The sequence below is a fragment of the Pteronotus mesoamericanus genome, unplaced genomic scaffold (genome assembly GCF_021234165.1).
Source record: "Pteronotus mesoamericanus isolate MK-2021 breed Mesoamerican mustached bat unplaced genomic scaffold, CSHL_Meso_final contig_59, whole genome shotgun sequence".
NCBI classification, from domain to species: domain Eukaryota; kingdom Metazoa; phylum Chordata; class Mammalia; order Chiroptera; family Mormoopidae; genus Pteronotus; species Pteronotus mesoamericanus.
The window spans coordinates 3,830,228-3,902,316 of record NW_026555206.1 but is presented as its reverse complement, the minus strand read 5'-3'; the positions used below and the strand labels follow the sequence as shown (position 1 = coordinate 3,902,316).

Sequence of the window (72,089 nt, the reverse complement as noted above, 5' to 3'; positions counted from 1 at the left end):
ACTGACTGAATGAATGATTTAAATAAATGAATGAACGACTGAAATTAATGAATGAATGAAAAGGCACCTGACAGTCAGTCTTGGTACCTGGTCTTAGTCAACAGCTGACTTTCTGCAGCCTTTGACATGCTCCTTCTCCATTCACCCATTCATAAATTGACAGACTGTGGTAGCCAAGCCAATTTCATAAACTGAAATTCCAGGAGATGGAAATGGCTGAGCAAAAGTCAATAGCGAGTGGTGGAGACTACTGCATATGAGTGAGTGTTCAGAGCCACGGCATATTTAAACACTGAACTGAACAAACAAAATGGCTTCCATTCTGACATCTTACAATTTGACATCTCCCACCCTCTGGCTCACACTTTGCAAGTCCCAAGAGGGACAGTGCAGTTTGATGGATTATTTTAAAAAATATGTTAATTGATTTTACATAGAGAGAGGAAGGAAAAGAGAGAGAGAGACATCCATGTTAAAGAGAAATATTGATCGGCCACCTCCATGTGTGCCCTGACTGGGAATGGAACCCCTAACCTTCTGGTGCATGGGATGATGCTCCAACCAAGTGAGCCACAATGATCGGGGCAAATTTGGCAGATTAAACAGCAGATGAGCCAAAGACCTTTTCCAGGGAGCTGTTGATAGCAAGTCTTCAAGTTGCCTCTAAAACTGTCCACATGTTATCAGCCTGCTAGTAAATGGACAAGGAACAGCCGCTGTCCGGGAAACCAAACTAAAACCCTGGACACACTCAGATCCTAGAAGTTTTACGATGTTTTCAAGGCAGGGAAAAATGGCTGCAGAGTGAATCCGGGGAGTCATGTGTAGGGATAACGTATGAACATTATCCAGCCAGGACATTGCCTCTGCTGGGCTCTAAGAAGGGTTTACCCTAAACAGTTTGCCTAGAGATAAGCCCAGAGATGATCAGCAGAGTGAGTGGGTACAAAGAACTGTAAAGTGCACATGGTGCCCGACAGGATGCTTTTTAATAGCTAAGGATGAAATTGGTCCAGGAGGACACCATCTTGAATAGGGGTGTGGAAGAGGGAAGGCCTGGATTTCTTTAGTTTGGTAGAAGCAGATCTGTAATGACTGTTTGGTTTCTATTTCAGTCAGGCATTTCTCATTTACTCTCTCTAACAGCCCTCTGTGAAAGGTGGTCTCAGTCTCATTTTACTAATGGGGAACCTGAGGTTCTGAGAGGTCATATGACCTCCCTGATGTCACAGAGTGGGCACATGATAGAACCATCATTTGAAGCCAACTCAGCCTGTGAAGCTGTCAAAATATAGGTGTCCCACACAGTCAGGGAGTGTGGGCCCCCTTTAGTTGTCATGGAGACTGCATACCTTCTCTAATGACACTACTGTAACCTGCAAACATGTCTAGACTCTTCAAGGAATCTCTTAGGGCAACATAAGAATTCCAGTTTTCTAACTAAGTCACTTTCAGACGTTTGGGATTGCCTTGTAATCTCATAGGATGCCCAATAGCTTTGAGCAGCCTTATGCACAAGATTGCCGCTATCGATGCAATCTACCCTTCAAGGGCAAAGTTCTCCCACCAAGATTAAAAACTCTGTGGCAAGTTCTGCCAGTGACATCCCACAGGTGAGAGGGAGAAGGAATGTTCCTGGCATTTGGCCTCTAGCTCTCTGCAGGCACTGCTGTTTGCTTGGGAATTGGTCTCAGATGCTCCCCCATTCCTCAAAGGAAGGACAGATGGCAGGCCAGGCGGGCAGGGGCAGGGTCCTCACCTCCCTTTCATGCTTCCCTCATTTGGTCTTGGCTGCTCTGAGGGACTGGCATCCCTGGAAGGCCCCTCTGAGTCACTGTCCATTTCATCTGGAGCTGGTCTCTTTAGGGCACCATATCCAAAAGGACAGTGGCCAGAGCTGTGCACACTGCATTCCTGCCCCTCCTCCTTTTCCCACAGGCCATGTTGTGTCTTCCCTTTATTTGTGTATATTAAATGTCTGCCCTTCTGTACTGCACCCCTCAAAGAAGCTGAGGCTTCTGGGGCTTGTGCTTCCTGAGCATAAAGAGGGACTCGGTTCAGTGGCCAGGCACATGGCCTTTGAATTATTCCTCTTGGTTGACTCTTGAGTACAAATGTTTAATTTTGTGTGAGATTTTTTTCTTTGCCTTTTTTGGGGGTGGGTGGGAGGTTAGGGGGTTGATGAAGAGTAGAGGCAAAAGGTGAGGGACAAGGATCTGGAAGGGCCAGCACTCTTGCATTGCTGGAAGGTGAAGGTTCAGCTTGCCAAGGGAATTCTAGGTGGGAGTCCTACACAGCACAGGAATGGTCATTGCGGACTTGTCCACACAGCCCACACAGCTGCCAAGTCTGCAAGGCTATTCAGACACCCCACTATCCTCCCCTCTCTACCTTGCCCAATGCCCTGCCTTAGTTCCAGCACATTCCATCTCCTCCTAATAGCTCTCCCTACTCTATATTCTCTCCTGTTTACGAACATCCCTCACTATTCATCATCCTCAGGATAAACTCTAAATACCTGATGGCATTCTCGGTTCTCCCATGGCCTCAGACTGAATCCCCTGCTTCCCCTTTGTTCATCAGTCTTGCTGTCCAGTTGCTGAATTTTCCTCAAATACTCAAGTTTCCCTGCCTGGCCCTTGCTGCACCTCTATTCAACACACCCCTCTCCCCTAGTACACACACACCCCTTCTCCAGCTGGAAGTCTCCCTTAACTCAGTTCAAGCACCAGCTCCTTATCTTCTCACTCTCCCTCCCACACCCGGCCCTCTTACCACAGTGCTCACCACTTTGTGGAACCATGATTGCTTCTCAGCCTTCAAAACCCTATTTTGAGCCTCAGAACCACCCACAGTCTGACCATTACCTACCCCAGGAAGGAGAGAGTGAGTGAGCCCATGATTGACACTTCGGAAAGGAAGTGAAAGGTCTGGCCTATCTATGACAAGGTAAGGACTTCTGGCCACCCTGGGACCATGTCCTCAGAGGCCTGAACAAGAGAACCTCTGCCCATCAGCCTTGTGCCTGGTGGTCCTGGCAGTCGCAGACATGGCTGTGTGCAGGGTGTACAAAGGGGCTTCTCACCTTGCTGGGAGAATCAGATTAGAAGGGAGCTTTATTGAGAGATAAGCCTCTTAGACCTGGGCCATCTGTCCCCTTTGAGCTGCAGCCCTGCAGCTCTACATTCACTGTGGGCATAAACACTCCCCACAGGGTTGGGGCAGGGAGGCAGGAACTTCCCTGAACTCAGATGGCTTTCCACGAGCCAGCCCTTTGCTTGTGGGCACTGTGCATTTATCTATGAGCTGGAACCTCCTGTCAACCCTTTGAAGAGGTCCTGCACTCTCTATTGCCCAGAAAAGGGAAATCCTGGTCAGCACAGGTATTTCAACCTTGGGGTGATGGACAAAGACCCTTGCTATTGTCACTATTTCTCATTCTCCCTTCTCATAGTTAGATGTTGTACAATGAAGGGGTGACCTGCTGGAGAAGCTTGGGGGCATGGGTCTCCTCTAGCAGGAAGCTGTGGCTCAGGTCCAGTCACAGACTTTCTCAAACAAGGATTAGCCATGTATTTTTGGTTGCTTATTTACTTATCATTTATTTGGATGTTCTTTCCAGCAGATTCTCATAAGAAAGATAGAAAGGGGTTCTTTCAGGGGCCATCAGATACAAATGGTTAGGAGCTAGGCGTGTCTCGAATGACGGGGCCTCTGCAGTGCTTGTCAGCTGCTCTGGGTTGTCTGTTACTCTGCACCCCAGCAGGCTCAGAATCTGAATTTATAGCTGCCATGTGTCAACAGTGGAATCTGACTGCCAGTGCTGGAGGGGCCAGGTGGGGACTGAGGCCAGAAACTGAGCCTTGTTTTTGAAACCCTACACCTGTGGGAGTGCCCCAGGCACCACCCAAATGTTGGACTTGGGCTTGGTCTTGCACGGCTTGCAGATCCTCGCATGGTGTCCTGGGATGGAGTAATGAGCAGGCAGAGAGGCAGGCAGAGTCAGCGATGGAGAGAGGGGAAAACACAATTAGATTCATTTCTAGACACAAAGGTTTTGTTTGTTTGTTTTTTTAAATCAAAGCACAAATTAGATCCTACCCTCCTTTCTGGAAGCTCAAAATGGGACTTTCATGACAAACACGACCAGCCCAAGCTGTCTGAGTCCTGTCAGGGAGAAATCTGATTTACTAGCAGAAGATGGAGAGAAGGTGGTCTATCTGTTCAGTTGGCTGTGTCAAAAGCAGAGTCAACTGAAGTTGAGGGTCTGGGAGGTCTGTTTCTGATGGGCTGGGTAGAATGGTCTGCCCACACATTTTTGCAAACCCTTGGACCCCTCTAGCTGTCTTCTTCCAGACAACACTCTCAAGCAATGTGTGTGTCAAAGTTACATTTGCATGTCTTGACAAACCAATCCCATATATGGGAGGAATAACCCATCAAAAAGAAAAAAATGCATGGACTGAGCTTTTCTTCATAGTTTTAATACTGGAAAATATTTCTGGAAACAATCTGAATATCCTACAGGTAAAAAAAAGGTTAATTAATAAAAGTACTCCATGATGATGGAAATAATTAATAGTGATAAAATACTGTGAGTATGGTGATTGTTGCAGCATGAAGAAAAATAATTATGATGCAATGTAAATTTTAAAAATTAAAAAATGATGTACAATAAACCTAAAACTGGGCAAATATTTTGTATAGAGAAACAATGGAAATATGAATGAGAGAGTATTGTTATGGTAATGAGTTTATTTTTATTTCACTTGTTTCCAGATTATTACTGTATGTAAGGCAGTGTGATAGTTAAGAACATTGAGAAATACCACATGATTTCACTCATATGTGGAATTTAATGAACAAACTGAACTAACAAGCAAAATAGAGACAGACTTGTAGATAGAGAGCAGGATGAGACCTCTGGGGAGTGGGGAGCTCGAGGGGTAGAGGGATCAAACAAAAAGGTAAAAGGACTCATGGACATGGACAACAGTGTGGTGATTGCGAGGGGGTGAAGGCGGCATAATGGGGCTAAATGGCGATGAAAAAATAAAAAAAAGAAAATCCTAAAAGTAAAAAAAGTCATGGTGAAAGAGAAAAAATAAATTGTATTAATGAATTAAAAAATGAAAAAACATAGAATCTGGAGCCAGATCATTTGGTACAGCCAGCTTTACCATTTACTAGCTGTGTGACTTTCAACAAGTTACTTAACCTCTCTGTGCTTTGGCTCCTCATCTGTAAAAATGGGCATAGTACTAGTACCCAAATCTTAGGATTATTATGAGAACTAAATGATTTAGCAGATGTAAGTGCTACATAGTAACTGCTATATAACCACTAGCTATATAAAAAATAAATTTCATTATCATAATTCATCCATAGCTTCATATCTTAATCATATATAAGTACTAATATTGGCATGGTTTTCCTTCTATATTTTTCCTATTTGAAAGTTTTTTTGTCTTCGTATAGTGATAATCACAGTAATATACAGTGTAAGCTACTCTTTCATGCTAATATCATATCGTGAGGATTTTCCACCAGTACTTCTGTAGAGGACCATGATTTATTGACCACTGGCTCCTGTTTACCCCCATCCCCACTCTCAGACCCTTATGCTCTCTTCTATGGCTCCTACAACAAATACTCTGATTGACTGATTGCAAATGTGATCACAATTTTCCATTTCTCCTTTGCAATGAGACTTTGTAGTTTCTTCTATCTAGAGACACGTGTTATTTCCCTGTTCCTTGGAGCTGGGTTGGCCCGGTGACTTGCTTTGGCCAGCAGAATGCAGGGGAGATGAAGCCATCTGAGGCCTCTAGAGGTCTTAGGTGCTTCTACTCACAGAGAAGGAACCCTATAGCCACATGTGAACAAATCTGGGCTAGTCTATGGGAAGATGAGAGACGATGTGGAATAGTCCACTTGCCTGAGACCATCCTGGACTTACAGACCACTGATCCCCAAAGTGTGAGACAGCCCAACCTAGATCAGCAGAAGTGCCATCCAACCCTTGGAAGCATGAATGAGCCTAGTGAACACTAGAAAAGCTACCCATCTGACTTGCAGACACATGGAAAATAATAAAAACTGTTTTGGACCACCAAAGTGGGGAGTGTTTGTAATGCTGCTATAGCTAATGGATATAATCACAAGGAATAAGACCACTGATCTGAGCCCCTCTGATTGGTCCACTGGGCAGCAATGGTCCTTCCCAAGGAACATTGTACTGAGCCCTTGTGTTCACCCTGGTACCACCCAAAGTTGCCAAAATCCACAAATCATCACACTCATGGCCCTCAATGGGTAACCTTTGCAGTCTGGGTCCCTTCCTGAAAATAGGAACAATCCCATGGTAGGGAGGAATCTCTCTGTGCCCCTTCTATCTCATGTCTGCCACCAAGGGTCATTTTCCTGGGCTGTAGAGCAGGGAGGGGGCACAGAGCTCTCAGGCCCTGCAGGCAGTCTATGGGACAAGCAGGCACACTTGCAAGCTCCCAGGGTCTTCTCACAAGACTTCCCCAGTTTTCTCCAGGATCTTCCTCATTGGCACCTGTCTCAGGACACCTGGAAGGAAAGAGCCTGACAGACCTTCCCAGCTAGTGGGGCCTAAACAGCTGTCAGTCTGACCCCACCCTAAGCCTGGTGCCCTTCAAGTGCTAACAGAGTCAAAAAATGAATATTTCTTTTTAAAAAAAATCTTTGCTATGACAATGGTGCTTTACAGATTGCTAAAAACTTTTCAAATAGTTGAGAAGAAGACTTTTTTTTTAGTAAATTGGTAAACACAAATTTAGCAGTTGGCCACTGGCACATTGATTTTTGAAGATGGTGTCATTGAATTGCCCCAGAGGCCTGTGCCTGCTACTTCCTGTCACCCCTATGGACCTAACACAGCACTTATGTATAAAACCATGCAGAGGAAAGACACTTCAGATTGAGGAGTAGTTGGTGTCCAGCATGTGTGTCACAGATGCTGGTTGTCAGTTCAGGGATATCCTCCAGGCAACCTTAGATTGTTTTCTCTTTCCAAAGACAGGCACATGGACACACTTATGTCAGTGAACTGAAGCACAGAGGCTGAATTCCCAGAGCCTGGCATCCCCAGCACCCTCACTGATTACACAGTATTGAGGAAGCCCCCATGTCAGCTCTGGACGATGGCCGGCGGAGCTGCCAAACCTGAGCAAGAACACATGGGCTTCAGTTTTTAGTGTGTAACTCGCTAGTCTCCTGGCTGAGCTGTGGCCCAGCTCAGACTTCCTTCCAAGAAACAGCTGGGCATGTTCCGAGGTACTTGGGGTCAGGCTGACTCCTAACCACAGCCTAAAGAAGTAGATTCTATTATTATACTCTTTCCCAGATGGAGAGACTGAGGGTCAGCAGGACTAGGTGACCAGCATGTGGTAGAGCAGATTTCCAACCAAGATAGTGCCTTCTTTCCTGGAAGTCTGTGGTCTTCTGGGGCATGTGCATGTCCCCGAGTTGATAGCACCAGCTGTGACACACGCATGCTGGCTATCAACTACTCCTCAATCTAAAGTGTCCTTCCTGAGCATTGTTTCATATATAAGTGCTGTGCTGGGTCCATGTGGGTGACAGACAGTGGTAGGCATGGGAGTCTGGGTCAATTCAATGAAACCGTCTTCAAAAACCAATGTGCTGAGTGGTCAATTGCTGAATTTACACGTTCTATCAAGGAAGTAGTTTGTTGTAGTGGAAGATGTAGATACACCTGGTTTCTGGCTCTGCCTCAAAGTTTTTCTGAGCTTCAGTTTCCCAGTGTAGAAAATGGTGACAATGCTTCCCCAGGGAGGTTCCAAGGATTTAAATGAGGGTGCGTGAAAGGGAGCCAATAAAAAATGTTTGTTTTGCTCTTTTTGTTCTAAGTTCTTTGCAAATTTCTGCAATAGAATTTAAAAAATATCAACACTAAAGGAACTCCAAGTCCAACATGAGAGCAATGCATCAGATGATTCTAAAGTACTGTGTGACTAACTGAATGCCTGTCCTTGTACTTGTATGGTGCACAAGGAGTTAACCTGGCTGTTTCCTATGAATTGCGTGTGTGCCTGTGCCTAGACTTCACTTTTCCTTGCTGCTTCTGAGCAAGTTCATCCTGGGGAGTAGTTGGGGAGAGGGGAGACTTTGAGCACTCCCTGCTGTCGTCCTAGGGATGGACTCCTCTTCCCTCTTCCCTAGATTTTTGCCTTATTTATTTCATGAAAACACTCCTCTGCTAGGCTGGGGCCTCCGGGGAGGGAGCAGAGTTGCAGGCAGCCAGTCAGTGCACGCACCCTCCACCTTGCCTGGGCAGGGGCCTCATGCTCCAGTTCAGAGTGTGAGATCAGGTTATTTTTACTCTGCTCCAGCTGCATGTGATGCCAATTTGGAAGAAGGGGCTGTCACCTTCTCCAGAGAAATGGCCTATGACTGAGCCATGCAGTCTCCCTCCAGTTATCTCCTTCACACCCACTCCTCCTCGTTACACAGGTTTCTTGGTAGCTGGGAGGGGTGTGGGAGCTCCAGTTCTGATCAGGGCCACAGCCCCAGAGGCACCAGCAGGGCTGGGGCTTTCTCAGACCCCTGGGAGCAATCCTTAGTCTGCAAAGAGTGGGGGCAGGAGCCCTGGATTTGTGTCGGGCCTGGTGGGCTCCCAGCTCTGCAGCTTTCCCTTGAGGACTGTGCTTGTCCCAGGCTCTAGGACCCTCCTATGAAAGGCCAGCAGAGGTCCAGCACTCCTACCCTCACTCTGGGCAGCTAACTGCCATGTGTCAGTCTACCCCTGGCCTGGAGCCCCAGTGCTGGGAGCTGGGTACCTGAGGCTTCTCCTTGGGCCTGCCTCCCTTACCACCCAGTGACCCCCAGGCCTTAGGAGAGAGGGTGGAGCTGCTCTGCCAAACCCCACCCTGGCACGGAGCTCTGCTCAGCTGCCTGTACCTCTGCGACTCTCTGGACCTGCATGCCTCATCTCCTTTAACTCATGTGCCAGCTCACAAGACTGGCCCTGCCTTGGTTTGTGGCTGCCATGAGCACATTTGGACCCCCATCCCTCTTGTCTTCCATTCCTCCCTCTTGCCCATCTCAGGCCCCTATGCCTGCTGCTTCTTGGCTTGCACCCTAATCCTCTACCCTCTTTGTTCCCCATTTCCTAATTGCACCTTGTTCTTTTGACAGACATATTCAGTTCAAAATGATTAATTTGTTGACTTTGGTGGGGGCGGGGGATCATCAGTTTTCCTCACTAGACCGGAAGCTCCATGAGGCTGAGATCTTATCTGCTTATGGCCCCTCCATACTAGCACCTGGTATCAGAGAAGGGCAGGGTTGACCACGGCCTCCTCAGAACCTCTCCTCCATGTGCACTGGTGCTGTGCTTACCTTTCTGGGTCCTTAGAACAGGATTAGGAACTTGGGAGCAGCAGAGCTTGCCTTTCAAGCGCTTGGTGGGATGCCTAGGATTCCTCTTTCCTAAGGGCAGACATGGGGGGGGGGGCAGAGACCCTTTCTTAGCATGTATGGGAACACCATGGGGTTGGTCTGTGCAGGAATGACTAGTGTGAGCTTCAGCTCTCAAGACTTAGGGTTCAGAAATATTTATTCACGAAAACTCAGGATGGGCCAGGCTATGGGAAGGCCCAGGTAAAGGAAGAACCTTGGGATGCTTTATTTTTCAGCAATATCAAAGTCAAAGTGGAGAGATATTCTGCACCCCCCCGCAACATGTCTTCATCGCGTTTTTGTCTAGAAACAGTTCACTCAAAAGCGTCTCTGCCTTTTGACACAGTGCTTCTCCCCTTGGGAATCTAGTGTAAGAAAATAATCCTAAATACAGAAAACATCTTATGTATATATATATGCCCTTATCACATATTTAAAATAGTGCAAAGTCATGAACCATCTAAACGTCTAAGCATGTAAATTTATCATAGCATATTCACTTGGTGGCAAGTTATACCTAAAAAATATTAAATTGCACCACTTTGGAGAATCTGGCAGAGATACTCCTAAGTGGATGGGAACCTTTATGGGGAAAGATATTCATCTTCGTCAAATCATCATTATGGTAACACTTCCAACTTCTAACATGTCTGAAATGGAGGTCTGAGATGCAATGCTATGGACTGCACTTATGGGGAATTCCAATCACTGTTTTCCATGTTACATTTGCAGCAATGTTCTTTGAAGAAATTTTAGGAAACAAAAACTTCCTATAATCTTATTGTTCAAAGATAATTGCTATTGACGTTTTGTTGTAAATGCTTCCAGAAGAATTTTAATCATAACTTTGCTTGGTGATTATAATACCGTGATAAATAAAAAAGATACAGTATTGAACATACAGAAATTCATCAATTACAAAAAATGCCTGCATGCAATACTGAAAAGAAATAAACAAAATGCTGAACCATGGCTATTCTTGCATCATTAAATGATTGATGTTTTCACCCATATACATATATTTATCCCCAAATCCAATAAATGTTAAAATAACCAAAATCGTTAAAACAGGAATAAAAGTAGGCAGTTTCTAGAGGGCTGGCAAAGAGGAAAAGCTCAAAGTACTCAGCTATCTGATCAAAAAGGGCAGGAGAGGTAAATATTCATATCCACAGTACAAGAACTAATTCCTCCACTTCTAAATACAAACACACCCCTGCAACATGTTCTCTCATCCCATGTGCCACAGGTGTCTACTATGTATGAGTTTTGGGGGTGTTCAGGCTAAGAGTCTACTAATTGATTTATTCATTGTCAACACTAATTTACCGTGCTCCAAGCATGATACAAGACACTAAAGTGGCTCTGGAATTTATAGCTAGGTAGGACGTAGCTGCACAATCTAGCTGGGAGGTTGTATGTTTGCATGGTAAGCACACTGCTCTTACTTAGCTTATACGTGCGTTTGGGAGAATTGGTGCTGTGGTTGGAGGCTGTGCAGTTGAAAGCTCCCAAGCCACCCCTGGTGCTACCACTGTGGGTAGGGGTGTTACACAGATTCAGGAGTGAGAGCCTGTCCTTCGGGCCCAGGACTGCCTGCCAGAACCTTGCCCTCCAACATTTCCTGATTCCAACTTTTCCAGACACTGGCAGCCCCACTCAGGGGCCAGCACCCCAGGGACAGACCTACCTTCTATGGAGAAGATGGAGAAACAGAGAAGCAAGACGCAGAGCAGGCTGGAGAAGACTGGAAACCTCATGGTGGGCAGCTGGATCTGACGTCCTGGGGAAGCAGCTGTGCCACAAAAGTCCTCCCTTGAGGACACCCAGACCTTTACAGTGTGACGGGAAGAGGTGTTTCCAGATGGGCAGGGCAGTGGCAACCTTGGAATTCTCATGTAAGGTAGAGTTAGCCCCTCCCAAGAGGAAAAAACCAGCTTTTCGAGAAGTTGAGAGCATTTAGTGAACTGTAAACAAGGCTGTAAAGGTCCCAGCCCTGGGAGCTTCCAGTGCTCGCCTCAGTGGTTAGAGCAGGAAACTCTTGCCAGGGAAGAGCCACTTTCCAGGGTTGAACGTTAACTTTTAGTGTCAGTAATAATTCCATCATATACAGATCTTCCTGTTCATTCCTTAGTCGGGGCAGGAGGAGGACCATAAAACCCTTTATAAAGCCTCTGAGACAGGAGCAGGCATGAAAATGCTTTCTCTCTGACTCTGCCATGGGAGGACACAATGACAATAGTGCCATCAGCAAGCCAGGAAGAGTGTCCTCACAGGAAAGCAGCCATGTTGGCACCAAGATCTCAGACTTCCCAGCCTCCAGAAGAGTGAGAAATAAATGTCTGCTGTTAAAAAACGAAACAAACCAAAAAAAAGACCTCTGGGAAGTCTTGAGCAATGAGTGAAATGTAGAGAGCAGAGGAGCGGCAATCAGACAACTTGGGTTTGAGTCCTTGCTCTGCCACAAGCTATATGAACTTGAACTTGCCATCAAATGTGAACGTTTCCCCTCTGGGCAGAGTGCCGCCTCTCTCACAAGTTTCAATGAGAAGCCGTATGTGAGAAGCTATCTGCAACAAGGGAGCAGCTCCTCGGGCTGAGAGAGAGGCAGGGCTGCAGCTGGACCTTGCTGGGTACTTGATGAAATAAAAGGGACTTCAGGAACAGAATCAGCCTGTGCAAAGATACGGAGAAAAAGAACATCCTACAAGTATAAGCATGGGGAAGTGTCTGGCGATGGGTGCAGGAAGCTCAGTTGTTACCTATTCACCAGACACGTACCATGGGCCACGGGCTAGGCTGTATGCCTTGGCCCCAGGCATACAAAAGATACTGTGTCTGCCCTTGAGGCTTTTGTTAGTAGAGGCAGCCATGCAGATACGAAGAATTTGCTGTTTCCTTGTAATATCATGTCCTTCTGTTATTTGCCTTAATGTGGGCCCTTCTATATAAAGGACAGGCTCTGTTCCAAGCCTCAAAGGGCGTGTGGAAAGACAGTGGTATCTGGTTCAACTCTCCAGGATTTCCCTGGTTCCTGGCAGCCCATTCAGACATTCCTTGCTGACCAAGAGTAGCCAACAGTACCCTTTGCTGGCCCCACACTGTTGCTGGAGATTAGAGGAACAATTGAGACAATATTCCTAGACAGCTTGGTGTGCAAATCTGGGTGCGGGTGATAGCCTGACAGGCAGCCCGTATGCTTTTGTGTGTTTATAAAAACTTTAAAACCATTCCAAAGAAACTCGTTGGAGTTGCTGGGCTTAAGAACTGAATGTCACGCTATGTTAGTCACCCATGCAGCCCCAACTAGATTCTGTTTCCAAGTTCTAAATCTTGATGGCTGTGCTGAGTGGGCATGGCCACAGTAGAGGGTGTGGTCAAGACCAGCAGAGCCAGAAGAGGGCTTGAGGGGGACCGAGTTCTCCCAGAATCAACTCGAGTTGATGCCTAGGAGAGATTTGGTGGGAGCTGCCATCGTTGAAAGGAGGGTCAGGAAGCAGGCAGGACGTAACTTGAGGCTGCATCTGCCTGCTGGTAGGCTGCTTTTGCTGTGAATGGACCTACAAAGCCAAGCTTCCTAAGGGGGCTTCCTGAGGTTAGAATTATATCCATGGTTCATATCAAGAACTATTACCACTATTTTATTTATTTTTATCTGGGGTAGTTTGGGGTGCCACCACTGAGTTCTCTGGGCAATAGCATACCTTTGGCTGCCACTCACCCATTACCTGTTTTAACAGGTACTCTGCATTGGCGTGGTTCTTTTGCTTTTGGCAAACCATCATCAGAGGGGAAAAGAACCACCTACCTGGCAGTGGGGGCAGGAATTGGGTCAAATCTTAAAAGTTGAACTCTAATTGCTTTGTAATGGTATAAAAATCAGGAGACTCTCTGGCTAGTGAAGAGAGATATTGGTCTGCATCCACTAAGCCAGGATTTGGGTAATTTTGCAGGGACCCTCAGCCACTCAGCCATGGAGTCCAAAATAGCTGTCATGTTTTCAACACAGCTTTTTTTTTTTTTTTTTTTTTTGTCTCCACAGAACAAAGCCTTTAAGAGCACTGAATATCTCAGAGCAGGAAGAACTAGCTGTCTCAGTGCCTCTGTTCCTTACACAATCACACAGCGCATTCTCAGATATACAGATGTTCCTGGGACTGTATGTTTGATGGGAAGGATAGATTCAGATGTTAGAATTCTACCTGCTTTTAAATGTTTATAAAATTACTGAAGCAATCTCTGGCCTGCACTGATTTAATAACACGGGGTATAAAGTGCAAGTTCTACCCAAAACCCTACTCCCTAGTCCCTGTTCAGATTTTCACCTGCTTTTTTAACATTTCAAAGATAGGTAGCTGTCAACATCTTATTTTTAAAAAAGGAAGAAACACCTTTAGCTCCTTAGAATATTTGAAATCTCATGTTGAGCTGAGAGGTGAAAATGAGTAGCATTTTTAACAGGAACACCTGTTTTAAGCATATGCAGTTTGGGTGCCAAAATAATCAAGTTTGAAGCTTTGAATAATTTCCAAAGGTGATTTTGACATGTGGCAACCTTCCTGAGACAACAGTCGCCAGGGGTATACCTAACACATGGGAAGTTACAGGAAGAAAAATTTTCAAGTCATATTTGTGATTTCTAAGGTCAATTAGGAAAATGCCTGAAGTGTCCCCACCCTTTATGGTTAGGGCACTTTTGGCCCTTCACTCTGGGTCACCACACTCTTCTTCCAAGTATACTTTATGGACCCTGTAATTGATCAGAAATGACTCTCCCTCTTTTATTTGCTTAGCATTTGCAGATCAATTTATAATATATAATATAAGGAAGGGTCAGACTCTGGTGATTACAACAGTAATCCTTCAATTCTTTTCTCATTGAATTCTTCCCTAAGCTCAGAGACACAGACACTTGATTTTCATTTTGTAATAAAATGAAGTTTCCTTCACCTCACAAAAAAACGTTATGGCCACATCTCATTTAGAACCACATCCGTCTGACTCCAAAGCCAAGGTTCTTTCCTGATGTTGGTTCCACAAGAGCTGAGGTTGAAAATAACCTACAACGTTGTTTAGTTTACACACTACCCCAAATTGTACAAAACCCCGATAGCTTCCTCTATTTTTAGTGTTAATCTGAACTTCCTCTTAAGTCTCCATCCTGCCTCTGGTTGTCCTGCTGCTGGGGTCAAGGCTGGTAAATACTGGTCTATTCCCCTATGCCCATTCTTGCTGGCCACCTTGGATTTTACTGATGCCATGTATCCCGCCCCACCTCCCCACCCTGTTACTCAGATCTCTCTGCCCCCTGGTGGGTGGGGGCTGTCTACCCACAGCCATGACTGTGGCTACCTGCCTCGTCATGGTGGCTGCCAGCAGGATTGTGGGCTCCTCCTAGGGTTATGCCAGGCTATCACTTCTCTTCCATGACATGAAGGCACCTGGAGAGACTAGAAGGTACTGCCTTTTCTAGCCTATGGCCATTCCATGTTGGTGCTGCAATGTCTGTGAAGTCACCACCTCTGACTTGGCTTTCTGCTCTCTCTGGAGTTCCTGGCCTTTTGCTCCCATCTTCACACCTACCCCATGGTTTTAGCTTGGAGTCGGGGAATCAGGATCCTGGTCTTTGGTTTGTCCCCCTACATCCTCACACTTCTTGAAAGCACAGGCTCTAGAGCCAAATGATCCAGCCTCTAACCAGAGCTCTCCCACATTTTAACTGTGTGGCCCTGGAGAAGCTGCTCAACTTCTCTGTTCCTTAGTTTCTCTGTTTCTCATTAAAACAGTAGCTGAAGCTGGAGAAGAACAGATCCTTTTGATCAGAGTGTAATGCTAAAGCATCCTGCAATCTGAAGATAATTTTCTATTATATTAAGTGGTCAATTCCTGGAAGTGGGGTACATAGTCTTCCAACTTTTCAACAGCAACCGGTCTCCAAAAAAAAAAAACAACCAAACAAAAACCCCCCAAAAACCCCTCAGCAATCTCCCACTTGTGTTCAAGGATATATGATGTTTCTTTAATGTGGAACAATGACTACATTTTCAGGCCACAATTCAGGGCAAGAAAAGAAAAAACACACATTAAAACTCAGGTCTAAATGAATAACACCGGATCCATTCACAAATGTGGATTTTGACAAAGGGTAGCAGGACCATCAGAGCAAGTACGAGGAGACCTGGGCAATAAGAAGGGGAATGCCAAGGTTTGCTGCTTTTGCCTGCCCTCAGAGCTGGAGTCTGTCAGTGTCTCCTCTGTGACTTGCAGGTTTGACAGCAGGCTTCCCAGAAAAGAGGTGTTACCTTTCCTATCATCACCCTCACACCTAGCACCACCTCGACAGGGTGGATGTGTGAGACGCAGCCAGAGCTCTGCAGTTCCCAGGAAAACATCAACCCTGGTGTCAATGCAGACACAGCATGTGAGGGCTACAGGGACCTTGAAGGCATTAGGTCCAGTTCCACTCAGAGATAAGTCGTGCCAAAGGCTGCAGTGTGGATAGAAGTTCTGCTTTCCTGGGTCTTTCACAAAATTCCCAAAACCTGAAAAGTGAGTTTCAATGTACTTTCTTTCCATAAGTACTTTCATTTGTAAAATGTTAGCGGAAGCTGTAACATACTGAAAAATATACCAAACATCCCATTTTCCTACCAAACGCTCATTTTTTTGCCACTCAGAATTAACAACAGTGAAGATCTTATCGTAATTTCTCTAACTTCTTTTTAAATGACTCCTACTTACAAAGAGTTAGATCATACCAAATCACTCATGCTCTGAGCCTCCAAACAGGAGGTCTTCCTGTTCAGGAGTCATTCTGCATTCAATCCTTGTGAAGTATATAACTGGGTGGGGCTAAATTTGTACTTTCTCGTGGAAGATTCCCTCTGAATCATCAGTAAAATTGCTACTAGCAATTACCAAAAGATTATACTTCAGATGCCTTTTTCTACAGGACAATGAACTATTGGGAAATTATGGAAAACAAGTCACTGGAAAACACCGTATTTCTTCAATTATAAAATGTCACTGATTTTAAGATATGCTATTTAGTTTTGAACAAAAAAAATCATGAAATTGGACAAACATTTCAGAAATAAAAGTCTGATGGGGGATCTTGGCATTGAAGCAACATGACTAATGAGTAAATGAAACTAAGATATGTAACACCCTTTCCAATGAGATTGCCATATGAACCTAATTTCACCAAGCTGTGCTGCTATGTAAGACCACACTGAGGCATGTAGGTGAGCTGTCCACATGTGCCAGGCACATGAAAGGCTAGTATGCAAGAATGATGGCAAGCTGACACCGTATTTATAGGGGCTCAGGGGGCTTTTACGAAGTGCTCAGTGGACTGTTTTAAATGTTTAACTGTTTCTAGACTTCTGTGCCCAGTTGTGAAAACAAATACCAATTAGGTCGTGCAAGATATCAATTCTGGGTGTAAAAAAACATGGACTCTTGAAGGTGAAGAGGTTCCTTAGAAGGACTGATAACCTACTAGGTGAGGAACTAATACAAATGAAGCCAGGCAGAATTGAAGGCTGAGGTTGGGAAGAGATTGTACTGGATCTGCCCTCATGCAAACTTGCCAGCAGCCCTGAGATAGATACACTGGTCAGAATGGTCCACATTATCTCTTCTCCCCCATCAGACTTCAGATTTCACCTTTGCTTCTGGCACAAAATGCTCCTTTTACTGTTTTCAAGTGCTAACACTGGGGGAGTTTTCTCCGTCTTCCTGAACTGCTACACAAAAGACAAAGTCCTCAAGGTCACGGCTTCAAATTTCTGCTTTGAAAAAATGGCTTCCATTCTGACTGCTAGTTATATAAATTGAGCACATTTAGGGAGTCCATCTTACTAATTACACTGACCTTTAAATAATGGCTTGATTTGTAGCTCCAAGTAGGAGTTTCTGGTACTCTATATAAAAAATAGGATCTGGGGAAGTAAAACATGATTATCATTTATCTGAGGTCAATTCCTTTTGGTAAACACTAAAATTCTAGTGTTGTAGGTATGTTCACCAGAATCCCAACCTACCTATTTAATTTGTACAGTGTTTTTGATTCTCAGATAGAATCAGCCTGTGGGATTGATTCATCATGAATCTCTCAGTATAACAGGCTAGGAGGATCACTTAACTCTACCACTTCATCCTTCTCAGCTACAAGATTCAATCTTGTGCAGACTGAATTTGTAGGCTTCAGTTTACTCCTTTGCAAAATGAGGAGAGCATAGCAGTACCTAGCTCAGAGGAATTTATCATTTGTGCAAAGGGATTAGCACATAATATAAAAAAATTCAAACATTAACTATTACTAGCCTATCTAGACACTTCTACTCTACTGAAATGATACAAATCTTGGGTATCATTTAGTTTCAGAAACTTTAATATGGATACATTTTATCAAGATGAAGAATTTTAAGAGAGACAGGCCTCTAACATTTCAAAGAGCACAGAAGAAATCCAAGGGCCCAGTGCTCTAAGCACAGAACACAAACCTGCTGGCTCTACCAAAAAACTGTCAATTTGCCAGTCTTCACTCTTCCCTGTGAGTGATGTGAGGGAATAAACCCAAGTGGTATGTCGAAGGAGCCACAGACCTAATGATTACTTTAGAGCTAGTATAAGTATTTGCCATTTTATATGAGGGAGGACCCCCCAAAAACCTGGTTTATTTTTAAAAAACTGTGTATTTATTTTAACATGTTTAATTTCAGTCACCTTCAAAGTACTCTCCATTTGATGCAATACACCTATCTAGATTTTTTTTTTCCTACTCAAAACAGTTTTTTGAACTCATCGATTTTGATGCCTCTTAGCGCTTCTATCGTTTTTTTTTTTTGTTTGTTTGTTTCACCTTTTCCATATTGGCAAAATATTTCCCTTTGAAGACTTTTTTCATGGGGCGGAGGCGGGGGGGACGGGAACAAAAAGAAGTCGCTTGGAGCAAGGTCCAGTGAATAGGAAGGGTGGGGCATGGGGGGGTCATGCTATTTTTGGCCGAACACTGCTGAACACTCACCGTGGTGTGGGCCGGTACGCTTGTAAATCTGTATCATCCCTTATGAAATAGGCAGATGTATTTTAATTCCTCAGTGAAAAAAAATTCACTGAAGCCAAATACAGCCTCTCATAACAATACCAGTTAGTACACTGATACAGATAAGACCTATCTGTAGGACACTCACATAATGGGGGAAGCCTGTACTACAAGGGGTCTGCCCTCCAGAAGATAATTGTTTTTTGGGGGGGTCCCCTCTTGTATACCTCACTTTTCATTCTTAAAAGTCTTCACTGTCTTAGCAACAAAATCAGAAGTTAAAATACTAAGTCATTAAATTCTTAAAAAATCCTTGATTTTCTAGATAAGCTCTGCTAATATGCATTACTGAAATGATACCTTTCTGTTTTGTGTATGATACAATCCAAACATAAAGATATAAACTCTGGGTTCCAGAATGTGACTGAAGACAAAAGGATCTTTCAGATCTCAGTGGATTGAGTGCTGGCCTGTGAACCGAGAGGTCATCAGTTCGCTTCCCAGTCAGGGCACATGTCTGGGTTGTGGGCCACACCCCAAGTTGGGAGTGTGTGAGAGGCAACTGATCTATGTATCTGTTGCACACAGCTATTTCTCTCCATTTCTCCCTTCCTTCCTCTGTAAAATAAATAAAATCTTTCAAAAAAACAAACAGAAGATTTCACTTTAAGATCACACACTGTACAGGAACTAAAGTAGGGAAAAAAATAGAAGTTTAGTGCTTAGACTTTTTTTAGGGGGGGGAACCCCCAAACAAACCAGCAATAGCAGCTAAACATTTAAGTCCCATCACATTTCACCTTCAGGAAGATTCTGCTATCATCTTCATTTTATAGATGAGGAAATGGGCACAGAGTAGTTAAGTAATGCCTAGGTCACATAAGAAATAAGTGGAAGAGTTGGGATTCAAATAAAGGTAGTCTGGCTATAAGTACTGTGATAATAATCACACTGTACTATATATACTGTATTGGTAATAGAATAAGTTGCTTTCTTGAACAAATCTACTATTCAAATGGTATGCTTATGGTTCAGCTGGAAAAATTACAGACCAATCACCATCTGGCTGGAACCTTTATTATTTCAAAAATAAGTATCTTATGTAACTTGAGGTGGTTAGAATAGTTATTTCTGGATTACTGTAATAAATGCTTGTCAAAAACACCAATCACCTCAATAACAATATACACTTCATTCATTAAGAACTTTCAAAGTAACTCTTCTGTTATCAAAAAACTTACAAATGTCACAAGGGAGTTAAGTAACAGTCTATGCAGGAGAGAAGGAAAATTCTGCTAGGGGACACTCTAATGAAGCATTCTGCCCATTATATTTTTGATTGATGTCCATAAGTACATAAGGAAAGTGTAGCTTTGTTTTCCTTTTTTTAGTGCTTGGTCTAAGAGGGAAAGCAAGAAATCAAGTCTCGGGAGGAAAACTGCTCCTTCATATCTCAAGTGTAAGCCACAAACAGGCTTTTCTAATAAAAGTGTCAAAGAGATGAGAAAAGCAAACATGTACTCTATTAAATATTTAAATAAATATGCAAAAATTTCAGCAATTATGAACTGTTTGTGTACTTTGAATATTTTATCCTGAGAAGGTATTCTAAGGATATTTTGTTCTAGGATATTCGAAAGTAAAACTTACACACACACATGTATTATGTATCAGGAACTGTCCATATGATTAAAATTCTGAAGTGCCCTAACAATGTCAAACAATGGGAAACCAAACATGATCACATCTACACTATTAAGAGAGAACTAAAAAGGAACACCAAGAAAAAGCATCACTCATGTCTTTGTTTTATGCCCAATGCTTCTGGTAAGTTCAGAAGACAATGTAAAAAGTGATAGCCTCTCACTGGCTCACCACCAATTACACAAGCCCTAAAGTCTAAGTATTCAAAGAAAGACTGCAGGTGATCCTTTACTTCTCTCTGGTCCCTTTACCAAACCCCTGCACCACTCATGACATTACTTGTTAATATTCTGCATTCCAAAATTTACACAAACACAAATTTGCTAATTTTCACTTAAAAAAATTTAAAAGATGAAACACTTAAATTCTCAAAAGTCTCAGTTTTCATACTCATTGAAGCATTTTAGACTTACTCAAACATGAGAATTGATCATGTGTGTGCTCATTTTGCAGAGAACTAATGAATTTATTCTCCAGAAGAAAAAGCAGACCTGAAGCATCACATTACTGGGACATTTCCAACACGACAAGTTCTTATCTTCTAAACTTGAACAAAAGTTGCTTGAACAAACTATTAATGAATACCTGCCCCTATTAAATAAGCAAGATGTCTGATGCATTAAAGAAGTCTGAAGCTGAGTCACTTCACTTCTTTCTGTTAGATCCAGTTGCTAGAATAGTGGCAACTCGCATGAATATATTTAATGTATCCATGTAGATCCCCAGCATCCTAGGAAAAAAGAAAGCCCATTTAAATATGATGCAATTCTAGTAATGAAAAAACTATTTCTTAATCTAGAAAAGAAAAAAAAGCAATGCTGATTATTTGTCCCATGTACGTAAGATGGAAATTTTAAAACAAGATGGCAACTAAGGAAGTCCTGGACAAGAAAATAGTCAAGGTTTTCTTCTGGCAGATTAATCTTTTAAATGGTAAAGGGCAGTTTAAAAATCATTATTCTACTCTCTAAAACTCTATAGCATCTTGTGGGGAAAAAAGTGGGTGCTAGACAATACAAGAATCAAAACAAAACCAAAGAAACACCTTTACAAAATGTGTTAGACACAAGTCTGACATTTTTAAATATAACATAACCCCTTAATGCCCTATCCCCTCCTCACCCAAACAATTACAAACCTGTAAGCATTATAGCTGCATTTTAAAAACTATTACATTTTTAATTAAAAAAAAAATTACTTTAAAAAAATGTGGTTAACACCATGAAACTCAAGAAAATTGTTAAAAAAAAGTAACCTACTTTGGTGGAGAGGCCAAGAAAAGAGAAAAGCATTATTTTATAACATTTAATGTATATTAAATTTGAGTATCACCAAAATAAAATTTTTATACTAAGGTGTTTCCAATTTTTAATAGAACAGGCTTGTTTATTAAACATTTCAAGTCACTTGTGTATACTTTCCAATGAATACCCGACTAAGAAATCTTTTCTTCAGTTCTAAAGTCTATTAAATACAAAAATCAACTGACCTATAAGAGCACCGTAAGACTAATTAAAAATAGTCTAAACTAAGTAACTAAATATTACACTTAGTTACAATACAATCAAATTTCTGTGGATACACAACTTACCAGAGAGACTAGACCAAACAGCCATTGAAATAAAATAGTAATTGTTGTCATTTGAATTCAAAAGATATGTTTAAGTCCTAATCCTTGGTCTCCTGTGCATGTGACCTTACTTGGGAACAGGAGTGGCCTTAGCCTAATATGATCCCTGTCTTCATAAGGAGAGACGGAGATAGACACAGGGAGAACAATGTGTGAAGACACAGGAAGATGGAGGGAGGGGAGCAAAGGGGAAAAAATTGAGACAACTTTAATAGCATAAACAATAAAAAAAAAAATTTCAAAATAGAAAAGAATTAGCCCTGGCTGGTGTGGCTCAGTGGACTGAGTGCCAGCCTGTGAACCAAAGGGTCACCGCTTTGATTCTCAGTCAGGGCACATGCCTGGGTTGCAGGCCGGGTCCCCAGTAGGGGATGCACAAGAGGCAAATAAAATATTTTTAAAAAATAAAAATAAAAAGGAATTAAAAAATAAATTAATTTAAAAAAAGAGGTAGAGATTAGAATGATGTATCTACAAGTCAAGGATGCTGCCCGTAACAAGAAGATGAGAGAGCAGCATGGAAGCGATCCGCCCTTAGAGTCCTTTGAAAGTACCAACCCCAATGACACCTTGATTTTAGACTTCTGGCCTCCAAAATTGCGAGATAATTATTTTCTGTTGTTTTATTCTACCCAGTTTTGTATAATTGGTTACAGCAGCCCTAAGAAATTACAGTCATAAAACAAAATAGGACAAAAGAACACAAATGTCTTTATGTAAGAAAGACATTAAAGACTACTTACGAATTGATGGGATCATATTTTTGAACTCCATACACTGGTACTATTTCTGCACGCTTGATTACTTTCTGCGTATCATACAGAAGGAACATGCTGAAAAGAGCTAATCCACCATAAATTGCCACTGAGTACAGAGTGGCTCCAGCCACAGTGGTAGGTGGAAGAAACATAGATCCTGAAATCAAAATGGAAAAAAAAGTTCTTCTTTAAAAAAAGGACTTTTCTGTAACTGGATTTATAATCAACCTTACTTAAAAAATTTTATTTGGGCCTTGGCTGGTGTGGCTCAGTGGACTGAGTGCCAGCCTGCGAATCAGAGGGTTGCTGGTTTGATTCCCCATCAGGGCATGGCCTGGGTTGTGAGTCAGGTCCCCAGTTGGGGGCATGAGAGAGGCAACCACACACTGATGTTTCTTTCCCTCTCTTTCTCCCCTCTTCCCTTCCTTAAAAAATAAAAAGAAAAAAGAAAAGAAACATAACTAAAATCTTTAAAAAAATTTTTATTTGGTGTACTGCCAGACAGGAAAACATCTGAGTACAAGCACGGTCTAATTTTATGTACATTCAGTTCAAAACCCATGAAACTCATTTCTGCAAAGGGTCACTCGCCCCCATCACAGGAATGCTGTTGCAGGAGAGTAACCTTCCTGTGCTCCATGGCACCTTTGCCATTTTAGATGTGTTCGGTAAAAACAACAGTAATGGTTTGCCATGATGCCAAATATGAAAATCCAGTCTAATTAGCATGTATCTTTTAAACAGCTTTTAAAACTGACTAAATATATTCCCTCCAGTAGGACAGCTGAGTACATAAGATGATTTTGGGATACCATGAACCAAGAACCAAGTGTCAAAGCAGTGGCTTACCCAGTGAGGACACAAAGACGAGGCCCAGGCCCACTCCCAGGGGTGCTCCCATGTTCAGAAACTTCTCACTCGGTGCACACATGGCCACGGTGGAGAGGCCTCCTACGATGCCTGCTGTATACCACGCAGCTCTGATGAGAAGAGGCCCCCCCATTATCGTCAGAGGAGCTACCACCGCGCCCATCACACCTGGAGAAAGAGCAAGTGGTCACTTTTTAAAAATTACCACCAAAGGGAAAAAACAGCACTTCTAATTAACATGCTATTTGAACATATTATACCTTATTGGTAAATACTACGATTACAAAAAGTCTTTCCCTTATTTAAGTAATACTACCCCCAAAATTCTACAACCAAAATTTGGGGCCATCCAGATTATAAAATCACAACAGTAACACTATTACAATCAGTCATAATCACAAGCAGAAACACTAATCTAAGAATTGAGATTAAAATAGTTTAAAATGCCTAGCTCAAGGTCCAATCTCCTGCTGCTAAAAGGAAACAAAGTAAAATGAGAAAATGAGCCCATTATACTAATCTTAAAATGTAGAAACTTCAAGGACAGACACTACTTAACCTTAACAAAGGAAACCTTTGTTACCTTAACAAAGATAAAAAGAACTCAGCTGAAAAATAAATCTTAGGTAAGGCATTATTTCAGTGGTGAGTAGAGCAAGTTACACTTTTCTTAAACATTAAATGTGGGTAGTTTAACTCATGGAACAGGCACAGAGCTATCTTCATACTGAAATTTCAATACTAGAGTGTTTCCTATGCAAGAAAAATATTTCTAGATAAAGCAGTAAGGTAATTAATTGTGTTTCATGATGATGAGTTAAAAAAATATTTTTTGCTCTAGGAAAGATACTGGATAAAAATTCCTGTGTATGATATTTCTGTTAGGATTTCTGTCAGTTTTACATTTGGCAGCAAAATTTTTATCAAAATGTTTAAGGAGACTATTCAGAGATTTTTCAATGATACTTTCTGATAAAAATCTTAAGTGGTAATAGATGTTTTCTGCTTAAGGACAAATCAATTATAAAACTAACAAGGAGAGCTCATTATTATTGTGAATGAAACTGGCATTCAGCAAATTGGCACAGCCATGATAGAAAACAAGTATGGAGGTTCTTCAAAAAGAATTATAGCTAGCAATCGCACATCTGAGTTTCTATCAAAAGAAAACAACATAAAGATCTCCTAGAAATAGCTGTACTTTAGCCAAGATATGAAAAAAGCGTCCAATAATGGATGAATGGATAAAGATGTGGCGTATATATATACAATGGAATATTATTCAGCCATAAAATAAAAAATCTTGACATTTTTGACAACAGAGATGACCTTGAGGGATTCTGCAAGGTGAAATAAGTCAGACAGAGAAAGACAAATATATGCTCTGACTTATACGTGGAATCTAAAAAGTCAAACTCAGAGAAACAGAGAGTACCAGGAGTACTCTAATGGTGGTTACCAGGAGTTGGGAGGGGGATGGGGGAAAATGGGGAGATAATGGACAGAAAGAATAAATTTCCAGATAAGATTTACAAGTTTGAGGATCTAATGTACAACACAGTGACATTAAAATAAAAAACAAAGAGAGACCAGTGTTGAACTTTCCCTGGGCAGACAAAGCCAGTTTAGTCATACAAATAAAGCTTAATTTAGATTATTTTGCAAAATTAACTTGATCTCAGTCATTTCTTGCTATGCCTGTGGAAACCATAAGCAACATTTGAACTGTTTCCCAAGACTGATATGAGGTAACCACAGAAATTCTATTAAAACCAATCAATGTGTAAAGAACAAGTAGCCACTGCTTTCTTATTATGCAAATTACTTTATAACAATATACCTGAGCCTCATTCCTTATTTTTGGTTAAGTGTTCCTGGTTTGCAGACTGTAATTTTGGTGTGTGTATGTATGATAACACTTTTAATAATTACTACTTTGGTAATTCATTGGTTTTACGCCTGTTATTTCTGAATTTTTGACAGTGATTGTAGCTAATGAAACTGTGTCATACACTTGAATGTTGCTAAGAAAGTAGATCTTAAATATTCTCACCATAAAAAAAGAAATGGTAAGTATGAAATGGAGGTGCTATAATGGTAATAATTTTGCAATATATAAATGTATCAAATCAATATGCTGTATATCTTAAACTTATACAATATTATGTGTGAATTACATCTCAATAAAGCTGGGGGTATAACACAATTAGAGTACTTTTTCAATGAGCATATGAGCATTTCAGTTAATTCTTGCAAAATATCACTTGGTCCTGATTGTGACCACAACCATGCTAAACATGTGGATAAAAAATGAATATGGAATGTATTTGGGTGTTAATACTGGGTCAAAAGCCAGCTCTGATGTTCCTTTGATGCTGTGAGTAATTGTCCTTGGGTGATCCAAAACCCCTTTAGGTCCCATCTCAATCATGCCGGTGAATAAAAGAAGAGTACAGGACTTGAAGAAATAAGGTTGGGGTGTCAGTCTTGACTTTGGCACTCCTGGTGCATGACCTCACCCAGCCTCAGTTTCCTCAATTAGGGAATATGAACATGCTAATGCCTGCATAGCTTCCTAAGATGTTTATGAAGAATAAAACAAATTTTGAACAATTGAAAAAGTAAAAAATTGGCCTTCATACTGTGTAGTAATGGGTTAACACAGCAGGCCAAACGCTATCTTTACAAAGGCCTGATTGCCAGATAAATCCTTGACTCTTCTGAGGACTTGGCACTTGAACCATATTCTAACTAATAGGGTTAGACTATTTGTGCAAAGACTGTGAGCTATTCTGAAGACCTGCCTTCCTTCTGGGAGTCTGGTTTTTGATAGTTGCTAGACAGGTGCCTGTACAATCAGCTTTCAATAAAAACGTTGGACACTGAAGTCTCCACTTGGCTTCCCTGGGCTGAGAAATCACTATGTTACTGCACTTTTTGCATTATCAGTGTGTCCCCTCAGAGGAAGGAGAGCACCAAAAGACTGTTTATTTCTCCAGACGCCAGAATCTGCCTGTACTTCCACATCTGAGGACATTTTGTTCATTGCTTTTAGAGAGGGAAAGGGAGAAAAGGAGGGAGAGAGGGAAGGAGGGAGGGGGAGGGAAAGAGAAAAAATATCAACTGGTTGCCTTTTGCATGCATCCCAACTGGGAACTGAACCCACAACCCAGGTATGTGCTCTGACCAGGAACTGAACCCATAACTATTTGGCATACAGGACAAATGCTCCAACAAACTGAGCTCACTTTCGTTGTAATAAACCTTAGCTCTGAATACGAATCAATCACTGAATAAATTGGTGGTCTTGGGGACCCCACCCCTGCAACACATAAAATATCCTGACTCAAGTAATTTATGTGCTATGATATCAGATTAAAAGAGGTTATCTAATGTAAACCAAGTAAAAATGCTTCTCTAAGCTTGAATTAAAATTACAAAGCTATTTTAATTCAATTCAACAAGTGACTATCTACTATTAATCGAAGATAAAAAGACACTAAACCTGTTTTCTCAAGGAACTCAGTGTCTAAAATGGGAAACAGGTGCAGAACTCTGCTCATGGGTCAAGATACTACAATCCAGAGATTTAGAAACATAAATGTAAATGTTAAAACTCAGATGGTGAGGATGTTGGTGTTTCAATGAAAGAACACATTCTTAGCAAATACATATACTATTATTTTGAATAATTTTTTTTCTTCTTAAAAGCAGGTTATTGGTCCTAGAAGATAAGGGACCATCTCCCTCCAAATCATGAATGTTTTGTCCTGTAAAGTTTCAGGGAGAGTATCTGTGGTTGAATAACCTCACACCAAATGAGAGAGACTTGAAAACCAGGGTTGAGAAATCATGCTGTCTCATATTTACCAAAGTAAGGATAGCACGTGAATAATACAAGTGACACATTTCACACCAGAAATTTGTTGTTACTGAGCGCCAAAAACCTAATTTCCATTTACTAACATGTTAAAACATTTCAGAGTCTGTCTCCCTGAAAGTTTAAGGGAAATGCTTATAAAATGTCTTATTTTGTGGTAAAGAATATACATCTTTAAGAAGCATTTTTCTTTCTGGGTCTGGCTAGTTCTTTACTCAACCCAGAGACAGAATATCTCAAGATATGTGAGGTGGAGAACTTCATCTAAACTTTCAAATATCTGCTTTACAACTATTAACAGAAAATTCACAACATATACCTAAAAGGGTATTAGAATGGTCCTGTAATAGAAGGGTTGCCCTGCCCAATGTAACCCTGTACCAAGAACTATCTTAATACTGACCAAGCATCAGACACAAATGCGCATTTCCAAAAATCTTTTGGACTGCTTTCTTTCTTCAAATGCTCTACTGCAAAAACCTCCTCTCCTATTCTTTCACATGTCTTAGCTCCTTCCTCTTTTCACCATTTATTTTTTTAAACATAATAAAAAACAATTCTTAAGTCATGTGTATCAGATCTGAAATCCTCTTAGTATTAGACAAACTACATAAAAGGAAATCTCTGCGTATACTAGACTGTCAAAGGAGGCAAGTGTAATACTGAGGATGTCCATGGTTTCAGTATATAACCAGTAGTTAAGTGCAGAAAATTATAAGCATTTTCTAAACATGGGGGTTAATTAAATTATGTACAAAGCATTCACAGTTGTGAAGAGCAACTAAAAAGGTGGTATTCAAGACTTACTTAGGAACAGTTGAAAATCAGAACATACCAGAATGTAGTAACCAAGCAAGATGCTTTGGGCCTGGGCTCTGGTCATATGGTATTGATTGTACCAGCATTCCAGCTCCAATCATGGCTGCAAATGTCGCACCAATTGTCTGAAAGATACATATTGCTAAGAAAAATCAAGTCTTATACAGCAACAAAGTAGAAATCCTCAAGTTCTCATTTCAGTTAGTCCCTCAAATAAAGCACGTTTACAAAGATAAAAGATAATAAACGGAATCCTGAATTTTTCTAGCACATTAAAGGCCTTTATTTCAGTTTGGCCAAGTTAGCAAGAGTGCCCCTACTACCATCCGTAAAGTTTTGTAGACAGTTTCAAGTAAATGAGTTAAGCTTTGACTAACAACAGTATCTTTTAAAAACTTTATTCTTTTTAGACAAAGGTTTAACAAAATCCCTGTAAGAATCCCAAAATAATAATTTTTAATTATATCTATTTTAGTATAACACAAATAGTATTTAAAAGTATTAGTCATGATATACTAATGAGCATATATATATAGCACATTGCCTTGAACTCTGTATTTGCTAAAAGAAAACCCGAAAAATAGAAGCACATGGAAAAGATGAGAAATAAGACTATGTTTCTGTCCTCCCAGTTTTCTGGTTGACTTGGTCCTCTTCCCCTTTCTTTGCCTTAGACTTCGGACTGTTATGATATTTAAAGATTCCTTGTGTATATAACAAGGAAGAATGTATGTAGTGAAAGAAAGATGATAATGAATGTTAGGGAATTTAAAGGAGAAACTGCACACTTGTTGCCTTTGTACAGAATCAAGTAGCAGGTATTTTGTTTGGCCAAATACTCAAAAAAATTCAATGTGAATGCTCTTAGCTGAGAAGAATTTTTCTCTAGGTGTGAATAATCCCGTGTGACACACCAGGCCTACCTCCTCATCTGCGTTATCTGTCTGACATAGAGGCATCTGGATGTGCAACCTCTGATGTAATACAGGTAAACAGAAGTGCTGTTTTCATTCAAACTAATATAGAAAAGCACACTGGCTTCCATTATACCATTTTCCAATGGAGAAACAGTTACTAAAAACTACTTCATACATTTCTGTGCAAAGCACTTTCAGGAATATTTATTACAATTACATTTTTTTTCTTTAAGGTCCTCCGTGATCCAGGTCCATATTTTGCCTTTTAGCGTTCCTGACTCTATGTTACAGCTGCACTGACCTAGTAGGGCTGCAAACATGCCCCGGGTTCATTGTGCGTAAGAATAAATTCTTCCTGTTTGTTTGACTTATTCAAGGATTACCTCCTTGTCTGGGAACTTTTTATGGTAGGTCCCCTGCCTGCCACAAAGTGTCAGATGCCTCTCCTCTGTTCCAAAAGCACTTAGTACAAACTCTGACATTATCTGTGTGTATGTCTGCCACCCTCCTCCCCGAAGTTACATCTTCATCTCTGCAGACTCTGTCTGGCTTTCCAAACTATTTTATTTAAGTGATGAGTAAATAGCACGTGAGAGTAATCTTATGCCCACACAGAGTTGACAATTTGGCCCATTCACAAAACTCCTTTGGAGTCTTATTTTAGGGGCTAAACTCTTGAATATTTTCATACAGCCATGTTTACTTTATTACAAAAAGCACTAATTATTTAATACTGATTAAAACTGACATTCCTGGTGAGAATGCACCATGCTTATTCTGTGTCTTCATGAACCTCTGAGCTAGCCAATTCATGACACCCATCTGAGAAGTGATATCCTAAGAATACCACACTGTCCAAATGACTATCCTACTATAAATGGTTCTCCTTTTGGAATACTCAACATAATGGAAGTACACAAATTTGGAAGTTAGATGGATTTGGGTTACCTGTGGGGAGAATTGGTTTGCCATGGGAAATCTCTAAGTATTACATAAACTCTCCCATTTTTCCTTCCTCTCCAGTCTCACACTCATTGCTCTAGTTCACATTATCATCCTTCATCTCAGATCTTGCAAAGGCTCAGTTAGCATGACTGCTTGTCTCTTCCACATTAGTTCTTAATACTGAAATACCCATCAGACTTTTGCTATGCCAGTATCTGTAAAGGCCCCTCACTGCTTAGGCACTGTCCTCATCTTAGCAATCATATATCCCTTTTGTAATTGCCCTCAAATACTTGAATAGAATTGTAAAGTCACTTTTCATGACTACCTCCTTTGCTCAAGCTGTCTTGCAAACTTGGGCTATCCCTGTCCTCTCCTAAAATAAAAAACGCTAGGCTTCAATGGCCCTGATGAAATAATATTGTCCTTCATGGAACCTCCGTACTAGTCCAAGACAAAAACAGTCTTTGAACTGCTTTTAAACTTTCTACTTCTTATTGTATATCCTTTACCACTTACTTCAGTTCATCTCTTCAACTAGAGAGTAGAAAAATAGGCACCACATTCTAAATCAGTTTTGAAATCTAGTAAAATAACAAATGTATAAGAAACATTCATTCAATATACCTTATGTAGGGTCAAGAAAATTCAGAATAGTTGCAGCACTGCACTATTCTACCTTTAAGAATACAGAATGCTTTGGTTTTGGGTCTGCCTTATTTTTAGTAAATAGCTGTAAGATATATAAAATAGAGGCTGTTTGATATCTGCTGCTAGATAAACAGCACATTCCTGTAAGTTTGGTCTCCAACTCCTTTGTTACTATAAAATACTCAACAAAGAACAATAGCTGACGTACCTCACAATGTACTTCCTACTTTGTCTCAGCTGTACTAATAATTCATTTATTATTTGAACAAAAACCTGTTTAATTTAGTAAGATATTCTTTCCATTTAACACCCTGCCCCCATTTTTTGTTTAATCTTTTGCTATGCAGTGGAAAAAGTAAACAAAACAAGGTGACTTACCACCCAAGAGCCTCTCATCATGAAATTCATGAGAATAGGAGTTCTGCTCACTGCCAGGGCAGACAAAGCTGTTAAACCAATACTTCCTGCTAAGTACATATAGGTGGAATGAATTCTATCCTTCACATACTGGGGCCAAATTCTGTTAAAAAAACAAAAACAAAAACAAAAAACACAAACCCCAAAAAACAAAACTCAATCTGGTTAATTTATAAGATTCTGGATGTAAATTCTGGTTGAATCAGGTTAGCTGAGAAGCCTTGGGAAATATCACCTTACTGCTCTAAATCTTATTCACCTCATTTATCATGGAAATGATGCATACATTGAAGCTACCATAAAAAATAAATTATAGGTGACATATAAGCACTTGGCTCATATACAAAGCAACATATTTTCTCCTTACTTGAACACATAGAACCTTGAAAAAAGATTTTTCTTTAGGTTTGAATAACTGTATATTAAGAAAACATAAGAGTCTATCTTTATTCACATATATTCTACACAGTTGGAAGACTAGAAATAAAACATTCCAAAAGTGGCAAAAGATAAGGATGAGAAGAATATTGGAGACTTTAAGGCTACAATTGTTTGGAAACAATTTACTTACACAGCCTTTTCAATTGCTCCAATCTCACTTGACATTCCCAAGCCATAGTAGCACAATGCTCCAAGACCAACAGCAGCCCCTCCAGCAATAAACCATCTTCCCATCTGATCAACTGTAGAACACAGGGGGAAATGCAGGTTAATACTGTCATGTTTTGAGTAAATTAAAATGCTGGTGGTAAGCTGTTCCCAATATTTAAGTGAGGGAAGTCAAACTATATAACATACTTCTTGGTAACAGCCATAATTAATATATATGGGGATACAGAAATGGCCTTAAAATTAGGGGACCAATTAAAAAAAAAAAAAAGAACACTGCTGAAACAAAGGTGTAATCATCAGTACAAAAATATTCAGACTTGATTAATCTTTAATCTCATTCCAACAAAAGTGAAGGCAGTATATCTGTAGATGCAGGAAGACTTCTGTGATATGTTATTTTACTGCTAAGAGTCTGGGGTATATTCTCATGACAAATAGAAAGTAAAGATGAGAAAGAAACGTTAACAGTTATATCACATTTGTCTAAAGTGCAATTAGCAAAGATGGTATTTTATATGGAGTCAAAAAAAAAAAAAAGGAACCAGAGAAAAATGCAAAAATGCAGTCAGTGTTTATGTAGCTAAATTAAGGGAAAGGGTGTTCTTATTTTAGTACTGGGAAAGAAACAAATAACTTATCAACTCTAACTGAATGAAGGTATTTATAAAGACCATCTTACACCCTTTAGTCTAAATTTGTTCACTAGGAATGTTACTATTCTGTGGCCGTATCATTTATATAATTTGGTTTCTAAAGCTAACTTGGTGATTAGAAATACCCTGAGGGATACCAATTAGGCATCTCTCCCACTATAATATATGAACATTTTGCAAGGTGAAGAAGAAGCAGTTTTCTTTGACTGGCTTTGGGTAGATTAACAATCTAGCTTCTGAACTTGCAAAGCTGAAATCCAAACTGTGAAACAAATGGGTTTGCTTCCTGAGGGGCCCTATAGGGGCAGCCAGTTAAGAGGATCCTTTGTGAATAGCTAGGCTTTTATTAACATAGATGTTCTGATGATTTATTGCTGACCTGAAATATATACAAATATATGCTTGAATAAAGAGTCTATGCAACTTCAAATGAACTTCCTTAACAGACTATATATAAAAATAATGGTGAAAGTAACATTTTTCACTGAAAGAACTGTGCCGGGGAACCACTAAATCCAGTGTTAAATATCATTTTTTTGGGGGGGGGGCATCAGATCCCTAAGAATGGTGAAAATGTTGGCCTTTCTTCCCAGAAAATGCACATATACATAAATTTGCATATATTTTTACCAAGCTCTTTATGGAACTCATTTAAAAACTAAAAACTAACACTTACTTTTAAATATTTTTTCCACTGATGGTTCCAGTGCTGCTTCTTTGAGTTCTTGGCCAGTTCTCCCACGTCGGGTCCCAATTCTTGTCTTGGTGGCATATTCCTGATATACATGAAAACAAAGACACACATCATCCACAACAAAACAGAATGTTAATGACAAAATGAAAACTGGCTCTCGTTACACTAGAAAACTAAAGTAATGCGGTACTTTTTAAACATGTAATTCTACAATGCAAATATGTTAGTCAATTTAAAAAATTAAATGAAGACCCCATTTGTGCTCTATTTTCAAAGTGACTAATACAACTTAACTTCTTAGTTTAAGTTTGAAAACTGTTTATTTCATAAACTACAGATGTTATTTATATCTTTATAATTATATTTAAACACTAACTTTTTAAAAACATGCATTCAATATTAGCTACATTCTTTTCCATCTGGGAAATGGGCTCAAGAAAGGTTCTTTCTTCAACAAAAAGCCTAAGGGAGGAATGACTACTTTTCAACAATGAAAACAGTTAATAGGAAAAACACTGTCTCTTTTAGATTTTGTATATTTCTTTATCCACCTCACATTTCAAAATTTGTTTTTCTGCTTTGAATGTCTCAGGAAATATCAATTATCAAAGGAAATGGGTTTCTCTCTAACCTGACAGATCTTACTATTTCTTAAACAAGAGCTGAAATGACATTTAGTAATGTCTATTGGCTAGCTGGTAATAATCCTAGTTCTTAAGCTTTTGATTATAGACTCCATGAATCTATGCTACACCATAGTTCTCAATCCCTTACAAACTATTCTAAATGAGAAACTTTACAGCTGTAAGAGCTGTAAAGAAAGGAAAAATTATAGTTCCTTTTCTCTTTCACATGAGACAAAGATGAAACAGAATGATACAAAACTGGTGGGGAGAAAGGGCTAATTTGGGACATTATCAGGGCTAATTGCTCCAATAAATGACTAATGGTAGAATAGAGAGCTTCATACTATTCTCTACCCACCCCTCCACCCTCCCACAAAAAAAAAAAAAAAAAAAAAAAAAAAGGGTCACAGGGACAGAAAGAGACATTATAAAAACATTCAGATTCTTTACCCTGCTGGGTGTTAAAAGCCATTGATTCTTCCTGATAGAATTCCTCACAACGGGGGAGGCCTTGGTGAAAGCTGGGTGGAAAATCCGGGAAGGTAGTGTCTGGAGACACACAAGTCTTGCGGCCAGCATGGTAGTGCACCAGGTTTACCAAGCTGATCTAAAATGCTAGTTAGACACAAAGACAAAAAACAAAACAAAACAAAACAAAAAACAAAAAAACACTCCATAAACCAATTGAGAAAATGACATGGGGAAATCCAGAGATAAGAAAGAGCCAATCATCTTTCAGCAGAAAAGATGGAATAAAGTGACCTTTTAATGTTAATGATAACCCTCTGCTTGTCTCCTGTTACATTCAAGAAATCCATCCCACAAAACCCAGTTTGAGATGGATGACCAGATTAGGTTTGAACCGCAGTTTACACAATAGTAAAACATACAACTATGTAAGTTTTGTGGCTAATGCAGAGTGAAAGGCATAAGAGAATTTACAGGGTGTGTAATTGCTTTTATAAATGTGGTTTTTACTTAAGAATTAAACCAGCATTCAATGGGACAATTTAAAAGGAGACTATGGACACTTGAGTTAGGGTGCTGAACACACAGTACGACATACAGGTGACGTATTATAGAACTGTACACCTGAAACCTATATAATTTTACTAACCAATGGCACCTCAATAAATTCAATACAAAAACAAACAAAACCCCAAAAAGGAGAATAAAAACCCTCTGTAGTATAACTTTTGAGCTGAGGAAAAATGTCATCCAAGGAAGAGATGAATAACTCTTCAAGGTCATACTGTATTGCAAGGTTAAAAGACATCAATGAAAACCAAACAAATTTCTGGCAAATGTGCCAAAAATTACTTCTCTTCAAAGTATGATATAAAATATATCAAGCTATTGAAACCCTCCTGGGATGCATTTTAAAATGTAGATTCCTGAGTCTTACTCTGATCCTAATGGTTCAATCTCTAGGTCTCTATGTAGGGGACGAAGGAATATGCATTTTAGCCAAAAGCCCCAAAGCAAAGAATCCTTGCTTAAAAATATCTGCCTCAGTGCACTTCCAACTTTTCCACCGGATCTATGTACACCAGGAGTACAACACTGGGCATCTGTCCTTTGGGAAAATACCAAGTTCATCTAGAACTTTCATGCCATTGCATCATTTGAGCCTCCAACTGCGGCGTATCTCCCTCAGTCCCTAACAACAGACTAGAAACAGGCCCAGCCCAGAGTGGCTTCCGCGACGCCTAACAAAACAGAGTGGGAATCTTGCTTCTGCTTCTGCTGTTGGACCTGTGAGACTCAGGTTCCTCAGTATAAAATAAATACTCTCTCTATACGCTTCTGTGACCATTACCAAGCTCAGGCGCCTGGTCCTCGAGGAAGTTCTCCCAGCCCAACAGACTCTCAAGAGAAGCCGGCGGAAAGCCTCCCAAAGTCAACGCACACTCTACATCTCCGCCTCAGGCACCCCCTTATGTGCCGGGCGACGGTTGTGCGGCCGGGCGACTGCGAAGATTCAGCACCTCGCTGTCTAGGCAGAAAACGGCAGCGAGGGCTAGCCCCTGCCTGCCTACCCCCGGGCCCCAGAGACGCCGCCCCCATTCAAAGGGTCACCCGCAGGACGATCCTAACGCGCCACCAGGCTGTGACGCAGCCAGCAGCGCCGGCGTCTCCAGTCCTCCGCCGGGGCACCCAGCGGGCTCCCGCGGCCTGACTGAGGAACACGGCGATCACCAGTGCCTGCTGGGTCGGGAGAGCGGTACCTCAGTCCCCGGTCACCTCGACCGCGCAGTTCCCCCTTCCGGCACAGCGAAACGCAGACGCGCACACCTAGGCCGTCCACCCTCCCCTTACCGTCTGCGTCGCCACGGCCCTTCCGGCTCGCTACGTGACGCAATGTCCGGAGAAGCGGCCGACACTACGAACAGCCAATCGTGAGCAGATCTCTGACAGAGGACAGACACAGTCGGGAGGAGGGGTTGCGGGCTGGAGGCGCAGGGCCTCTGGAAGGTCAGTGAGACCGTTATAGGCAACATGCATTTTGGATGTGAGCAGATAAGGTACTTTGGTCATCTTCTCTATTGGTAGCGGAGCTCTTCGTTTTTGTCTTAACAGTTTCACTTGCAGCAGTTACAAAAATTACTCAAAAGTTGGAAGACAGTGGTGTGAGAACTTAAAATTATTCTGTCGCCCTGATCTGTAAAGTGAGGAGCCACTTCTCTGCTATTCGATGAGGTTATTTTTGTTTTCTTTCACTCTTAACCCATTAAATATTTACTGAGGCTGTAGCTGAGTGAAATGCTTGCTTTCTCTGATGGCCTTCAGGCTAATAGCTCCTACAATAATGCTAATTTAACTAGAAGAATTCTGCTTCAGGATTAAGCAGCCACTTGTCAATTTAGAGGTACTGAAATTTGCACAAAGTAATGAATGTTTTCCAAAGATTTACGGGAGTCTCTAGAACCTGTCCCAGATCATCAGGTATCAACTCACGGATCAGGAACAAAGGTGATTTTTTTGTTGTTGTCGTGTTTTGTTTTTATTTTTGTAACACAAGGAGAGAGTAGGCAAAGGAGCAGGGCTTAACTAGGTCCCCAAAACAGCTTCTGAGGCACATATCTGTCTGGATTTGCTTTGAAAAGACAATTTCAGTACGTGTTTCAGGAAAATGCCTGATGTCAATGTCAGTGCAAAGAACTTAAAATGAAAACGTGTTTGCCACACAGGGATCCCACAAGAGAGAAAAAACAAACCTGTTTGGAAAATGCTGTATGTAACACAAGGGCAGCTCTAAAGATGCATAACACAGAGAACCTTCCAGGAATCAAGTTGGCTACAACTTCACGAAATTAAAACCATCGAATAACATTTCCAACCGTAGAAGTGCTGACTAAAAAACAAAACAAAACACCCCCCAAAAACAAAGGATTTTACATAAAGAAGAGGTTCACAAAATACACAGGTGGGCATCCCCCCAACACCTGCCTCTTATTTCTGTTCTAAACAGATTTCATGGACTGAAGCAGACATGCAACCTGTGGGGGGAGGTGGCTCAAATCTCTGGAGGACAGAGGCCCTGCTTACTGCGTGCCCACCCGCCTGCCAGGCTTCTTTTCTGGTGCCTTCTACTGGTGCCTGGGACCCAACCTTTCCTCTGGTCTCCAAATACACCTCCTCACTCAGCCAGCAGCCACCTCCCCCCACTACCCTCTACCCCCAACCTCAGCCTTTCTGCTGCCTCAAGCTGTTGCAGCCAGCAACTTGGCCAGTACCCCTTCCTTGACCACATTGATGATCTCTGGGACGTGCAGGTACATGGTGGTGCTGCCGCAGATGTAGCCCTTGGGCATCCACCAAATAAATTGTTCCTGTCCCTGGATGTGCAGATCGCCTCATGCATGCTGATGTTCATCCAGTTGTCACAGCTTACAAGCTTCCCATTGTACATCACCCTATTTTTAAGGTCCATCAACACAGGGTGATCCTGAGATGCCTTCAACAGCGACAACCAGAGCATGGTGTAAGCAGGGAACTGGTCCACTGGACACTTCCACCTCCAGTGCACATGCCAGGAACAAAGGGATTTGGATTTAGAAATTTTATGCTCTTCGTTGGATCCCTTTCGACACCTAGCTGTCTAGCCGTCTACTGCTCACACCAACCTCTTGTCTTACCCCTCCTCCCTTTTCTTGACAATGGAAGATGCCTGAATCTTGAGCTCTCTTAAGATGGATTTGTGGGGGCCATAAAACACTCTCATCTTCTAGAGCTAGGCCTTCTTGATCAGCAAACCTTTTCTTACTCCAAATGTTACCAGAAAGGGAACCTGGCCTTGAGCGGTTCTTCCTATGGCTGGCTAGTAGTATGTGGGTTCTTGATTTTGTGCAGGAAACACTTCACAGCATGAGTCCAGGTGATTTCTAGAGGATGTTTATTACAGCTGGAGACAGAGAAACAAGGAAGGGCCTAGGATGCTAGATGAGAAAATGAGCTTAGGCTGGGCTAATTTGGATCACTAAGAAATCAGAGAAAAAGGGGATTTGGGGACATGTTCAAGGGGTTAGCCTGGAACAAGCTGCTGCTGCCCATTGTTCCCTGGTTGCAAGCCTTGTGAGGTCCCTTAAAAGGAGATTCATGCCTGCGGGGAGAGAAGTGTGTGTTTGATGGGGGAGGCATGGGCGTGCTACTGGAAGGAGAGCACAGGCACTGGGACCTTCATTTTGAGAGTTTTTAAAGGCTGGGAGTCTAAGGGAAGTCTTAGGAGAGAATCTCAGTAGATGTGCCAAAATGAGATTTATTCCTTTAATTTCATTTGTCCTTGGGCGTAGTTGGCAAATGGCACTAAGTGGATTTCTGCTATCTGTCTCCCTGAGTAGGGTGATTTAAGCTATGTACCCTCTGGTTGGCGAGAAGTACAAACCACTTACTCTTAAGTGTTCTTGATGTAGGGAAGATAGGATTTACTAGATGGTTGCAAACCACTTAACATCTAGATTTACTATGTGGCTGCGAACGGGTTATTTAACTATCTGCCTTAGCTTCCCTATTCTGCATGTCCTGGCTTACTGGCCTGTCTTATAAATTCTGATGTATTGAATATTGGCTTTTTAAAAAAATATATTTTATTTAATTGTTTTTAGAGAGAGGGTAAAGGAGAGAGAAAGAGAGGGAGAGAAACATCAGTCAGTTGTCCCTTGCATGCTGTCAACTGGGGACCTGGCCCACAACCCAGGTGTGTGCCCTGACTGGGGATCAAACTGGTGACCTTTCAGTTCACAGGCCAGTGCTCAAACAACTGAACCACACCAGCCAGGGCTGAATATTGGCCTTTCTTTTGAAGCATCAGACACATGAACCTTGTACCTGTAACAAGGCTCACTTTATACCAAGCACTGTCCTAGAAATAAAGAGTAGTCACCTACTTACCCACAGTTTCACTTTCTACAGTTTCGTTTACTTGCGGCCAACCTTGGGTCTGAAAATATTAAATAGAAAATTCCAGAAATAATTAGTAGGTTTTAAATCCCATGCCATTCTGAGTAGTGTGAAGAAATCTTGCACGGTCCTACTCTGTCCTGTCCAAGATGTGAATAATCCCTTAAATCCAGTTTCTCTGTTGTATCTTGTTACTGACCCCTCCTGCTCAAGGTTCCAAACCAGGGTCCTTCTGCCCAGTGCCACTTGTACCAATAGAACAAGGCAGTTCAATAAAGCAGAGCAGAAACTCTATTATTTGATCAAGGAATGAACTCATTTTCTAACAGCACCTTCTCCCTGACTGGGAAGAAGCCCTCTATATAGAGGAGCCCTTTATATTGGCTGTGGTGTGGAATGATTAGATTATTTTAGGCATGCATATTCTGTTGTACTCAACCCTTTTGCACATGGTCTTTTTTGCACTCAATGCCTCATTGCCATCTTGGTTTTTGCATTTGGCACTTTGGTCTTTTCTGCTGGGAATCCTTTCCAGTTTCTGTCAGCAAGCCCAGTTCATGACATAGTTTAGGTATTGAGAAACATTAGGGTCTTTTGGATGATAACCCAGTGATATCCATGCTGTCTTGGTTTTCAGATTGCTCATCAGGTATTTTGAGGGAAAAAGGGAGACCATGTTCACATAATTTTACTACCCTATATTATAATTGTTCTATTTTACTAATTATTGTTGTTAATCTTTTGCCTAATTTATAAATAAAACTTCATAATTTCTATGTATGTATATGGAAAAAACATTGTATATTATAAGGTTCAGTATCACCAGGCATACATTGGGGGTCTTAAACATATTTTCAGAGTATAAAGGGGGACTACTATAAAGAAATGACTAAAACACATCTAGTACCATTGTCTTGGCCAAATAAAGTCCTTGTCCTTAGGTGCTTACTTTTTGTTGGAGACAAAAAGTTTGGCAGTGATAGATGCTCTAAAGAAAAGCAAAGCTATGTTAAGCCCTAGAGGGTTTCTATTTTAGATAAGGTGATTAACAACATGTAAAATTCATGAACTTCATGTCATAAGCTATTGTTAATTGTGATTTATGATAGTCTTCTAAACATGTAAATCTTTACAAACAAAGGTTTGCATTTTAGGTGAGTAATAAAACAGTTTGGCAGCCTACAGTTATTTCTTTATTCTAAAAGTGGCAATTTTTCTAAAACACTGCAGAAAAAATTTTTATTTAACATATTGAACAGATCCAGCATGATCAACTTATCTTACTTAAAATCTTCACCCAGTTTGATTAGCTAGCAAATAGGCATGAGACATGATAGAAGTTAGGAAAATTCCTGGGCAAGTGGAATGAAGAAACAGACAAGAAAATTAAACAAGGGCAAATAGTTTGAGCAACTTACAGCCAGCTGGTGAATCATAAGACCTTATCTCCCCTAACCAAGGACACTTGAGAGTAAATGGTTTATACCTCACCTCCTTAACCAGAGAATACATAACCTCCCTGGCCATAAACCATAGGTGTCCAGGGAAAAGAGGGATGCTAATGCAAACTGAGGGGTTAACACCAGAACAAAGGGAATGGGATTGGGAAGAGGATGCACAACTCTCCTTTCAGCTCCCCTTCCCCTAACTCACAAGGGAAACAGCATATCTGTACCTTCCCCAGGAATTTTCCCCTCCTAAATTCCCATGTTTCACATATATAAACTTGCTTCTTTTTTTTATTTTTAAAAAAAGATTTGTATTTATTTTTAGAGATGGGGAAAGGAAGAAGAAAGGGAGAGAAACATTGATGTGTGAGAGAAACATCCATAGGTTGCCTCTTGCATGCTCCCAACTGGGGACCTGGCCAGAAACCCAGGCATGTGCCCTGACTGGGAATCAACCAGTGACCTTTGGGTTGCAGGCCAGCGCTTAATCTACTGAGCTACACTAGCCCGGGCATAAACTTGCTTCTTAAAGCTCAAGGAAAGGCGGTAGGTAGGGTTTGTACTTGACACCTTCTCAGATTGTTGGTTTCTGATAATAATAAAAGTGCAATTATAATCTAATCTCTGTCTCTGCTTTCTGAATGAGTGGTGACAGGTAGCATGGGTCCCTGAAGTGGCTGCCCTCCAGTTCCAATTACGGGTGACTCCACTGAGATGGCTTTTGGACTCTCTGGTCAAGGGGAGTCCCAGAGGCTGGCAGAACATGGAAGCCCTGACTCTGAGCCAAGATCTTTAGCAGCTGCCTGGCAATTTTGCTGAGAAAGATATTTGGTTCTAGGAACCATGGCACTTTCTTTCAACCCACCTTTCAGTAAGAGATTAGATTTGTCCTCAGAAAGCCCATCTGGTTTCTGGCTGTTGGCCATCTGGTGGTCTACAAACTAAGTCTGGAATAAAACAATGTTGCATTGGGCTTTCTGTAACAAATATCTGGTAACTAGTCTCTCTGATGAGTTGACAGACTCTAAAATGGGTAAGTCCCTGGCATACATAAGCAAGAACTCACCACTTGTGTTCTTTGAACCATCTAGGATTCTGTAAGAATCAATAGGTGCCACTTGGCAGTAGACATGGCTCACTGACAAGAAAAATCCTGGTTCCCCAGTGTGGCATTTGTTTGGAGTGCTCTTCTGGTTTAGGTATATGGATTTTTTTTAGTATTGTTTGCTTTTCTTGTGCATATTGCTTTTTAATTGTGTGTTAGTTTTGTTTGTCTGTTCCTCCCTGGGAGGAGGTCAGTTACTGTTTGAGATCTCTCCTGTTTCTCTTGCCTGTCTAGAATGAAAGAGGGTGTGAGATAGGATTTTAAAGCTGGTCCCAGTCCCTCCTTTTAGAGGAATAGTTGTTTATTTGAACTTTGTTTTTGCTTTAGATTTTGTTTTTGTTTCTGTTTTGCAAAGAAGTGGCTTAGTCTCTATCCGATCAGAGTCCATTAGGTTGCATTTTAGCTGACTGGTCAACTTAGAAGTATAAGTCAATGACCAATTACAATTGTTTTGCCAAAGGTCTGGTAAATAGAATAAGATTCTACTCTCTGCTCTGATCTTGATTATTTCCCCCATTCTACTCACTTTGGGCTTTGTTGTTGTTCTAGTTCTTGTAGATGTTTGGTTAGGTTGTTTATTTGAAATTTTTCTCTTTTTAAGGTAGGCCTATATGGCTATGAAGTTTCCTCTCAGGACTGCCTTTGCTGTGTCCCATAGGTTGTGGGTTGTTGTGTGTTCATTTTCATTTGTTTCCAGAAACTTTTTGGTATCTTCTTTGATCTCTCTCTCTCTCTTTTATTGTTGTTCTATTACAGTTGTCCCAATTTTCCCCCGTTGCTCTCCCCTGCCTGACCCACTCCTCACCCTTTAACAGGCAATCCCTACCCTGTTGTCTATTTCCATGGGTCATTCATACCTGTTAGTTGATTAGATCTTTCCCTTTCCATCCCTCCTTATTGTCCTTATCCCTCCTCTCTGGTCACTGTCAGTCTGTTCCTTGTTTACATGCCTCTGTTTCTATTTTGCTCATTTGTTTGTTTTGTTCATTATATTCTTATAGGTGAGATCATATGATATTTGTCTTTCATCACCTGGCTTATTTCACTTAGCATAATACTCTCCACTACCATCCACGCTGTTCTGAAGGGTAGGAGGAGTTCCTTCTTTCTTTCTGCTGGGTAGTATTCCATTGTGTAAATGTACTTGTTTTGATCCACTGGTAAATGTACCAGTGTTTTGATCCACTCATTTACTGATGGGCTCTTAGGCTATTGTAAATTGTACTGCTATGAGCATCAGGGTGCATAGGTTCTTTTCAATTGGTGTTTTGGGGTTCTTGGGGTATAATCCCAGCAGTGGAATTGCCAGGTCAAAAGGAAGTTCCATTTTTAGTTTTTTGAGGGAATTCCGTACTGTTTTCCACAGTGGCTGCACCAGTCTGCATTTTCACCAACAGTGCACTAAGGTTCCCTTTTCTCTGCATCCTCTGCAGCACTTGTTTGTTGATTTGTTAATGATGGCTATTCTGACCTGTGTGAGGTGGTATCTCACTGTGGTTTTAATTTGCATCTCTGGGAAGGCTCATGATGCTGAGCATCCTTTCATATGCCTATGGGCCCTCTGTATGTCTTCCTTGGAGAAGTGTCTGTTCAGGTCCTTTGCCCATTTTTTAATTGGATTGTTTGTCTACCTGGTGTTGAGTCGTATGAGTTCTTTCTATATTTTGGAGATCACACCCTTGTCTGAGGTATCATTGACAAATATGTTTTCCCATATGGTTGGTTCCCTTCTGATGACATTTTCTTTAGCCTTTCAGAAGTGTTTTAGTTTGACGTAGTCCTCTTTGTTTAGTCTTTCCTTTATTTCCCTTGCCCTAGAGGATATATTGGCAAAATATTGCTGCATGGGATATCTGAAATTTTACTGCCTATGTTTTCCTCTAGGCCTTTTATAGTATCACAGCTTATGCTTTAGTCTTTCATCCATTTTGAGTTTATTCTGGTGTATGGTGTAATTTGGTGGTCTAGTTTCTTTTCTTTTCTTTTTTTTTTTTTTTTTTTTTGCATGTACCATACTAGTTCCTCCAGTACCATTTGTTGTAGAGGCTATTTTTACTCCATTTTATGCTCCTGCCCCCTTTGTCAAATACTAATTGACCATAGAGACATGGGTTTATTTCTAGGCTCTTTATTCTGTTCCATTGAATTATGTATCTGTTCTTAGGCCAGTAACAGAGTGTTTTGACTACAGTGGCCTTGTAATATAATTTGATATCAGGTATTGTGATCCCTCCTACTTTGTTCTTCCTCAGGGTTGTTGAGGCTATTCGGGCTGTTTATGGTTCCATAAAAATTTGTGAAATATTTGTTTTAAATCTGTGAAGCATGTCATTGGTATTTTAAGATGGATTGCATTGAATCTAAAAATTGCTTTGGGTAGTATGGACATTTTAATGTTGTTAATTCTTCTCATCCATGAACATGATATATGCTTCCATTTATTTGTATCTTCCTTAATTTCTTTCTGCAGTGTTCTATAGTTTTCTGAGTACAGGCCTTTAACCTCCTTGATTAAGTTTATTCCTAGGTACTCTATTTTTCTTGTTGCTATAGTAAATGGGATTTTCCCCCTAGTTTCTCTTTCTGATATTTCATTGTTGGTTTACAAAAATACTTTCAATTTCTGAATATTGACTTTCTATCCTGCTATTTTGCCTAATTCACTTATTAGTTTGAGGAGTCTTTTGGTGGAGCCTATAGGGTTTTCTGTGTACACTATCATGTCATCTGCAAATAATGATAATTTTACTTTTCACTTTCCAATCTGGATGTCTTTTATTTCTTTTTCTTGTCTGATCACTGTAGCTAGAAATTCCAATACTATGTTTCATAAAAGTGGTGAAAGTGGGACCCTTGTCCTGTTCCTGATTTTAGGGGAAAGCTTTTAGTTTTTGCCTGTTGAGTATGATGTTGGCTATAGGTTTCTCGTATATGATATTTATTATGTTGAGGTATGCTCTTTCTATTCCCACTTCACTGAGGGTTTTTATCATAAATGGGTGTTGTACTTTATCAAATGCTTTTTCAGCATCTGTTGACATGATCATGTGGTTTTTGCCTTTGATTTTGTTTATGTGGTGTATTGTTGATTTGTGAATATTTTACCATCCTTGCATCCCTGGGATGAATTCTACTTGATCATGGTGTATATCTTTTTAATGCATTGCTGGATGCAGTTTGACAATATTTTATTGAGGATTTTAGCATCTATGTTCATCAGCGATATTGTCCTATAGTTTTCTTTCATTGTTGTACCTTTATCTGGTTTTGGAATTAGGGTAATACTGACTCAATACTGGACTCAGTACTAGACTCATAAAGTGAGTTTGGGAGTATTCTCCCCTCTTCAATTTCTTGGAATAGTTTGAGGAGGATAGGAGTCAGCTTTTCCCTAAATGTTTGGTAAAATTCACCTGTGAAACCATTTGTGCAGGGCTTTTGTGTGCCAGGAGTTTTTTGATTATCGCTTCAATTTCACAAGCTGTTGTTGGTCTATTTAGGCCGTCTGCTTCATCTTGATTTCATTTTGGAAGATTATATGTTTCTAGAAATTTACCCATTTCACCCAGACTGTCAAATTTCTTGGCATATAGTTGTTTGTAGTAATTTCTTACAATCCTTTGTATTTCTTTGGTATCAGTTATAATTTCTTCTCTTTTGTCTCTGATTTTATTTATTTGGGACCTCTTTTTTTCTTGATGAGTCTGGTTAAAGGCTTATCAATTTTGTTTATCTTTTCAAAGAACCAGCTTTTGGATATTGATCCTTTGAATTGTTCTTTTTTTTTTTAAATCTCTATGTCATTTAATTCTGCTCTGATCTTGACTATTTCCTCCATTCTACTCACTCTGGGCTTTGTTTTTTGTCTTTCCTCTAGTTCTTGTAGATGTTTGGTTAGGTTGTTTATCTAAAATTTTTCTATCTTTTTAAGATAGGCCTATATGGCTATGAAGTTCCCTGTCAGGACTGCCTTCGCTGTGTCCCATAGGTTGTGGGCTGTTGTGTGTTCATTTTCATTTGTTTCCAGAAACTTTTTGATATCTTCTTTGATTACATTGTTAACCCATTCATTATTTGATATCATGTTATTCAGTCTCCATGAGCTTGAATTTTTGAGCTTTTTCCCTGAGGTTCTTTTCTAGTTTCATGCCATTAGGATCTGAAAAGATGCTTGATATGATTTCAGCTTTCTTGAATTTGTTGAGGCTTGTTTGTATCCTATCACGTGGTCTGTCTTTGAAAATGTTCCATGTGCGTTGAAAAAGAATGTATATTTTGGTTCTTGGGGTGAAAGGTTTTGTATATATCAATTAAGTCCATTTCATCACAGGGTTTTCCAACCTTTTGGCATCTCAGTGCCACATTGAAAGAAGAGTTGTCTTGGGCCACACATTAAATACTTTGTGACACATAATCACAAAAATATCTCATAATGTTTTAAGTAAATTTACAATTTTGTGTTGGGACACATTCACAGCCATCTTGGGCTGCATTGTGGCCCATGGGCCACAGGATGGACACCCCTGAAGAGTGTTGTTCAATGTCACAATATCGCTGTTGGTTCTTTGCTTGGAAGATATATCCATTGTTGACAGAGGGGGCTTTTAAGGGGACAAAGTAAGTTTAAACCTACTTTGGGTGTGTTGCTGTCAATATCTTTCTTGAAGTCCTCCAAGATTTTCCTTATATACTTGGATGGTCCTATGTTGGGTGAATATATGTTTACAAGCATTGTATCTCCTTGATGGATTATTCCCTTAAGTAATATGAAGTGTCCTTTATTGTCTCTTTTTATGGCCTTTGTTTCGAAATCTATTTTGTCTAATTTAAGTATTGTTACTCCAGCTTTTTATTCATGTTTGTTTGCTTGGAATACTTTTTTCATCCCTTCATTTTCAGTCTGTGTAGATCTTTCATCCTGAGGTGGGTCTCTTGTAGGCAGCATATATGCGGGTCATGTTTTCTTATTCATTCAGCTACCCTATGTTTTTTGATTAGAGCATTTAATCCATTTATGTTTAAGGTTATTATCGATAAGTACTTATTCATTGCCATTTTTTCCCTCTGTATTCATTTCCCTTTTTCCCTGTATTCCTCTTTCTCTCTTTTTCTTCATCTTTTACAGCAGTCCCTTTAGCATGTTTTGTGATGCTGGTTTGGTGGAGATGTATCCTTTTAGCCTTTTTTTTTTTGTCCAGGAAATTCCTCATTTCACCTTCTATTTTAAATGAGAGTCTTGCTGTGTACAATAGTCTTGGTTGCAGACCTTTGTTTTTCATTTCTTGGAATATTTCTTGCCATTTTATTCTGGCTTGTAGTGTTTCTGCTGAGTAATCAGATGATAGCCTTATTGGAGCTCCCTTGCATATTACTAGCTGTTTTTCCCTTGCTACCTTTAAGATTCTCTGTCTTTAAATTTAGCCATTTTAGTTATGAGGTGTTTTGGAGTAGACCTCTTTGTGTTCATTTTGATTGGGACCCTTTGAGCATTTTGGACTTGTGTGACTTTTCTCTCATCAAGTTTAGAAAGTTTTCTGTCATATCTTTTTCAAACAAGTTTTCTATACCTTGGTCCTCTTCCCCTTCTGGTATCCCTATGACATGGATATTATGTTTCATGTTGTCCTGAAGCTCCCTTAAACCCTCTTCATTCTTTTTGACTTTTTTCGCTTTGTTGCTTTGGGAATTTTTTAAAAAGATTTTATTTATTTATATTTAGAGAGAGGGGAAAAGAGGGAGAAAGAGAAGGAGAGAAACATCAATGTGTGGTTCCTTCTCGCACGCCCCCTATGGGACACCTGGCCTGCAACGAAGGCATGTGCCCTGACTGGGAATCAAACTGGTGACCCTTTGCTTTGCAGTCCAGTGCTCAATCCACTGAACCACACCAGCCAGGGCTGTCTGGGATTTTTTTTTCTAACTTGTCCTCCAGCTTGCTTATTTGATCCTCTCCTTCATCTAGCCTGCTTTTAATTCCTTTTACTGTGTTCTTCATTTCATATATTGTATTATTCATTTTCCCTGGCTCTTATTGATAGTTTCTATGTCCTTTCTCATGCTAGTGAAGTTTGCATTAAGTTCCTTGTAGCTATCCTGGAGTTCTTTGTAGTTCTCAGTGGGCTCACTGAGTATCCTTATAACAATTATTTTGAACTCAATGTCTGATAGCTTGCTTGCCTCAATTTCATTTAGCACTTGTTTGGGGGATTCCTCCTTTCTTTTTGATTGGGGATTTTTCTTTGTCTTTTCATTTCAGATGACTCTTCCTGTTCGTTTCTGCTTCTAATATTGATCTGCTTTGATTCCCTGTCTCTGTGGTGTGAACTTCTGTGGTAGGAAACCTATGGGAATCAGTGGTGCAGCTTTCTTTATCTTCTGAACTTGATACTCTTGGGATTCCCTTTAAGCTGTATGTGGGCTCTTTGGTTGTAACTGGGGTTTGGTTGTTGTTGGGTCATTCTTTGGTGGGTCCTACCCTCCAACTGGCAGACTAAGTGTCATTTCGCCCACCACATCTTGTATGCTATTGTGCAGGTGCTGCCAGAAGAAAACCAACAGCCTAGGAAATAAACCCACCCCTGCAAAATTAACCCCCACCCATACTCACACTATCAACAGAAGACTAGCCAGTATTAAAGGTGTAAAGAGATTGAGACTATTATAGAAAAGGAAAAACTAATGTGAGATGACTGAAAGAAAAATGATTTTGAGAGGGTAGAGGGAGGAGTAATAATAAATGTAGAGAATAAAGACAAGGCAAAGAGAGAAAGAAAGAAAAATTTATATTATAAATAAAAAAGGGATGGAAGAATGTATAATGGAGTAAGAGAAAGGAAGCATATAGGATTAGGTTTAAACAAAAATAAAAAATAAAAGAAAATTAGTGAGAGAAGAAAATAAAAAGGAATCAAGTTGGGGAAAAAGATTCACCACAGTGCTATGATCAACAATGAGCAAGGAATTATGTAGGTGGCAGGGGAATAAGAAAGAAAAAAGAAAGAAAGAAAAACTTAAGAGATACCTAGAAAAACAGTGGTTTTGAGATGATTGAGGGAGAAAGAATACTGAGAGTGAGGAATGAAAAGCAGACTGATATAGGGAAAAATTGAAATTTAAAACAACAACAAAAAGAAAGGACAGAAAGAAGTCAAAATGGAGTGGGAAATAGGAACAATAAAATTTGAGTTCTGAAATACTAAAATAGTGACTATTTAGAAATAAAATTAGAGAAATGCAACAACTACCACCATATCTGCAACTGATGAGTAAAGATTGATAAAGGTGGAGAGGGAATAAGGGTATTTTACAGATGGGGAAAAGACTGAGATGGCTAATGACAAGAAAAATGGTTTTTAGAGGCTGGAGCAGGGAGAAATAGTAAGAATGTGGAATAGAAACAAGTCATAACAAGAGCAAAAATAAAATGTAAAATAAAGTAAGAGAAAAGAAGAAGGTAAAATGGAGTCAAAGAAGGGAGGAGCAAAATATGGGATTTGAAATAAACTATTATATAAACATTAGTGATTTAATATGCACAAAATAAAAGGACAAGAAATGAATGTTAAAATGCTATGCAGGAGAGAAAATATCACAAATCATGAAGAAGACCATTGTGGAATTTGTCTCACTGTTTTCTCTTTCTGGATCTGCCTCTGGTGACATCTCATGGAGTCTCAGTCAGGCCCTAAGAAGCCTGTACCAGGCTACCAGAAATACAGTCTGTGGATGTCTCCTTCCATTGCTAATCTAATCAATCTGCAATCAGGGGGCAGGCTTACACACCACAAGGTGGGGCAGAGTAATTATGTGGGTGTGGCTACTGCTTCCCCTCAGTCTGATGCCACTTGGATGGAATAGCTCTGCCTAAGCAAGATGCAATATGGGGGAAGTCTCAGCACAGGGATCTTGGTGGCCACTCCCTCAGTTCTTCTCCCAAAGCCTCTGTCCCCATAGTCTCCTCCAGCCATCTCTAGTCCACTCTGCCCTCTTTTGCTGAAGCCCAGGGTAAGTGGCTGCAAACAAAATTAAGTGCATTAGTTCTTTAAGAGGCTCTCTGTGACTCCAGGCATCTCTCTCTGGCAGACAGTAACCCCACAGCTTTTCCCAGCTGGATGTTATCTGGGTTCCTTTCCTGGCTCTTGTGCTGTAAGTAAGAGAGCCCAGATGGGGTTTAGATCCCATACTTCTCAGGGGAAACCCCCTGGCCACTGAACTTCCCTCCAGCACTTCAGCTGCCACCCATGGGAGCCCAGGCAGCCCACTTGCATCTCCTCCTCACTTTGTTCAGGTTACATTGTGGTGAAGTGGTTTCTTCTATCTATCCACAGTTACAAGGCTTCTCTCCAGTTATTGTTCCATTGGTTATTCCGGATGATTTCTCTACATTTTAGTTGTAATTCCAGATTGTTCTTGGGAGGAGGTTAGTATAGCTTCTACTTACTCCTCCACCCTCATGGACATCTCCTAGAATAAGATCTCTTATGTGCAAGCTTTCACATTGTTACATCATAAGGATTCTACTCAGAAAGGATTTAAATTGATAATTTAGAGAGGGAGAGAAGCCCTGGCTATTTGGCCCAGTGGACTGAGCTCTGGCCTGTGAACCAAAGGGTTGCTGGTTTGATTCCCAATCAGGGCATATGCCTGGGTTGTGGGTCAGGTCCCCAGTAGGGGGCCTGTGAGAGGCAACCACACACTGATGTTTCTCTCCCTCTTTGTCTTTCTCACTTCCCCTCTCTCTAAAAGTAAATAAATAAAATATTTTTAAAAAAGAGAGAAGATCCCACTCCTCTCCCAGGCTGTAAAACTCATAAAGAAGAAAAATGAGGAGATAAGTCTTTTAAATCCTCTTCCTGGAGGCATGGTAGCTACAGAAGTCCTGGGAACAATAGGGCAATTAATGCTACTTCTCCAAATCTAAGCAGCAGGGACCCACAGCTTTTCCTCAGTGTTGAGAGAATAAAAGTAGCAGTTAGATAAATAAATAATTTAATATTGTTTTACAGTGATATATTATCTTTTAGTCAAGTATATTTGACAACCATCACAGTGTTTAAATTTTAAGAGACTTTTTCTTGTTGTAAAATTAGCTTTGCGTCATTCCAGTGGGTCCCAGGAATGCCTTGTGAATTTGTTGTTTCTTATTATGAAGAAATTTTGAACTAATTAGGCCTATGTAATATGCTTAAAGTACATGGGAAGATTTGTTAAATAAAGAAATAATAAGTGTGTTCTATTTGTGTACACATTTTATTATTAAAGTACATGTTCAGAGTTTATACAAAAGTATCTAAGATTCTATAAAATTCTGATATACTCTCACTTGTAATTTTTGTTGTTATTTAAATGTTGTTGCAGGAAAGCAAATTCCTTTGTCAATTGCATTATGATCAAATGTGTAACCATGTCATTTTAAGGGTTTTTTGGATCAGCTGGGAACAGTCATTGTATTTTTTTAATTCATGTGTGAAAATAGAATATGTCTGTGGAAAGGTTCATAGAAAGTACTCTTACTTATTTTTAATTACATAATTCTGGGAATAAATTTTCAGATCATACCTTTAAACTGAATGAAGATTACTAGAGTTCTATGAAATAACTGGATTTATAGACCTACTTGCAAATAATCAGGATAAACAAAAGTTCTTAGGCATAATAAACAGAAGATAATTGGAACTTTTATATTATTTTGTTGAAAAATATTGCTAAAGCTTATTTTTTCTTTAAGCAACTTGGTAAATTATACTTTCCTAAGCAATATTGAGGCATTTAGGTATTTTTAAATTATATTTCATTTATTATGCTATTGCAGTTGTCCCAATTTTTCCCCCCTTTCCTCTCTCCGCTGAGTATCCCCCCAGTCCCTCAAGCAATCCCCATACCATTGTTCATGACAATGGGTCATGCATAGTTTCTTTGACTACTCCATTTCCCATACTGTACTTTACATCCGCATGGTTATTCTGTATTCTGTAACTACCTATTTGTACTTCTTAATCTCCTTACCTTTTCACCCATTTTCTCATACCCCCTCCCATCTGGCACCCATCAAAATGCTCCTTGTATCTGTGCTTTTGTCTCTGTTCTTCTTCTTTGCTTAGTTTGTTTTTTATTATCAATTGTTGATAGATATGAATTTATAACCATTTTATTTTTCATAGTTCTGATCTTTTTCTTAAATAAGTCCCTTTAACATTTCATATAATAATAGTTGGTGATAATGACTCCATAGTTTTTGTTTGTCTGGGAAGCTCTTTTTGGCCCTTCAATTCTAGGTGATAGCTTTGCTGGGTAGAGCAATCTTGACTGTAGGTTCCTGCTTTTCATGACTTTGAGTATTTCTTACCAATCCCTCTAACCTGCAAAGTTTCTTTTGAGCAATCAGCTGACAGTTTTATGGGAATTCTCGTGTAGGTAACTAACTGCTTTTCTCTTGCTGCTTTTACAATTCTCTCTTTATCTTTAACCTTCAGCATTTCAATTATGATATGTCTTGTAGAGGCATCTTTGTATCCATCTTTTTTAGGATTCTCTTTACTTCTTGGACTTGCATGTCTATTTCCTTCACCAAATTAGGGAAGTTTTCTTTCATTCTTTTTTCAAATAGTTTTCCAATTACTTCCTCTTTCTCTTCCCCTTCTGGCAGTGTGATGTGAATGCCGGAATGCATTAAGTTGTCCCATAGGCCCCTTACACTAACCTCATTTTTTTGGATTCTTTTTTTTCTATTTGTCATTCTGGTTGGTTGTTTTTTGCTTCCTTGTGTTCCAAATCATTGATTTGATTATTGGCTTCATCCAATAATCATCATTGTTGTTTCCCTGTAAATTGTTCTTTTTATTTCATTTAGTGTATCCTTCATTTCTGACTGAATCTTTTTTATGCTGTTGAGTTACAAGGTTTTGAGTGTCTTTAAAGCAGTGTTTTGAACTCTACATTGGATAGATTGCTTATCTCCATTTTTTTTTTAGTTCTTTTTTCTGGTGTTTTTACCTGTTCTTTCATTTGGGCCATGTTTCTTTGTCTCCTCATTTTATCAGCTTCCCTGTGTTTGGTCTTATATATTACAAAGAGCTGCTATGACTCTCTGTCTTTATAGTGTGGTCTAATGTAGTAGGTGTCCTGTGGGGTCCAGTGGCATAGCTTCCCCATTACCCAAGTTTGGTACATGTTGTGTGCCCTTCATCTGGAATACTCTCTTGTCTTGTGTTGAGCATTGATTGCTATTGGCAGGTCAATGGAAGGGATTTACCCAGGCCAGTCAGCTGTAAGGATTGGCTGTGACCACTGACCACCCACATCTGTCCTCCATGGAGGATTAGCTATGGAGGGGTAGAGTTGTGGTGCTCTGACATGGTCTGTAGCTGTCCACTGGATGTGCAGTCTCTGGGTTTCCCAGGTGGTGTGGGCCAAGGTCAAGCCCTGCCTGTGTTCTGCCTGTGGCTGCTCTGCAGGAGGTATAAAGCAATCTGAGATGGCTGCTACTTATGCTGAGCTTGGAGTTTCCAAGGTCAAGCCAAACTGTGAACCTAGGCTCTTTGCTGCTGGTGCTGGGCTCAGGGCCACTTAGCAAGTGGTGAGGAGCTGTGGGCTCACTAGGCTGGCTGTTGCTTATTTGAAAGGATTTAGGAAGTTGTGAAGTATAAGGCAAGACTAGTCATTCATATGGAAGAGCAGTTTGGGTGGGCTCATAAGTTCGGTGGAATGGAGTCCCAGGGGATCTCCAGGGTGGGGCAAGCAGTGCTAGCCAGGTTTATGGAACCTCAGATATGGTACCAGCCTGCTGGCTCAGTGGTTCTGTGGTGGAAGGTTCAGGGAAGGGACAATGGGCTCTGCCTGCCTGTCTGTCCTGCAGTTCTCACCTTGTTGCAGACACTTCAGATTCTCCCTGTATGCTGCTAGTGCCGTTCAAACTTCTATCCTCGTCTGGAACTCAGAAGGAGTGATTTTGAATAAGTCTGTGTGGGGGTTCTTTAAGAGGAACTGCATCAGACTCCATCAGGTTCTTCCACTGACTGAATTCTTGCTGGTTTTTGCATACAGAAATTATGGGGATTTATCTTTCTGGCACTGGAACCCTGTGTGGGGGACATGTCATGGGGCTAGGACTTCTCCTACTGAGATATCCCTCCTGAATTTTTATCTATCACATGTGGGTTTGGGACCAGCCCATTCCATGTCTCCACCCCTCCTACCAGCCTGGATGGTTGTGGTTTCTTTAATTCCATAGTTGTCAGACTTTCATTAAACTTGATTTTTGAGACTTCTGAGTGATGGTTGTTCTATATTTTAGTTGTAATTTTGATGTGGTTGTGCGAGGAAACAAGCCATGTTTACCTATGTAGCCATCTTGACCAGAAGTCTCTGAGGCATTTATATTTTTTTCTGTACCTGATCCCTCTGGAATTTGGAAACTTTTAATAAGTGAGTTTTATTATTTGCATTGCAGTATGTTTTTTTCCCATAAATCCAATGGGAATTTGATTTATTCATAACAGGACACATAAAACCAGTTTCTAATTGTGGTTTTATTATCTAGGTATTTGTCTGGAATGTCATAACCAAAAGAGACATACCTTGACTGTGGACATCAGCATAAAACTTTAAGGAATAAAGATTGACTTTGAAACCAAAAGTCCTTTGGAGAAATGGCTTTGTACTTTGCTTATTCAGAAGATTCATGGCAGTCTTTCTGTATAAGGAACAAAAGTCACTTTCCTGAAAGATGTCAAGGAAAGAACTTCAAGACAGTTTGGGGACCTTGAGAACTTGAGGTACACCAAAATCTGTAGGTACAGCAGGCAAAGCATCATGCTCCTGTGTAGCTTGACTTCTTTGCCCTAAGGGGCAAATTAAAGTTCTTCTGAAAATTTCTTATAACGTCCCAGCCAAGTAAATTAATAAAGCCTATATGATCAATTGCTATTCTTGTTGTGTTTATGCAAATAATTAGGCCAAATTGAAATTAGACTTAATGCAGTCTAATAAAAAATAAGGATAATTTAAGGGGATAGTTATATTCAATGAAATCTATTATACAGAGTTATAAATATTAGATTCTAGTTAAAGTTTCATTTTTTTACCTACAAACTGAATTGTATCCTAACTTTTTCTAGTTTTCTTTCAAACTAATGTTTCATTTTTTTTCATCCATTTGTTACTGAACAGCAATTGGAGTCCTGCTATCTGCCACCACACCCTAGACAAAGTTCTATAGGCAAAGATTTTGTGATAAAGGAAAGGAGTACTTATTCAATAGCTTCACAATTTTGGAATAACAGCTTTCCACACGTATTAGTCACTTAAGCCTATCAATTAAGGCTAAACTCTCTTAACACGGGAGTTCTCCTATCTTTTCCCTGTTAGTTTTAATTAACATTTGTATAGGGTTAGTTTACAATCTAAAACAACATAAGATACAAAAGCTACACAGTTTTGGAAGAATGACAGATGTCTGCCTCAGAGCTCATCCTCCCCTAGAACATCCAAAGAAGAATAATCCTTTCATCCTCTGTTAGGCCAGCCTGATCCTAAGCTATGCCAAGAGTTTCTTCCCATCCACAATACCATCAAATGAGAGACATGGGAAGCTGCAGCATGAGCATCCAGGTATCCTTGAGGAAGAGAGAGAGCCCGAGAGAGCCCAAGAATCCACCAGTCCATGAGCCTTCCTTTTATTTCAAATCTTCTTGCACATAATTCCATGCATTTTGGAGGCATTTGGCTTCTCAGCCAATCTTGTTCCAGGCTGTTTATCATTGCCTTGGGCAACCTCCACCTACGACCCCTCCCTACTCTTTCCCAGTGATTCGATCAGATCTCTCTGTATCACTTTGATTTCAAATTAATGAGAACTGCTGATGCAGTGTCAACCATACAGAATTTACCTGAGCACCTGGTGATATTACCAGAGACATTTAAACTACAGGTAAAGAGGATCTATCTGATTGTCACTGCTTAATTTCATTCCAGCAAAAGCCTTGCATTTGGAAGTCTTCTCATCTGACACTGTTGCAGACTCAGAAACTGTTTTATGATTTGCTGTGTTCATTAACTGTTGTGTTCTTTCTGTTTTAATAGAGTGTATACTATGATCTTATTTATTTAGTTGCTTGTTTACACAGTATAGGCCTCACTTTAGAAGCCCATCTGTATCACTACATCCTGAAATGAGACTCAGTGATTTGGCTGAATGGTTTTTTTGTTTTTTTGTTTGTTTTTTGTCTTTTGTTTTGTCAGGACTAGATGAGTGAATTAAATACAATAATTCCATATCAAGATAATGATGCTTCAGGGATCCCAGCCTATTCTTTCTTTGGAAGAATCTGCTAACAACCTCTCTGTTCAGGTCTCAGGTCCCATTCCCTTTTCTCCTGTATAATAGACTGGAAGAGTCTTCCACACACTACACAGGCAAAGACCACTACCCTTGTCAGCAGAAAGCAGTTAGTGATAAGAGAATCTCTTCCCTCATCACCCCTAAAAGACTTTAGGGATGGAAGTCTCTGAGGGGAGAATGAGATAGAAGTGTAAGAAGCTGGGAAAATTTCTGGGCAAGTGCAATGGAGAAACTTAGACAAGAAAATTAAGCAAGGCTGAACAGTTTGAGTAACTTACAGCCAGTTGGTGAATCATAAGACCTTATCTCCCCTAACCAAGGACACTTGAGAGAAAACGGTTTATATTTCTCCTCTTTAACCAAAAATACATAGCCTCCCTGGCCATAAACCATAGGTGTCCAGGGAAGAGAAGGTGCTAATGCAGATTGAGGGGTTAACACCAGAACAAAGGGAATGAGCTTGGGAAGAGGCTGAACAACTCTCCTACCAGCACCCCTTCCCCTAACTCCCAAGGGAAACAGCACATCTGCACTTCCCCTAGGAATTTCCCCTTCCTAAATTCCATGTTTCCCCTATATAAACTTCTTAAAGCTCAAGGGAAGGTGGTTGTTAGGGTTTGTACCTGACACCTTCTCAGATTGCTGGCCTATGATATTAAGAAAAGTGCAATTATAATTCAATCTCTGTCTTTACTTTTTGGCTGAGTGGTGACAGGCAGCATGAGCCCCAGACTTGATTACACTCTGGTTTCAGGTTCTCTCTTTGGCTCTGTCAATGATATATATATTTTTCCCTAGAGATTTCATCATTTTTAGCTAAGATAAAGGATTCACAACATAGTACTTGATTAAACAAAATACCTTTTAAAACCTAACTGATTTGGTTAAAGATTCTTTTTTTTTTCACTTTTTAAAAAATTTATTTCTTCTTTTAAAAATTTTTCACATACATTTGTTTCGATTTACCCACCACCGCTTTCCCCTGCCCCACTCACACACACCACCCCCTCAATCCTTCCCCACCTTGGCTTTGTCCTTGTGTCCCTCACACCTGTTCCTTGATTTGACCCTTCCCCCTTCCCATCCCTGCTAACCACCTCTCTACCTACCTCCCATCCCCATCAGTTTCTTCTTTCTTTCAATATTGTTCTCTTCATAAAGGTAGAGAAATTTCTGATTTATATATTTTTTTCTCAGGTATAGGGCTTGTATTGTTGTTTCCTCAGATGTTAAAAGTCTTGAGGCAGGAAAGTTACATCATTGGGAAGATACCCTCAGTGTGAGGTGAGGAGAGATTTCATTTACTGGGAAGCCAATTATGAATACATTGCAATTGTTCAAGCAAAAGGTGATGAAGACTGGAATTCAGACATGGAGGGACAGAAAGTGTGCTTATGACTGAGGAGAAAAGTACAGGATTTAATGACTGACTTGACTTAGAGATGATAAGGATGAGGGAAGGAAGCACCCATGATAACCTCTCTGTTTTAAGTTGAGTAAAATTGAGTAGGTAATTATACCATTAATTTAGATATAGAATACAAGAAGACATATAGGTGAGGAGGAAGTAGATAAATAAAACTTAGTATGTTGTGTTATTGTAAATGTTCAGCATCTAAGGCTTTTGAGCATAGTGTTGCCAGACAGGGAACTTGCCCCTGAGTCGGTCTGCCTAGGGCTGGTCAGTAGTGTGTGGGTTCTTGACTTCATGCAGGAAAAATTTCACAACACAAGTCCAGGTAATTGAAAGTGTGTTTATTAAAGCTGGGGGCAGTGAAACAAGGAAGGGCTTAGTGCAGAAGAAGCAACAAGAGAGAGTTTTGACTGGAGTGCTGTGGTTCTCTAGAAATGTTATAGGAAAAAGAATGAGCTTAGGTGGGGCTTATTTGGCTCTTCTGAAATGTAATTGGAAAGAAATAAGCCTAGGCAGAGCTGCTGTCATCTCACTGGAGAGTCAGAAAAAAAGGGGCTTTGGAAACAGGTTCAGAGGATTATCTTGGAATGAGCTGCCACTGCCCATTGCTCCCATGATTGCAAGTCTCCTTGGGGACCTTTACTTTCCAGGAGATGCATATCTGTGGGTGAAGGGGTGGAAATAAATGATGCAGGTATGCTCCCCACAGGGAGAGGATGAGCTGGGTCATTTGTCTTGAGGGTTTTATCTGTTTATTTTAGGTGGAGATTTTAAGGGAGGCCTTGGTTGGGGGGTTTCAGCAGAATAGCTATCAGTTTTCCAGGTGTGTCCTTTCAGGGTCGATGCCTCCACTGATTGCTTGGTTGGCACTGGGGCAGGGAATCATTAGTCATTGCAGCTGGTCCTGGTGTTGCCCACCTGGTTTTATTGCTTTTCTAGGTGTGGGGCTGAAATACAACTGAGGCCTAAATGTTATCTTTAGGGAAGTGACCTCCTGTATCTCACTGTGAATTGCTAGGCCAGTTTGTTCAGCTATCTGTCTCAGTTTTCCCATTTCACTTGCCAAAGAATTTTCCTAGCTTCTTACTATCCTGCCTCATTATGACAGATAACAGAAAAGATCTGAATCACCCCTGGCCAGGCAGCTGAGTTGGTTGGAACATATCCTGGTAGGCCAAGACTGAGGGTTTAAAATTTGGTCAGAGTGTATGCAAAAGTCAACCAATGAATGCATCAGTGAGTGGAACAACAAATCTCTCCTTAAAAATAAAACAAAAATAAAAGAAAAAGATGTGAATTGGGAATCCTGGTAAAATAGGAAATTGGACATTGATGCTGCCTGTCACTACCAGAACCAATTAAGTTGAGACAAGGATTGAATCTTTATGGGGGCTTTATTCAGATACTGGCAATCTGAGAAGATGGTGAGTATGTATCCTCAAAAACCATCTTAACATCTCATTTCAAGCAACCTTTTTATATGGAGAATAAAAGGTTAGGCAAGGGGTTTGGAAAAAAGGTTAGATAAGAGCTGCAATATAGCAATTTTCCTCTTCTTTTGCTATCTGCTGATCAGAAATTCTTTACCTGTGTCACAGATAGGGGCACAAAGGTTGAATTACTTGTTGACTTCCTGAAGTCATGTAGGTTATGTATTCCAGATCCTGGAATAACAGCTTCCCACATATGTTAATAACTAGCTTATCAATTATAAGTGCAGCTAAAATCTTTAACTCTTGTCCCTATCAATTTGTGGTCTCTGCTCTGGTGATTGTTGTGCTTGCAGGGTTCCAGAAAAAAGAAATTAATTTGATATTCCAAAGGTATGTTATCAGGTATGTTATTCTAGATGCAAAAAGATAACACGCTCAGTTACTGTCAAGATTGATCTTTGCTAGTAAAAAATACTGCCCTAGGACATGACTACATACCCTGAACTGCTTTTAGTTAGAAAGTTTTAATTTCAGACCATCCTATGTGGTTACTTTAGTTCTCTGAGTTTGTAAGACCACCATGCCTGCAGGCCTCACCTGAGCTTGTCAGGTTTACTATGCAGTCCCCCCATCTTTTTTAAATTCACATAGGGGACAAGTGGTAGCTGTTTCTCAGATGATGTTAAGTGTGAGTAAACAAAGCAGGTGGAAAGGAGTCAAGATCTTCTCCTCTCTGTTTTCCCTTAGACTGAAAATTTGCCATGTCAGAGATTCTTAGAATCCCTGAGGCCTGGATAAACCAAGTTTGTTTACATCCTTTAAGACACTGCCCAGTTGCAGTGCAGAGGGCGCCGGAATTACGCATGGGCGAGATGCCAAGATGGGCACCAACAGACCATGGAATTATGCTACAGAACAGAGCCAGCATCTGACCCTGTCTGGGTGAGACCAAGTTGTGCTAATCTTCACAGTTAAATCCTTCCAGCAACTGGAGGAAAGGGAACCCATGACTGAGAAGGGGACTGCTCCCTCTGGGTCCTGTTGAAGGTATTACCTGGGAGCTGAAGCACTGACCAGGGAGCAGAGGAAAGGGATAAAAAGCAGACTACATTCCTGCCTCTTGTTTAATATAGATGTTTCTATATCCATGTGGGGCTCAGGAGAGGAAAAACAGTTTTGAACTTACAAAAATTAATAAACAGAGACCTCATTTAAAATAGACCTGGGAGGCCAGAAGATGGAACCCTATGTGGATCATAGAGCCCAACAGGAACTCTTTGTTTATAAATGCTCTCCAAACTTCCTCTTTTCTATAAAAGAGTTTCCTCTGATTTGTTTCTCTGGGCTTGCCTGTGGTTTGCCTTTAAATTGCACATTCCGAATTGCAATTTGTTTTTCTTTTGAATTGCAAATCTTTTTTTTTATGAATAAATCCAGTTTTGCTGGAAAAATATCTAGCTGTCTTTTTGTTTAAGTTCAACAAACTTCAGGGTTATTGATGGTGATAAATCCTAAATCTAACAGACAAATTTTCAGACTGTCCTGAACTTGCCAGAATGGAATAGACTAAACTATGTGTTTTAGGCTAATGGGGGCTCAAAAGCAACATTAATGCCACAATAACAAAAAAGTGTAGTTATTTTTGTACTCATTTTACTGGCAATTTTTCAATGTATACCCCTCACAGAGATGCAATCGAATGCTCTCTATGAGTCAAAGGGCAAATTCATTAATGAGATAGTATCTGTGGAAGGGCAGAACTTAGGAGGAATCTTAAAAATAATCTCATGCTTCCTCATGAGGTTGCAAAGAAAAAACTAAGACTCACAAATGATAATAGCTTAAGAAAACATAACAAGATAATGGTAGATCTGGGTCTAGAACATGCATTCTTAATGAGGGTAAAACTGGTTTTTTAAGGCAAAAATCTTTATATATGTATATATATTTTATTGAATATATCTTTATTTTATATATAAATGTATATACTTATATATCTAATGTATATATGTCTCACAGATATAGATTACATATAGTACACATGCCAGTGTATATGTGGGATTAAATTTTCATGGAGGAGGGCAATTTAAAAAAAAAGTCTAAAAAAGCTCCTGAGAAAAGCAACCATGAAAAAATGGTTGTAAAACACTGGTCTAGAACTTAAGACTTTTGTGACTCATGGTGGTCCACTCTAATGGCAGGCCTGTTCAGTAGAAAAGCTTTTGGTTTTTCCCTCTATGATTCTATCAGTGAGATGTTCTTGATAAAAACTCCATAACAGTATTCTTTGTGTTCTCATTTCTTTCTTCTAACTGTTGTAGGACATCTCCATCTAGCTTGTCTAAAACCAAGTTACAACCAAGTTTATATATAATCCATGGATCAGAGGATTCTCAAGGGAATATAGAAAATATTTTAAAAATATAATTAAAATAAAAATGCAGCTAAATCAATGCTTATAGGGAGATTTATAGTGCTGAGTAGTTACATTAGAAGAAAGGTCTCAAATTCATAATCAAATCTCCCACCTTAAGAAATTAGTAATAGTAGAATAATTAAATCCAAAAAGGCAGAAAGAAGGATACTAAAGATAAGAGCAGAAATCAGTGAAATCAAAACCAGAAATCAAAAGGAAACACTACAAATAACACACACATAAGAATTGTGAGTAGCACACTTAAATGTAACATATATTCCTCTAAATTTCAAAGAGGCCCACCAAGTATTGTGTTTCTTTGTGGTAGAGAGTGAGAGGTGCAGTGATTTGTCTCATTCTAAAATAGATGTTCTGACATGTCTTACAAGACTTCTGGGACCCCTGGAGAATACCAATGTTGCAGTCTCTGTACTTTTTGCAGGTTTTACTCAATATTCTCTGCCATCCATACATCTTACTAAGGCATCTTGGTACTTGCTCTTCTCTGTTCACCACGTTCAATAAACTAGTGTTGCCCAATAGATATATAATATGAACCACATTTAAAATCATTATTTTATATATTAATATTTATATATTATTTAAAATATTCTAGTAACCATAAAAAGTAAAAAGGAAGTGCAATTAATTTAAGTAGTCTTTTTTTATACCCTTTTAAAACACATTTAAAAATTATTTATTGATTTTAGAGAGAGAGAGAGAGAGTAAGGGAGCAAGAGGAAGAGAAAAATCACTTTGTTCTTCCATTTATGCATTCACTGGTTATTTCTTGTATGTGACCTGACCAGGGATAGAACTCCCAACCTTAGTGATTCAAGATGACACTCTAACCAATGGAGCTAACCAGCCAGGGCAATAATCTTCTTTAACCAAATATATATAAAATATTATAATTTCAGCATATAACATAAAATTATTAATGACCTATTTTGCACTTTTTGTATCAAGTCTTTGAAATCTTAGCGTGTATTTTATACTTGTGTCACATTTCCATTCAGAATAGCCAAACTTCAGATACTCATCTACTTTATTTCCAGGGACTCAATGGTCCATTTAGTTAGTCACAATTGCCTACAGGGTAGAATATATAGAAAACATAGTATTACTCTTTCTTTTGTGTTTATTATGGTAATTAATAAGACAAAAGCCCCTTTTCAGAACCTCTTTCCAAGAGCTAGCTAGACCCCATAAAGTATTGCCGACCCTAATTGTTTTATGAACCTTTATCCTCAGAACTAGAAGATTACTGGAAGCACCCTCAAGGCACAGAGGCTCCCAGGAATTTATGAAACAGGACATGCTAGGCCAGGACAACCTGAACCCAAAGATAACATCAAAACATGTTGCAGCCTAACTTAAACATCCTGCTCTACAACCACCTCATTACGTGATAAAAGCTCAACGCCCTAACCCCTCAGGGCTGGTGCATATCTCCACACCTAGCCCTTTTCCTGTCTTGGGAAAAGTAAAATAAAAACTTTGCTGTCTGGATTTTCTTCTCTGTGAATTCTTTCACAGTCTGTGTTTTCTATCACCCTAACAATAATTATTCCCATTTCTACTTAGTTGTTAAGGATCAAAACATGGCCTCTACTGCACTGGGATCTCATTAGTATTTTCATAGAGACTAGGGAGCCCAGTTCCATGTTGGCATCTCCAAATTGTCCTCTCCAACCTACTAAGGTCAGCCGCCTCAAGAATATTAAGGTTTTTGGTTATCCTTATCTTCTTACCAAAGCACTCTTTGGTTAGTGAGTATGACCAGTAAGGGTAGTCTAGCAGATCGCACATACCTGTATTTTGCCTTGTGTAATGTGCACCCATGTTTTTGAGTGCATTATGCACAGGATTATTATGACCATTATTATACCCATGGCATGTGATCATTATATCCATGTATAATGCACATTCTTATTTTTCCCTAAAAAATTTGGGCAAAAGACTGTGTGTTGTACACAGCAAAATATGTAATAGATATACCTAATTTTTCTCTCTTTATTTCTTTATTGTTGTGCTTCTCAACATGTAGTGCTAATGCCAGCACCATTAACATCATCCATGAACTTGTTAGAAATGCAGTTCAAGCCTCCTTTCTCCTCCTTCAAGTAGGGATAAACTCCTGGATACAGAGAACAGACTGACAGCTGTAAGAGGGAGGGAATTGGGAACTGGGTGAGAAGAGATTAAGCAAAGAAAAAAGGCTGATGATGGACACAAACAACTGTATGGTGATTGCCAGAGGGAAGAGAGTTTCAGGGGAGGTAGAAGAGGATAAGGGGGGGGATGGAAGATAATGGTGCTGGAAAGAGACTTGACTTGGGGTGGTGAACACGCAATACAATAAACAGATGATGTATTGTTGAATTGTATGCCTGAAATCTATATAATTTTACTAAATAACATCACCCCAATAAATTCAATTAAAAATATATAAAATAAATAAAAAAATGAAAAGTCATAACCCCCACCCCACCAAAAAGAAAAAAATGATTCAGAATTTCTGGGTATGGGGCCCAGGAAACTGTTTAACCACATCTCCAGGTGATGTGTATGCATGTTAAAATTTAAAAATTACTGTTATACAGTATACTAGAGAAATTTTGGCATCTCATACTCAGACTATAGGCCAGCGTTGAGTCCAATCTTCAGTTAACCAACTAGAAAACAATAAGGGCTTTTCCACAAGTTTATACTAACACATCTAAATCCTTAATTCCAAGGCAAATGCATCCAACCATATTAACAATCAAACTATATATTTTCTTCTCTTTAATCTAATTTCCTTAGATTCAACTTCCATACATGCTAACTAGTCTCTGATGACAGCAATTGGTGAGATTCTATGCCTTCTTTGGTATGTAATATGTCTCTCTAGGAGCAGGATTTGTCCTTCTCTTTCCTGGCTATGTTGAAATCTAACGTTCATTTTAGGCCTGGAGCCAATGAAGGGTGGCGTGGGTGTTGAGATTCTGCATCTCTTGCTAATCAAGAGCTTTAAATGTAGTTGTTGAATTTTGTTTTATTTTTTAAATGGAACAAAGTCTGATTTTCTTAGATAGGAGCCATCTGTGTGTGTGTGTGTGTGTGTGTGTGTGTGTGTGTGTGTGTGTCTACTGCTCCCAGTGAAGATTAAGGGGGACTTGGGGGTTCAGAATTCTCAGCCTCATTAATATCTGCTCAGATGTTTTCACACCATTCTCTCTGCACCAATACCCTTACCTTAGCATCAAATACTTGGCAGATTTTCCCCCAATTATTCATACTGCAACTTCATAATCCTTCCAATCAGGCTCTGAACTTGATTCTCAACTGTGTGTGTTCTATGGTCACAGGAGAAAAGAAATTTCTGTCGTAGTGATATTTTGATTTTACACCCACTACTTGAGTTTAGATTTCAAAGTTTCATTGTGTCTGTGTAGGACAATTAGAAATAGCCAGCTGTCCTCACAACATTTATGATGACCTTTGTTGCCTTAACAAATAAATGCCATATTTTTTTTCTTAGCAACTAAATGCTACAACTATCTCTCAAAAACTTTCTCTGGATTTATGCTTCATTCCTTGCCATTACCAGAAATAATTTGAGTAGTTGTGATGCCACCACATATCTGGGAAAGGGGTTATTTGTGCTCTCATCAAATATATGATCTATTTCAAAATCCTTTTTTGCTCCTGGGTACCACTTATTGTATTAGCATCTGGTAGGAAACAGAGGGTACATTAAAAAAAGGAAATTGAAGAGTCTAATGAAGTCATTATTTAAAAATGTGTGTGCTGGAGTAACACACACATGGGGATAGTAAAGCACCCTAGAATTAGCACCAGTGAGAAGCTGTCACCATGCTGGGACTGGAAGGACAAGGGGAAGAAATAGTAGATGCTGGCGAGAGTTGCAGGTGTAGGAGAGGGATCACCAATCAGGAGCTGTGACCACCATTAAACCCATGGCATGGCAGGATGGGAGCCAGGAGGTTAAATACTCCAACATTTTACCTTCTAATCACCTGTTATTGCCCACCAATGGCTGAACTCAACTCTAAACCAGAGGGCAGTGGGATGATGCAGTCCCCAGAGGTCAGCCTTCCAGGTCCCATGGTAGGGTGGAGAAGGTGGAGAGTGGATCTTGAGTTTCTCATTTATTATAGGCCAAATTAAGCCTCCTCAAAATCATATGTTGAACATCTAACTCCCAATGTGACTCCATTTGAAGATAGAGCCGTTAAGGTGCTAAATGAGGTCATAAGGGCAGAGCCTTAAACTGATAGGACTAATGTCCGCATAAGAAGAGGAATAAACACCATATCTCTTTCTTCTTTCACTCACCCTGATCTGAAAACATAGCCAGAAGGCAGCAATCTATAAGTTGGGAAGAGAGGTCTGATGGCACCGACTCTGATGGCACCTTGATCTTGGACTTTTAGCTCCTAGAACTGATGGAAAATAAATTCCTATTGCTTAAGCCACCCCATGTGTGATATTTTAAGGCAGCCTGAGTGAACACATCATCTACAAGATGAAGATTATAATACATGTCTCACAGGCTTTCTGTGAAGATTAAATGACAGAACAAGCATGAAGTTTCTGAGCTGAGCAGACAGATAATAATCACTCTATTAGTATTTTTATTTTGTATTTCTTTTTATTTTTAATATATTTTATTGATTATGCTATTATAGTTGTCCTATTTTTTTCTCCCCTTTATTCCTCTCCATACTACACTGTCCCCCTCCCCAGTGTTCCCCTGCCTTAGTTCATGTCCATGGGTTGTACATATAAGTTCTTTGACTTCTCCATTTCCTATATCATTCTTAACTTCCCCCTGCCTATTTTGTACCTACTATTAATACGGCTTATTAAGTACAGGCTTATTCCCTGTACATTTTTCCCCATTCTCCTCTCTCCCCTCTCCTCTGTTTTACTGTTCATAGTTTTTGATAGTCTTTTTCTTAGATCAGTCCCTTTAACATTTCATATAGTAAGGGTTTGGTGATGATGAACTCCTTTAACTTGACCTTATCTGGGAAGCGCTTTATCTGTCCTTCCTCTAAATAAGAGCTTTGCTGGATAGAGTAATCTTGGATGTAGGTCCTTGCTTTTCATGACTTTGAAAACTTGCCAGCCCCTTCTTACCTGCAAGGTTTCTTTTGAGAAATCAGCTAACAGTCTTGTGGGAACTCCTTTGTTGGTAACTTTTCTCCTTTTCAAGGTAACTTGGTCTCCTTTTCTCTTGCTGCTTTTAAGATTCTCTCCTTATCTTGAATCTTGAGTAACTTAATTATGATGTGCCTTGGAGTGTCCTTCTTGGGTCCAAGTTCTTTGGGACTCTCTGAGCTTCCTGGATCTCCTGGAAGTCTATTTCCTTAGCCAGATTGGGGGTGTTCTCCGTTATTTTTTCAAATAAGCTGTCAATTTCTTGGTCTTCCTCTTCTCCTTCTGGCACCCCTATAATTCTGATGTTGGAACATTTAAAGTTGTCCCAGAAGTTCCTAAGCCTCTCCTCATTTTTTTGAATTCCTATTTCTTCATTCTGTTCTGGTTGAATATTTATCTTTTCCTTCTGCTCCCAATCATTGATTTGTTCCCAGTTTCCTTCCTTTTACTGTTCCCTGTCCATTTTTCTTTATTTCATTTTGCATAGCCTTTGCTTTTTCCTCCATTTTGCTACCATACACAACCAATTCAGGGAGCATCCAGATTGCCAGTGTTTTGAACTGTGCATCTGATAGGTTGGCTATCTGTTCATTGCTTAGTTCTACTTTTGGAGCTTTGATCTGTTCTTTCATTTGGGCCATATTTCTTTGTCTTGGTGGACATTGGAAATCATTGGAAGGGGCAGAGCCTTAGGTATTCGCCAGAGTGGGGCAACCTAGGTCTCTAAGTTGTGATGCTGTCTGTGGGGGAGGGGTCTGAGGGGGAACAATACCACTAGCTCAGCTCTCCATGGACTTTCAGTCACTTCACCAACTAACCACAAGCAAATTGGGCCTTTCTAGTGCTGACTCCTGGGTGGGTAGGTTTGTGTACATTCTAGGACCATGTGTGTCTCTCCAATGGACTCTCCTATGAGGCTGGGAGTTTCTCCTACCACAGCAACCCCCACACGTTTTTACCTCCAAAGGTTTTTAGGCTTTCTTTTCTTGCACTGGAACCCTGTATTGCTCAGTCTCTCTTACCCCTCAGCTGTTCCTCTGGTTTATCTGCTCGTAAGTGTGGGACCACCTGTTCCTCTAGCCACTGCCTTGTTGTGCATCCTCTCCACCTCGGCTGCCCATCTCCTCCCCTCTCCCAGACTGGATGAATGTTTCTTCTTTAAACTCTTGGTTGTTAGACTTCCATACAGTTCAATTTTCTGGCAGTTCTGGTTATTTTTTGTTTTTAAATTTGTTATTGTCCTTCTTTTGGTTGTGTGAAGAGGCAAAGTGTTTCTATCTATGCCTCCATCTTGGCCAGAAGTCACTCTATTATTTTTATTATAGCTATTAAGAGTTAAACACTGAGCCTCATTTTATAATTTTTAGATACCAGTCTCTATGTTTTTATTTTGGGAGGGGTTTCAATTATATTTTTTGAGGTGAACCAAATATACTATATGGTTTAGGATACCTTTTTACATTTTATTTGTAATTTGCTTTTATTAATGTCTCATTTCCTTCCCCCTCCCTCTGTGGCACATTGGAATATCTCATTTTAGCTGTTTCAATGCCTTCTTTCTGGTTTATAACAGATGGTTCTGAGCTTACTACTCTATAAATATAGATTATATAATTTTTTTATGAGTGAATTACTTTGTATTAGTTCCTGATGAAGCTCACCTGCCATGTTTCAAAATGTTCTTGTCAAATAGCAGACCCAACACTATTTTCATTTTTATCATTTATGTTTTACATCTTGTCATGCTTGTCTTTTTAGTACATAAATGCATATGAGCAGAAGGCATTTTATATGTCAGTTTCAAGCTTCAAACACACTGATAACATAAAAATAATGAAAATTCTTTTGGGTAAAAAAATTCACATTTAGGATTTGGCATATTTAGATTTACTGGAAAAGTAGGTATGCTTGTAATACATCACTGCCATCCAGATATTTCAGTACTAGGCCACATGATAAGAAAACTAAAAGTGTGAAGCCCATATGAATCTTTTTAAAAAAGGATAAAAATGGTGAAACAGGGTGTTAGTTATTAAGATTACACTGTTTTAACAATAATACAAAAAGTAGGCTAAAAGAATAGCTTAGAAATAGCTACAGCTTATTGAATTCTACTATGGGTAGACATTACTAGTTGTTGGTCATTCTACATTGATCATACTGTATACTGTAAAATAGTTTCAGAAATGACCCTGTCCTTTCCCCTGTTTCTCCCCCTCCCCCTCAAAAGAACTGAAATCACTTGAGTAGATTTAACCAGGGATGGGGCTTTCCTCTGTGAGGGTGTAGACAGGTAAAAAGGGCAAATTAACAAAGGAGAGATTAGAATGATGGACCATAGGATCTAGCCTGGGTCAAGATGGATGTGAGAAGGATGAGAGAAACTTTAAAAAAATTAAATATTTTAAATCAGATTTTGGAGTAAGTGTGGTTATAGGTAATGGCAAAGTCATGGGTATGGCCATAGAATAGGAGATTGAGGTATGGTAGGTGACAAAGAGCTGAAGAGTCTAGATATTGGATGGATCTTCCAGTGGATGCAGATGCATTGAAAATGGTGGCAGGACTAGGGGTGGAAAGGAGGGCAAGTGTAGTAAGTACACTAATGGCTCCTTAAAAATGTCCATGTTCTAATTTACAGAAACTGTGACTATGTTACCTTTATGGCAAAATAGACTTCACATATATGATTAGGTTAAGAATCTTTACATGGGGAATTCATCCTTGATTATGGGGGCAAGGGGCAATTTAGTTAAAAGGGTCCTTATAAGAATGGGGCAATAGGATCAGAGTCAGAGAAAGAGATGTGATAATGAAGATAGAGGTTGGGGTAATGTGGGTCATGGGACAAGGAATGTGGGCTGCTCTAGGAGCTAGAAAAGCCACAGAAACAGAACCCTCAAAGTCTCCCTGAGGGTAGTGCCTCCAGAAGGAATGCAGCCCTGCTGAAACCTTCTATTTTATTTTATTTGTTTTTTCCCTGCTGAAATCATTTTAGACTCCAGAACTGTAAGATAACAAATTCATATTGTTTTAAGGCAGTAAGTTTGTGGTAATTTGTTACAGCAGCAATAGAAAATGAACACAGTAGATATTGGAGTAATTAAGGAATTAGGGAGAGTGATGGTAGCTCTGAGGGTCTCTTAACTCCAGGTGGTTCCATTTATATTTTCAACACCTTCTATGAGAGGGTTCTTTAATGAGCATGACTAATTTGGGCACGTTAATGTATCCTCCTGGGGATTCCAGGGGACTGTTCTCCTGAATGCCAAAAATTTAAATTGCTCAAAAGCTTTCTCTGTTCTGGAGGCAAAGTGACTCGAGAGGCCCGATGGGTTGAGGGGGAGTGAAAAGGAAAGGCTGTTGATGGAAAGTCTTACTGGGAAAGCTTGGGACTTCCACTTTGTCTGGTGGCTTGATGGACTGGAGAAAAGACAAGTCACCTAAATGGGAAGGGAAATCCAACTAACATGAGATTTCTTATCCACAGCATTGGTTCTGAATGTCAGTGGAACAATGCCTTCTAAGCTCTGAAGAAATAGAAGTGAGTACCTATACTTTTGTACCAACAAAGAATAAAAATTAAGTGTGAGGATAGGAGTTTGCCCTGGGATGAATCCCTTGCCTTTCCTCTCCTCAGATCCAACATTTCAGAGGATGAACTCTGTAGACAGAGACAGATCCCAGGCTCCTGTGTTGGCTTCTGTTTGGGTTCAAGTTTAAACTCTTTTAATCTCTAATTTGTTTTTATGAGGTTTTAAAACACTGGAATAAAACAGAATAAAATGTTAATAGCATTTGTCTCTAGGAAGTTAAACAATTTTCTCCATTTTGCTTTATTTTTTTCTGTTATCTGTAATGAGCTTTATTTTTCTTTTGCATGAAATATTTTGTTCATATCTATTTATTTATTTAGATTTTGAGACTATGTTTATTAAAGCTGGGGACAATGAAACAAGGAAGGACCTAGGGTAGAAGAAGCAGTAGGAGAGAGAGTAGGCAGGACTGCTTTGGCTATCTAGAAACCTAATGGGAAAGAAGTGAGTCAAGGCTGTGATGCTGTCAGCTCACTGGAGGGTCAGAGGAAAGGGGGCCTTGGAGACAGATTTAGGGGGTTAGCCCAGAAGGGGCTCTGACCACCCATTGCTCCCTTGGTTGCAAATCTTATGGGGTCACTTAGAAGTTTTTTTTTTTTAATTAAAAGAATTTTATTGTTCAAATGCGTTTGTCTCCATTTTCCCGCCACCACTTTCCCTTGCCCCACCCTCAATCCTTCCCCACTTTGGCTTTGTCCATTGATCCTTTATACATGTTCCTTGATTTGACCCTTCCCATTCTCTTCCCCATTACCCCCCTCCCCCCTTCCTTCTCATTACTGTTGGTTTCTTCTTTCTTTCAATGATGCTGGTTATATTTTCTTTGCTTGTTTGTTTTGTTGATAGGTTCCACTTATAGGTGAGATCATATGGTATTTGTCTTTCATCACCTGGCTTATTTCACTTAATATAATGCTCTCCAGTTCCATCCATGCTGTTGCAAAAGGTAAGAGGAGTTCCTTCTTTCTGCTGGGTAGTATTCTAGTGTGTAAATGTACTATAGTTTTTTGATCCACTCACTTACTGATGGGCACTTAGGTTGCCTCCAGCACTTGGCTATTGTAAATTGTACTGCTATGAATATTGGGGTGCATAGGTTCTTTTGAATTGTTTTTTTGGGATTCTTAGGGTATAATCCCAGCCGTGGGATCATTGGGTCAAAAAGCAGTTCCATTTTTAGCTTTTTGAGGAAATTCTAAACTGTTTTCCACAGTGGCTGCACCAGTCTGCATTCCCACCAACAGTGTACTAGGGTTCCCTTTTCTCCACAACCTCACCAAGACTTGTTTCTTGATTTGTTTATGATGGCCATTCTGACCTGTGTGAAATGTATCTCACTGCGGTTTTAATTTGCATCTCTCTGAAGGCTAGTGATGCTGAGCATCCTTTCATATGTCTCTGGGCCCTGTGTATGTCCTCTTTGAAGAAGTGTCTGTTCAGGTCCTTTGTCCATTTTTTAATTGGATTGTTTGTCTTCCTGGAGTGGAGTCTTGTGAGGTCTTTCTATATTTTGGAGCCTAAACCTCTGTCTGTGGTATTGGCAAATGTATTTTCTCATATGGTTGGCTCTCTTTTCATTTTGCTGATATTTTCTTTAGCTGTGCAGAAGCTTCTTATTTTGATGAAGTCCCATTTGTTTATTCTTTCCTTTATGTACCTTGCTCTAGGGGACATATCAGTGAAAATACTGCTGCATGGGATATCCGAGAATTTCCTGCCTTAGTTCTTCTCTAGAACTTTTAGAGTGTCGTGACTTTTATTTAAGTCTTTTATCCATCTTGAGTTTATTTTTGTGTATGGTATCAGTTGGTGGTCAAATTTCATTTTTTGTCATGTAGATGTCCAGCTTTCCCAACACCATTTGTGGAAGAGGCTATTTTTACTCCATTTTATGCTTCTGCCCCCTTTGTCGAATATCAATTGACCATAGAGACATGGGTTTATTTCTGGCCTCTCTATTCTGTTCCATTGATCTATGTGTCTATTCTTATGCCAATACCAGACTGTTTTGATTATGATGGCCTTCTAATATAGTTTGATGTCAGATATTGTGATCTCTCCTGCTTTGTTCTTCTTTTTCAAAATTACTGTG

The 72,089-nt window shown here is 40.0% G+C and overlaps 2 protein-coding genes across 3 annotated transcripts; both read right to left on the bottom strand.

The window, feature by feature from the left end:
* Positions 1 to 3,877: 3,877 nt before the first annotated feature.
* Positions 3,878 to 11,210, bottom strand: GPR15LG (G protein-coupled receptor 15 ligand). Its single transcript, XM_054580489.1, has 3 exons — positions 11,141 to 11,210; positions 9,391 to 9,480; positions 3,878 to 3,963 (listed from the first exon to the last, which is right to left on the bottom strand). The coding sequence occupies exons 1-3, from the start codon at positions 11,208 to 11,210 to the stop codon at positions 3,878 to 3,880; spliced, it is 246 nt and encodes an 81-aa protein (XP_054436464.1).
* A 4,287-nt stretch (positions 11,211 to 15,497) lies between these two features.
* Positions 15,498 to 36,038, bottom strand: GHITM (growth hormone inducible transmembrane protein). Of its 2 annotated transcripts, none has more exons than XM_054580457.1 (9): positions 35,995 to 36,038; positions 34,126 to 34,290; positions 33,032 to 33,131; positions 31,662 to 31,773; positions 31,052 to 31,193; positions 28,177 to 28,285; positions 23,441 to 23,629; positions 22,577 to 22,748; positions 15,498 to 20,933 (listed from the first exon to the last, which is right to left on the bottom strand). In XM_054580457.1, the coding sequence occupies exons 2-9, from the start codon at positions 34,252 to 34,254 to the stop codon at positions 20,849 to 20,851; spliced, it is 1,038 nt and encodes a 345-aa protein (XP_054436432.1). In that variant the 5' UTR covers positions 34,255 to 34,290; positions 35,995 to 36,038; the 3' UTR covers positions 15,498 to 20,848. The 2 variants fall into 2 exon arrangements, with proteins under 2 accessions (XP_054436432.1, XP_054436431.1); XM_054580456.1 differs by having other exon boundaries at positions 15,499 to 20,933; positions 35,904 to 36,017.
* Positions 36,039 to 72,089: the final 36,051 nt, after the last annotated feature.

Coding starts and splice junctions, on each gene's coding strand:
- GPR15LG (XM_054580489.1), bottom strand. CDS start 11,210: ATGAGGTTTCCAGTCTTCTCCAGCCTGCTCTGCGTCTTGCTTCTCTGT. Junction 9,481..11,140: donor CTCCATCTTCTCCATAGAAG/GTAGGTCTGTCC, acceptor GTCTGCCCTTAG/GAAAGAGGAATCCTAGGCAT. Junction 3,964..9,390: donor TGTTCTAAGGACCCAGAAAG/GTAAGCACAGCA, acceptor ACTCCATCCCAG/GACACCATGCGAGGATCTGC.
- GHITM (XM_054580457.1), bottom strand. CDS start 34,254: ATGCTGGCCGCAAGACTTGTGTGTCTCCAGACACTACCTTCCCGGATT. Junction 31,774..33,031: donor AGTGGAAAAAATATTTAAAA/GTAAGTGTTAGT, acceptor TGTGTTCTACAG/TTGATCAGATGGGAAGATGG. Junction 28,286..31,051: donor TGATGAGAGGCTCTTGGGTG/GTAAGTCACCTT, acceptor TGTATCTTTCAG/ACAATTGGTGCGACATTTGC.